Here is a 61,601-nt window from a genome sequence, read left to right on the forward strand (position 1 = left end):
CCAATCCTGGAGTCTCAGATTTTCAGATCTTTCTATATACACCCAAGAACAATATCTAGCTTCCTTCCTAATTACATATCCTTATCATTCCCTCATTTGCTAGGGAGGATAAATCAATAGATTCAAACATTTCAGTATTTTGAGAGGCAGCGTAATCATTCTGCATGTGAAATGGCCAGAACTGCAGTGCTATTTTTCACCACACTTCAAGCTTGGCAGAGACAGCCAAGTGCTACAGCTACTGGTATCCTCTGTCCTGACTGGAAGAAATTCAAACATAAGAATATCCAATGCATCCAGACCAAAAGCCCATCTAACCAAGTAATACCCTTCTGACAGTGACCAGGAATGGTGCTGACAGAAAGGACAAAACAAGAGAGTAGACATATAGTGACATTTCCTTCAACTTTCAGCCTTACAGTCTTCCTCTACCAGAGGCTGTAAAGAAAGAACCAGTTTGTCAGCCCTTTTCCCAGGATTCAGAAAAGTGTAAGGAATTGTTTTTTGCTTTCCCTCATTACCTCCTCAGTAAGTGAAACAAGCTGTAAGAGGAAAAAAAGAAAGCTGCATTAGAGCATGGATGGTACACAGAGGGGAAATAACGAAAAACATTGAGAGCTGTGCAAGTATGTGGGCATATTTCCCCCATGTGTTCACTCTCCTCACATCATCCACTATTTTCTCAGGTTTTTTCTTTTTATATACTAGCAGATGCTTTCATTTCACAAAGCATAATTATTATTGTACTTATGCATAAATATGTAAGTACCATAACTATTGGAAACATTTCTCTGTAGCAAAGTAGTTCAAAAACAATCAGTAGCTGTTCTTCACATTGTTTTGGAGTGACCAACCCCCTTTTAACAATTAAATGAGTATGAGGAATTTAAAAAAAAAAAAAAAAAAAAAAAAAAAAAAGAGAGAGCGCAATATTCAGGAAAGCGTTGCCATTTTCAGAGAATAGAACAAGCCATAATATATTAGATCAGTTTATAGTAACTAAAATCTGCATTATAAAAAGAAGTACTGAGTCCTATATTTCAGACTTCAATTGTCAGTTGTAGGATTGTTCCTCTGAATTAAGGCTGAGTCACAATGGCATGTCTCTTTCACTAGCTTCCTGTTTTCAGCACCAAGTTCTACACTATGTATCATAATTTACAAGGAAATACAAAACTGCAAGCTGACGTGTTCAGCTTCCAGTTCCATGAGCTTTTCACGTCATGCCCTCCCTTCTCAATCCTCAGTAAAAACAAAAAAAAAGAAAAACAAAGAAAACTTAATATCAACAGAACTCTGGTGAGTTACCAGACCCTACCTAATAACTCAGAATACTGAAAGGTAGTTATTATCTTCTTTTATACAAAGTGCCTGGAGTTCTCTTCTCTCAAGTCCATTACCAAAATGAGAAGATTAGGGAAAGACTCTATATCATCTGACTACTTTCCACCTTATCATTTGTTTTAATTGATTCCTTATATTGAAGTCACCCATATACAGTACACAATCACGTTACATTTATATTCTTGTCATCCTCCATTATTTCACCAGATAGGTATCTAAGATCATCAAAAGTGAATGGGAGCACAGAATATTTTTCCCCTCATGCACAAGACATAACACAGGATCTATAGGATAGTATATCATGCAATCAGTTATTTCAGTGAGAGTCCATGGCTCATTTGACCTTTCCATAGAGCAACAGGCAAAAAATAAATTTTGTAACAGAAATTTGTTCACAGTCTGAAACACTACAAGTTTGTCTATAACCACCTACCACATATAGACTCTATCAGCCCACAAGATATATATATATACACACACACATATATAAATATATAGGTCTACTAGAGTCTTGTATGGGTTATTAGATTTCCCATAGATATAGAAACCTAAAAATTTACAGTGCACTGACCTCCACAATCCCTGCCACACAATGGAGTGATGTGGCCCCCATTACATTCAGCTACTTTTGATTTCCCAGCATTTAAGAATTCAAACAGTCAAAGCAGTAGCATTTATTATTCATCAATGACAAGCAAACTTTGACAAGTTTGGAAGTAAATTTCAGTCTGAAGTCAAATCAAAATACTTTCTCAACCCCACCACTACTCCGTACAATGTGCGTACAGAGCCTCTCTACCTACTTTGCTTTATTTTTCAGCAAGCATGAACAAGTATATTCTATTTACAGGTGGGAACAATAGCTGCTCATTAAGTCAGCACATGTAGTCATTATATTTGCCCTAATATTTTAAAAAAAATCCACAGATAACAACATGGTTGTTACAGAAAAAAAAAAAGAGTATGCCAAACAGGATTAGGGAGGAGACTGCAAAATTAACTGTTAAATATATATTTGTAAATATTGACATTATATCAACACATCTTTAAGAAAGCATAGATCAAAAAAAAAAAAAAAAATCAGTATTTCCACTGAAAGACTTCAGATAACAGACATGTTCACACAAGTTAAATAATGCTCATGCTCTAAGAAAAAAAACAAAACAAAAAAACCAAAAAAAAACCCCAAACAAGACACAACTCTTCAGATAAGAAAGCTGTTACATGGAATCTCCCACCATATCTAAGTACCTTGGGATTAACGTGGACCCAACTCCTGTTGCACTGGAGGCTGAAGCTTATCAATCAGCATGTGAACTTCCAAATTATTTTCCAGCCTGGTCTTCCTTCTCTCTTTCACGAGCCTCTGAATATGGAGAGCACATAAATGACAAATAATCAAGACTTTTAGAAAATAATAAAATTAGAAGCCTGCTGAGGACAGTAAAACAATTTTCTTCATTTTCAGATCTATATGAAATATTTGAAAAGGTAACAACAAATAAAGGATTTCACCTTAAAATAGATTACTTTTCCATATAAATCAAATTTCCATGGCTACTGCAATGATCACTCAGAAAAACAAAATGTCACAAGGAAAATGCGAACACCTTCCAGTTGTTAGTTTGTACACACTGTCAAACATAAGTTGATCATATAATGATGTTGATATTTCAATATTTTCAACATTATAATAAAATAGTACAATTACCTCAGAGAGTTCTTAAAGTTTTCATAGCGCAGGGAACTAAATTAGTACATAAGTATACATGTGTGTAAATAAATGAACTCTAAATATGACTTATGGAAAATAAATACAACTCTATTTATTTCCACTTCACTTACTGAAAAAGAATCCCTGTGGAACACTGCAACAAAATCAAAGTAAACAGAACCTTCCATTTCAAAGTTAAAATAAGAACGGTGGGATTATGACAGGGGAACAGATACAGTGCTCAAATAACTTCTATTAAGCAGAGAAAAATTACTTTCTCTCTATAAAAGAAACATCACTTTCTTTTTTGCTCACTCACATAGTTTAAGAGTAAAGACTGCTTGCTAACTAAACTAAAAAAAAAAAACAACCCCAAAAAAACCCCAATGTTTTGCACCAAAGCTAGGAAGCATTTTCTTCTGAAGAAAAAACACACATACCTGCAAGATACAGAATCAGGAAACATATTTTGATCTCAGTTCATTTTTATCCACAGCTCGGGTAGCAGAGGAGACGTTTCCAAAAGTTATCATAGGTATTCCAAAAAGTTATAAGTCAACAGTGTATTTTAAGAAATCTGAAAATAAAATGCTCACATTACCCCCTCCCCCCCAAAAAAGCTGTAAAATGTACACCTTTCTGATTACTACATTATAAATACCAGAATTTGTTTCTAAGTTAAACAGCTGAATTATATACAAAGCTTTTTCATTTTTGGCAAAACGACCAATCTTATAAACAATAAAATGCTTTGTGCTTCCTTTATGGGTATGAGCCTAGAAACTTTTTGGGCGGGGGGGGAGGGGAGTCATTCAAGATGCAGTTCAAGATATCTTGACTTAAAAACATGTTTTTGTAATCACTTACTGGATTTCCCTCCTAAACTAAAACATGGCGTAAGCAGATGATCTCTCAAAAGGAATGATAGCTCAACCTGAACCAGTATCAAACATGAAAAGGTTTCCAACATGGAAGAAATCTTGTTGTGTTTAGATTCAGCCAATACAAAAAAAAGGGTCCAAATCAAGTTTTGGAATCCCTTGTATATTTGAATTTCAGTGTCTTAAAGTCCATAAAGTCAATGAGCCTCCACAGGGGCCCGTTCACGTGGTTCTGTGTAGAATCAAAAAAAAAAACAAAACAAAAAACAACCAACATTGCAATGATCTTGTTCTTTCATACAAAATTGCTTTCTTCATGATAAGGGGCTTCAAGTCTACTATCTTCATAAACTGCAACATTTTAGAGAGCAAATTAAGCCTAATCTAGTAGGACAGAAACTGCTCAACCATGATGGCATCACATGAAAAAAAAAAACCACAAAAAAAAAAACCACCACCCAAACACCAAACCCCACACATTCTGCGCACACTGTCCAAGCGGACGGAGAAAGCATGGACCATTTGGGTTGGCAAAGGGAATTCTAGAACATACACGAGTGTCTCCTAAGGATCATCTTTGGAACAGCGTTTACTTGGATATGGGCAGCAAAACGTACAGTTTTCTCCATCTCCCACTCTCAAACCACCACCTTGAAAACTTACCCACTCCCAGCACAGCAAAAGACAGAGACAAACTTGTGGGCTGCTATATAACCTGCTGTTTAGTATAAGATGCACATTTCTTTTTTATTCTGTTCTCTCTAGATTAAAGCTATCTGTACCAACTTCCCTTCCAAAATAAATACACAGCTAAGTAAAAGAAGGAAGGAAAAAGTCTTGTGTTCAAATTCACTTTTTTCCTGTATCTGTAATCTATGCCTCACAACAGGAACCTCACACATGCACATTTCTCTTACATACTCTGACAACATATGTAAATTAATAACTTGCCTATTTACCAAGCCCCAAACTATTTAGGGCTATCTTCCTTGAACAAAACTGCATTTGTTCGTTTGTTTTCTAGTTAGCCAGTCTGAGACACTTTAAACATCATCCCAAGATGGAAAAACAAAACATGTTTTAAAATGCATTAGCTGAAAACACTCCCATTTCTTACCCAAGATCTTCCTGCTCCTCTCCACGACATTTCTTCTCGTTTGCTCAAACATGGCTTCGAGATCGAAAGTCCGAGCTTTCTTCCCTGAAAACGAAGAAAAAGGAGACTCGAACTCACCCTGGCCACAGGTACTCCGGCAGCTCCAGGCGAGGGGGGGCGACGGGCACGACCACTTCTTTTCCACCTCCAACCGCCAGCCTCCCCCGGGCCCCCCCACCAAGGGCCGCCGGCCCCAAGCGACCGCCCCCGCGCCCCTCAGCCGGGCGCCGAGTGCCCCTCGGCCCGCATCGCAACACGCCGAAGCCTGAAAAGCCCATAGTGGCCGCCAGCTCCGGGTCGAGTCCCACCAGCATCTCAGCGCCTGCAAGGAGGAAAGACAACCACAGAAGTCAGCCGGCGAGGCGAGGCGAGGCGAGGCGAGGCGAGGCGAGGCGAGGCTCGGACCACCCTGCCGCTCACCACCCTCCGCCACCGGCTCCATACTACAGCTGCCCCGGAACTACAACAGGCGCCGACAGGAAGCAGCCGGGCATGGCGAGAGGCGCCCAAGGACGCCCATCCGCCAGCGCCACCCCCCCCCGGCCGAGCCCAGGGCCCGCGGGGTGCTTCATCTCCCGGCTTCGCGTCAGTCGCCAGAAGCCGGCAGTGGCCTTGTGTTGTTCTCCCGTCGCTTCTCGGAAGGCCTCGACGAAGTCTTGAGAAGATACAGGGAGAATTTACTGCTTTGCCATGTAAATCCTGCATGATTTGGGGCTTAACTTCAGGTTCTCCACTTGGAATGTGGAGATTTCCTTTCTCATGCCAGGTGCCTCTCTCATATATGAAGCTTTCTAGAATGGGCACTGGTCTGATCCAGGAGCAGAGAATCACTGCAGTCAGGGCAGTAAACATGATTTACAAACCAGACCCATTCCCTGAAATCCAGGTTTCACCCAGCCCTGAGACTTCCTATGAAGGTTTGGGAATGCCTATGCTGTCCAGAGCAGATAAAACACTTAGCAGAGGCCCAAGCCTGCTAAGTTAACAGTGTGCGCTACAGTCACATTGATGCGTCAGCCCAAATTTTGGAAAAGCAACAGCCACACCGCATCAGTGCAGTGCAAAGGCGACTTACTCTGCTTCCGCACCTTAGCTCCAGAGGCTCTGTGCATGCCTTTGAAGGGGAGTTCTCACTATTTTTGGTTTACATCACTACAAACAAAATCTGTGTATGTTTTAATAACTCTGATGCATATGGTCTTGCCACAATATCATATCAGGCTCGCAGTATAAAATATCTTTGACATAGCTGTCTCAAGGACACACACACCCCTCCCCCCTAAGAGCTACAGTGACCACCTAGCAAAGAAACAGGCAGGGAATCGCCCAGGGTCACACAACACTGACAGGAAACGCTTCCCGCTGCTCTCCTCGAGCCTGTCCTGTGCCTTTGCAGACCCGCGACAATAGACTGCGCCTGGCTCTCAGGTGGCCTACAGGGCCACGCGACCATCAGCCTGCCCGGCTTCAGCAGCTCCTCTCCAGCCACGCTCAATCTCCAGCCCCAAGAGGTGCTGTCTGTCGCCTCCCACTGGAACCCCTCTTCCACACAGGCCGACCAAGTACCGCCTGGAGGCGATCCCTGCGCGGCGCTCCAAGCTGCCGTGACACCTACAACCCCACTACGCTCTCCACCACCTTGCCCTTCCCTCCTTCCCGCCAGCGGAAGCGGCAATCGGCGCAGCGGGACTGCGTCACGCGCGCAAGGCCTGACGGGATTTGGCGGAGTGCGGAGCAGCGAGTAGCGAGCTTGCGCCCTCTGGTTGTGCGCGGAGCCTTCCCTGATTCCACCCCGTACCATGCTCGCTGCCATGAGCCCCGCGGCGCCCACCGCGCACGAGGTGCTGGAGATCGCGGGCCGCATTATCGACCGGCAGATCCAGGATGATCGCTGCTACCCGGACCTGTCCGAGCTGCTGGCGGTGCCGATGCCTGGTAAGGAACACTCGGTGGCCCTCTGCCTCGGGCTCTCGTCGCTTCAGCCGCTCCGGTGCGCTCGCCGCACCGCGCCCCTCTGCAGGGCGCCCTTGGTTGGCACTTTGAGTGATTTTTATTTGTCTATAGCCGTATGTCACATGCAATTATGATATATGGTATAGCTCTTCTCAAACATTTGTTTTTCCTCCTTGAAACATCAAGACAGCATTTCCTACTTCATTGGTGCTGTCTGGCGAAGTGGGCTGTGAAGAGGCACTCTGGAGCTGTAGGTGACCTAATCAATGTATATCCAGCAGGTGTCAGGATACAAGTAAAGAGTATCTGTTTTCTGTTACGATATGATGTAATGTGCATGGCCAAAGTGTAGCTGTCCTAGCAGCATCATGGATACACATCACATAAAATAATGGGGGTACATGGGTATTTTAACTTGATACTGGGAGTACAGATCAGCTTTTCTAGGTGAAGGAATATGCTCCTGGCTTGTTCATGTGGCATATTTAATGTCTGGCCATACGATGAAAAAAGGGCTGGGGAATATCATGGAAAAAATAGTGTAAAGAGTAGGCTGGGGGCCAGATGAGTTGTAAGAGTTTGTTTGCAAATCTGTTTGCTCATATCTGATTTAAGATTTAGATTTATTGTTTATGGTCCTGCTCCTACAGAAGCCTTTGTTCACACATATCTTGTGAGTCGTGGTATTTATATGCTTAAAGTCTTTGCAGTATCAAGACATGTTTTTATGCATAGTCTGAAGGCCTGTGTTATTAATCTAAATTAAAATGAGAAATGCGCATTAGTCTAATTTAGATTTCACAGATTAGGAAACAATCAGGTAAAGATAGAGAAAGAGAATATAAACATTTTTTGTAAATTTCTAATCCTTTATAGGAAGTCTAATCTTTTTTGTTGTTCTTAATTGCAGGTAGCCCTACTGTTTCTGGTATGTCAGATATGGATTATCCTTTGCAAGGACCAGGTTTGCTGTCAATACCTAATCTTCCAGAGATCAGCTCAGTCCGCAGAGTCCCACTTCCCCCAGAGCTAGTGGAGCAGTTTGGACGTATCCTGATGAAAAATAATGTGTTAGGTTGTGTAAGTAATAATATTAGAAATGAACTTTTTTCTTTCATAATCTTTTTCCCTGATCTTTCTGTCAGACTCCCAGAAATGAATGTTGATATTGTTCACGTTCCCTTCATAAGGCTCCAAGTGGTAAACAAGGTCTATTTGTGTAGAGTTGCTGGTGGAATTAGTTTCTGTATGAAGAACTTTGAATGTTTATGGTACATAGTTTGTGTACTACTATATATAAAGTAATATTATTTTTTAAAGTGCTCCAAAGGGGATTTTGCCTTTGCTAGCCGAAATGCGTTTAGTCCTTACATCAGCAGTGCTTCAGATATGCAGTGCAATTGTATGATGGGAGTATTTTCAGAAATCAGCAGAGCTTGGCTAACCATCGACAGTGACATTTTTATGTGGAGCTATGAAGACGGGTATGTAGAGAACACATTCCCAATGATATTTTATTGGTATTATATCGAAATTAGGCGATTGCAACAGTGGGAGATTGTTTTCTGGTAGCACAGAGATGTGCTATTCGGTTTAACTTATCTTGATTCCTTTCAGGTTTTACTGAAACTTTTGAATAAGTGTTTAAGGATTTTTAAGTTAGTAATACTGCTGCCAAATCATCTAGAGATGGAAGAAAGGAAAATGCGTTTGCTTAGTTAGACATATCTAATATCCTAAAGTTATTGCTGTATTTATGCTAGGGCTTTAATTATGCTAAAAAAGTAGAAAAAATTATACTAATTGCCTAACTTTTCTAAGTAAATTTAGTAAGTACACTGATGTATATACAGTGGTCAGTCATTCCCACAATGGTAAGTAATATGGCCTTAGTACTTTGAAGTATTGTGATTGAAGCTCTCCTGCCTAACTTATTTTAAGGATGCATAAACCTGAAAATAATTTTGTCATCTTTTCAAATGGCAGTGATATGTTTATAATTTGCAGGTTTGTTTCCTTATTTGTCTATATAGTAATAATTCTTTTAGTAGGAATTGCTTTATACATATTCTTGCATTTCTTAAGAAGATTAAAGTTAAGATTGTGCCTCACATAGCTCCACTCCATACATTTACATTGTGTTACAGTGCATTAAATACATTCACCAAATAATAGAACACTTCATGGTGTTAATCATAAGGTACTGGGGAGGAGGTTGGGTTTTTTTTATTTAGATATATTGTATTTTTTTCCCATGAAAAATAAGTTCCTCCTTGATGTTCATCAGCATTGCAGATGCTGCATCGTGTAATTCAGAGTAGACTGTATGAATTAACAGAATCCAAAAATATAAAATACTGCAGTTGGGTTTCAGGTTTGAAACTCCGCTATAGGGACTCCAAGCAGCTCAAATGATTGTATAGTTTTGCTGTGAAACTTCTCTGTCATTCCATTCTGCTGGACCTGCTTTCACCCAAAGCAAAATGTGTAGATGGCTTCCAAATGTTACAATAAGTATTAATAATTTTTAAATATACAGAATCTGATTTTGTTTACTTTGTTGTTATGTGATACTATGTGACAAGTTTTATGCAGGGTTTTTTTCTTGTTTGTTGACAGGGGAGATCTGGCTTATTTTGATGGCCTTAGTGAAACTATTCTTGCAGTGGGTCTTGTAAAGCCAAAGGGAGGTAAGGAATATATGACTAGTGACTAGAATTAGGCAGTTACTGAACCTTCTATATATGTTTTTTTATATATGCATATGTAAAAATCTGTGGTTTATGTGCACATATATATATGCAAGATATATGGGGTTTTTTTGTTTTTAGAAACATTATGAAATTAATTACAAGTCAAAAATAATGTATAGTTTAACAATCATTTACACTGATGAGCTTGCGGTTTTTGCCACATCATACTCTAAAGTTTGAACTGTTTATAAATTTACACGTTCAAGTGATAACTTCCATGAGATCCTGATTTCTAGCCCTCCCAGTTCTTTTGATAGCTACTGCTTACATAACACTGAAATCAAAGTTGAGTTGGCAGTAGGGTTGAATTTAAAAGAAGCACATTTATAAGACAAATGTCATTTTAAAGATCATGTATTTCATGAACTGGAAGCTGAACTGCTGACTGATACTGCTTTCTAATTCTAGAGTTTCACAGATCATTAGGTCTTAAATATGACTATTCCCTCTAACCAGCTGATATGTCTATCCAAAGAATACAGTGGATATCTCATTGTCAGTTTGAGAGGTTGGCTGCAAACTAAAATCTAATTTTCTCCCCCTCTTTAGGTATATTCCAGCCTCATGTACGACACTTACTTGTTCTGGCTACCCCCGTTGATATTGTGATTTTAGGGCTCAGTTGTGCTAATATACAAGCAGGTAATTCTCTCTCCTCCCCCTGCCTCTTTTTAAGTATATTAAAGAAGCTATTAGGGTAGCATTCACAGTTGTGCATTAACAAGTATGTAAGTATACAATGGCTATTTTATTAGTAGCCATTTGAAAAAAGAAAAACAAGACCATGTGGTAAGCCCCTTGCTAATTTTTAAATCATGTTACAGACAGGGTCAAATAATTTTTATGGGGTGTGCACCTGCTGGATCCTGGACTCCCATAGGAGCATTGAGTTGTATTCACATGTTTAACATAAAAAAAAAAAACCTTTTAAAAAAGATACTCCTGTTAATTAAACAGCATGTTAGAGAGGGAGAGGAGAGATGGGCATGAATCTTGGAACTGCTGAATGCAGTTTGTTAACCTCGTTGGCATTTGTATTCCAATCACAGAAATTGAGAACCTGATACCATTTTTTTAATGCCATATATATTAATAGAGAAAATACACAATTGTTTTGAGAAAGTGAGAGGATTACAATCTTTTGCTCTCTTTTGATACTCTCTTGATGTGAAATAGAAATGTAGAAATCTGTGATTTAGACTTGTCAGGATTTAGAGGAGATGACAATGTATGGAAATGAAAAAACATTAAATTTCCTTACTTGGAAACTTATACAGAGAAATTTTCTTTAATTTTTTTTTAAAACAGAAGATTTGTTACTCTGCAGTTCACTTTGGAGAATAGCTATTCCAGAATGTGTTTAGTAATTATGAAATTTGCTGTAATTTTTCCTGTTTTCTGAAATGCTTTTAATCACAGACCTGTAATATTTATTAAAACAACCTAAAAACTGAAGAGGATTGATTGATTGATTGATTGATTTAAGGTACTGGATCACTCAATGACAATATGTCTGGCGGAATGCAGCTGCTACCAGACCCTCTCTATTCACTCCCTACTGACAATACTTGCATTCTGGCAATAACATCCACTGATAACGGGCGTATCTTTTTGGCTGGAAAGGATGGCTGCTTATATGAAGTAGCTTACCAGGTGATTATAGGTTTTACACACAGGCATTTTTCATTGTTGTCATGGTTGTGGGGTCTAGGCACCAAGAGCTCTAAAACATGTCAGATTTGCCATCTTCTTTCTTCCATAATTATGTTGCATGGCTTATTTGCACAACTGCTCTGATGTCTTAGCATAGATGCATTTTCTTTGAAGAAGTAGTAATTATATGAGGAATAGCAATGCAGCTTTGGTCAACTTCAAAAATAAAATTAAAATCATGGTATCTTGCACCCTTTTTTTCATGTAAAATTTTCCTTTTAATGATCACCTACTGCTTTCAATTGAATAATATATACTTCACTGAAATCAATGGTGTGTAGTTAGATTTTTACTTTTTTTTATACTTGTCCTGTTAATGACTTTTTAAATATAACTGCTAGTTTGTTTTTTGTTTTGGTTTGTTTTTTCTTTCAACGCTGTATCTGTTTTAAATTCTAGGCTGAGGCAGGCTGGTTTAGCCAGCGCTGTAGAAAAATTAATCATTCAAAGAGCATGCTGTCTTTCCTTATTCCTTCATTGCTACAGTTCATGTTCTCAGAGGATGGTAAGTACTGATGTTAAAGACTTACTCAATAATTTGATGTAACCTTTTAAATAATAATACCAAGAAGTTAGACTGAATAGTTTCCTCGTTCCGTGCATATAGTTATTGTCAATGAAACTTGCAGTGGTTGGTGCTTATGAAAATCAGGTCACTTGTTTGTGCGTCTAGGTCAGGATATAGATACCAAAGCCTGAAAAGTTTGACATTTATGACTAAAGTTAGTGTTCTGTAGTACAAAATTAATATGTGCTTAGTGGGATCATTGGAAACAGTAGAATCTTTAAGTAAATAATTTTACCCTGTTTCACTGTTTAGTGAAAAATTAATTTGAAATTATTATGCAATTTCTTGCCTTTTTTTTTTGTTTACTAATAATTGTGTGAAATTGTTTGCTGTTTTAAATCCCTTCTGGTAGGAGTCCTGTGTGGGACTCCTGCAGTTTTTGTTAACTTGCAATTAATTATTTTATAGATATTCTGTCTTAAACTTGTTTTCACCAAGTCCAATGTTGATTTGTTGCTTCTTCCTTTTGTTCCCCTCCTCAGATCCTGTAGTTCAAATCGCCATTGACAACTCTCGAAATATCTTATACACCTGCTCAGAAAAAGGAGTGCTGCAAGTATGTGACTTATTCTAATGACTGTTGGCTATGTTACTAGTGCGTATATAATTTTTTTTAAGTTTTCCTCAATACCTGGAAATTCTCTGTGGGTGTGTCAGGATATTATTCTGGTTTATCTTTCCCTAACACAGTATGTGTTGAAGACCTAAAATACTTTCTTCTGAGGAAAGAGTAGCCTTTTGATCTTCTCCTCAATTATATGGAAACATGAGGATGGAATAAAAATAGAGTTTGAGTTGCTGCTTGATAGGTGAGGCTGTATAAATTAATTAAACTGTAAATCACTAAGCTGTATTATTATATTGCAGGTTTACGATTTGGGACAAGATGGTCAAGGAATGACCATGGTTACTTCTCTTTCACAAAATGCTATAGTTTCTGCTGCTGGGAGCATTGCCAGGTATATTTATAAGTATAATGTAAGAGGATTCCTGTAAGGCCAATAGTTTCACAGTATATTTTTGAAGAATGTTGTTTGCTTATTTCTTTGGATTGAGAGTGTATGTGTGTGTTTGTTTGTTTTAGAACAATAGATCGTTCTGTATTTAAGCCTATTGTTCAAATAGCAGTGATTGAAAATTCTGAATCCATATACTGTCAACTACTAGCAATCACACATGCAGGTAAGAAAGCAATGCTAATTGCCCCCCTTTTAAACTGATAAACAGCATCTGCACAATTTAACAAAATTATGACCTTTCTTCCCTTTTGTTCAGGTGTCCGACTATATTTTAGTACTTCACAATTTAAGCATCCAACAGCTCGTCCCTCTATGTTAACCTTGGTTCATGTCCGTTTGCCGCCTGGATTTTCAGCTTCTTCTAATGTGGAGAAGCCCTCAAAGGTTCACAGAGCTATTTATAGCAAAGGTAAGCAGTGGAACACAGCTCAGATGAGATTTTTTTTTTTTTTTTGTGACAGTCACTATCGCACTGTTTTTACATTGGCGAGTTTGAAGCAATGGAAGTAACTGAGAACTAAACATGGCTTCTGTGTGTTAATGGGAGAGTTCTTGGAAGTGGAAGGTTGTCATATTTTTCAGAATTTAGTTCTTCTGCAAGGTACAGTGTTTGAGCAGAGAACTCCGTTCATGTGTTGATCAACCTTTTTTTCTTGCAATTGCTAATCTCCCCATAAAATAGATTTAATGTGGTGCAAATTTGCCTATATGTCTCTAGCCACGTGCAATTACTTCTGGAAAGCAGGGGATAGAATAAGCTTCTTACCTATTCAGTGCCTCTCATCTTTGCCGAGTTTACCAAGTGTGCTGACTGTTGTTTATTTTTAAACTCATTTAGCTACTGATACCACATAAGCTACCAAACAGCTGCCAGATGGTTCCAGCTTTATGTCACTTCTGATTGTAGGCTGAATTTTTAAGTGCTGTAGAAATGCGGGGAGAAACATCTCTATGTTGCTGACCCTTTTAGTCGTACATACTGATTTTTATCCTTGAAGTCATTTCCGGATGGTTTTTTTTCATCCAGGACCTGTTTAAACATCTCATTTTTGAGGCATGTTCTACCTATTTTAGGCTCGTTTTTGTTTGTACCTTTCAGAGTAGATGGCAAGATGGTGTTAAAAGTGACCTGAAGAACCCCATGACATACAAACTCAGGAGATATTATTTGCTGTTCAAATTGTATGATGAGGCCTTGAAGACTGATTTTTACTAAATAAGGAATTAATGAATTTGCATCTAATGCATGGTTATTGTTTCTAATACAAACTTAATATCGCTGTTCTTGCTAGGGGTCCTGCTGATGGCAGCTTCAGAAAATGAGGATAATGACATCCTGTGGTGTATCAATCATGACTCTTTCCCTTTTCAAAAGCCAATGATGGAAACACAGGTACTAAAGTAAACTTTTATACAATTTTGATGGATTATAGATTTATTTTTTTTTTTCTTTCTGATAACGGATACTTGAATAATGCTGTCTGAAAGAAATGGGTAGTTCACAGAAAACTTCCATGAGGACTTTGGAAACACAAAGCTACTAATCAATATACTTCAAAGAAAAAAAAAAATTTTTTTTTTAATAGGCATTTTTGTCAATGAATGGGAACTGATCTCTTAGTAGGAATTCCCAGTTCAGCCATATTTTCTAGCTTGATGCAAGCTATGTATCAAAAGCAATTGCCTTGACTTCTAAGATTTGACTTCTAATTAACATATTTGAAAATATTGTTGTCTATAGCATGCTGCATATTGTGCACAAGCACATGAAGACATGGTCCCCAGTCCATAGTGTGTTGACTGTTGTTTATTTTTAAACTCACCTGGTTGTGTAGGGATGGGGTCAGGAAGGCCAAGGCGCAGCTGGAGCTGAACTTGGCAAGGGATGCAAAGAATAATAAGAAGGGCTTCTATAGGTATGTCAGTCAGAAAAGGAAGGTCAAAGAAAGCGTACCCCCGCTGATGAACACGACTGGCAAACTGGTAACAATGGACGAGGAGAAGGCTGAGGTACTCAACAACTTTTTTGCCTCAGTCTTCACTGGCAACCTCTCTTCCCACACCTCTCGAGTGGATGGACCGCAAGGCAGGGACTGGGGGAGCAAAGTCCCTCCCACTGTAAGAGAAGATCAGGTTCGAGACCACCTGAGGAACCTGAACATACATAAGTCTATGGGACCTGACGAGATGCATCCCAGAGTCCTGAGGGAATTGGCTGATGTAATTGCCAAGACACTCTCCATGATATTCGAAAAGTCATGGCAGTCAGGTGAAGTCCCTGGTGATTGGAAGAAGGGAAACATTGCACCCATTTTTAAAAAGGGTAGAAAGGAGGACCCTGGGAACTACCGACCTGTCAGCCTCACCTCCGTGCCTGGGAAGATCATGGAACAGATCCTCCTAGAAGCTATGCTAAGGCACATGGAGGACAGGGAGGTGATTCGAGACAGCCAGCATGGCTTCACCAAGGGCAAGTCTTGCCTGACCAATCTAGTGGCCTTCTACAATGGAGTGACTACATCAGTGGACAAGGGAAGAGCTACAGATGTCATCTATCTGGACTTCTGTAAGGCCTTTGACACGGTCCCCCACAACATTCTTCTCTCTAAATTGGAGAGATATGGATTTGATGGGTGGACTGTTCGGTGGATAAGGAATTGGCTGGATGGTCGCATCCAGAGAGTAGTGGTCAACGACTCAATGACTGGATGGAGATTGGTGACGAGTGGTGTCCCTCAGGGGTCCATATTGGGACCAGTACTGTTTAATATCTTCATCAACAACATAGACAGTGGGATCGAGTGTACCCTCAGCAAATTTGCAGATGACACCAAGCTGAGTGGTGTGGTTGACACACCTGAGGGACAGGGATGCCATCCAGAGGGACCTGGACAAGCTCAAGAAGTGGGCCCATGTGAACCTCATGAAGTCCAACAAGGCCAAGTGCAAGGCCCTGCCCCTGGGTCAGGGCAACCCCCAATATCAGTACAGGCTGGGGGATGAAGGGATTGAGAGCAGCCCTGCAGAGAAGGACTTGGGGATACTGGTGGGTGAAAAGCTGGACATGAGCCAGCAATGTGCGCTTGCAGCCCAGAAAGCCAACCGTATCCTGAGCTGCATAACAAGAAGCGTGGCCAGCAGGTCGAGGGAGGTGATTCTGCCCCTCTACTCTGCTCTGGTGAGACCCCACCTGGAGTACTGCATCCAGCTCTGGTGTCCCAGAAGACAAGACAGACATGGACCTGTTGGAGCGGGTCCAGAGGAGGGCCACAAAAATAATCAGAGGGCTGGAACACCTCTCCTATGAAGAAAGGCTGAGAGAGTTGGGGTGGTTTAGCCTGGAGAAGAGAAGGCTCCGGGGAGACCTTATTGTGGCCTTTCAATACTTAAAGGGGGCTTCTAAGAAAGATGGGGACAGACTTTTTAGCAGGGCCTGTACCGATAGGACAAGGGGTAATGGTTTTAAACTAAAAGAGGGCAGATTCAGACTAGATATAAGGAAGAAATTTTTTGCGATGAGGGTGGTGAAACACTGGAAGAGGTTGCCCAGAGAGGTTGTAGATGCCCCATCCCTGGAAGCATTCAAGGTGAGGTTGGACGGGGCTCTTAGCAACCTGATCTAGTTGAAGATGTCCCTGATCATTGCAGGGGAGTTGGACTAGATGACCTTTAAAGGTCCATTCCAACCCAAACCATTCTATGATAGTGGTGTTCGTTGATGAGGATAAAATTTGGCAAAGAAGATTGTTTAAAATATAGGTGCTAGAGACTTTGGGTTTCTTTTTTTAAACAGATATGCTACGTCTTCAGTAAATTTCAGACATGATTAATCTCTTCATTGTTTCACTTTTTTTTCTTCTTTTTTTTTTTCCTCCTGATTTTCTTTTTCCCAGTTGTTACAGAAGTGGGTTTATAGAAGGGGTTTGGAGGGGGTTAGTTGCCTTATGTGTCAGTTCAGGGAGAACATTCCATGCGTTCCAACACTGAAGGAAGTCTGGAGTCTTCTGCTGAAGTAGAGGAATGACATGTCAAAAATAGTATGATTGGAGGAGCAATGGTAGAGTTGGAGTGAATGGAGAGACTGGATAAGTTAAAAGTTTCAAAGTCAGGTTTTGATTTATCTGCTGTCTTAATAACTTACAAAGGAGATTTATTATTCCATCTCCCTTCCCTGCAAAAACTTACACATAAATATCCCAAGTGCTGACCTCTCTTTTTTCCAAGGTATTTGACAGTAACAGACAGCTAGATTTCCCAAACAAAACTGCAACCTGTTCTTGAGCAGCAGTTTTTCTTTGTTAGCATACATAGTTTTCTGGAATGTCTTTGCTACCATACATCTTTTCTTGAGTTATATTTAAAGTACTGCTGCCAACCGTGAAAGTCTTATAAACCCTTATGATTCACTTGCAGCATTTTTTGTTTCTTTAATAATAAATAAATAAAATTGATGATACCTTTGGTACTTCTCATATGGTTAACAGATTGTTGCTGTTTATATTGAAGCAGCACTAAAAGATCCCACTTTGCAAGCTGTTTTACATTTAAATACAAAACACTGTCCCTGTCCCCCAAAAGAAGCAATATATTCCCTGTCTCCCAAAAGAAGCAGTATATATAGCTGTAAATTTGGTGGTAATCTTCTGTTAGACAATACAAGAACTTGCTTATTTTCTTTGGGTTTTCTTGTGTCAAGAGTAGTTTCTATTCTGTGTAATTTTAAATTGTAAATAGTAAAATATCACCATGGATGTACAAAATCCATGTCTGTTGCCAAACTTTGGATAATATCTATCTGTTCAGATGACCACCTGTGTTGATGGACGTTCCTGGGCTCTTTCTGCTATCAATGAATTTAAAGTTCAGAAGATTGTAACACCGCTAAATAAAGACATTATTCCAATAACTGATTCCCCTGTTGTTGTGCAGCAACACATGTTGCCACCTAAGAAGTTTGTTATGCTTTCAGCCCAGGTGAGTATTACTTTTCTTAATACAGGAAATCAGAAGAATAAGTATAAAGTTGGAAGACTGATCTAAACCTGTAAATGTTTATTCATTTTTAATATGTTTTTAGGATTATATTCTGAACATAAAAAGGAATAAGGGAGAAGATTGCTGAAACCATCTGTGCCTATTTTAAATTTACTCAAAGCTATTGGGCCAGCTTCTCTTGTACAGTGTATTAATCGTTTTTGTTGGCATCAGGAGACCCTCGTAGATATGGATCATCTGAGAAGTTCTTTTAACCTTGGTTATACTCATGATTATGTGAAGTTGAAACAGACACGGGCTGCCCAGAAAATATAGTTTGAGTAAATATTGTTGGCAATTGAGATTTGAACAAATAATTTCTTCTTTGTCATAGAAGTCCCAAAAGGGTTTTTTGAAAGGGTTTTAAAAAACAAAACAAAACCTGCAAAAAGAAAAAATAAATTAACTTTCCTACTTCTCTTTTCTGATTACATTTGACAATATTTTAGGGTACTTAGTACCTTAACCAATAGACAATTTTAAAAAATGTTTAATCATTAATGTCTTACAACCTCTAGATTCAACCTGCATTTGTTTAATGGCAGCTGTTTTGTTAAAGGCACTAATCAGACCCTCTCCAGTAGTTAGTGTGGATGCAGGCAAGATGATTGAATGGAGTCTTACCATGCCCTTGCTCCTAAATTCTTCAAGCATTTTTTTCCAGGCAGTTTTGAGGATTTGCAAGATACATATAGCAAGTATATAAAGAAAAAGAAAGGCTTTATGTTTGTATTGTATGCTTCATGTTAGGCTAATTAACTCAATTTCTGGAGAGTTTATAGCCATTGTGGTATTTTTCCTGTCTTTCCTAGTCTCACTAGAGAATTTTCTGCATGTGAACGGGAACTAGGCTTTAGGCACCATTCACGTTACACTTTGATCCAATAGTGCAACGAAGGAAAATTCAGAATGCTAAAGATAAGCATTGTGGGGAGGGAGTGTTGGTATGGCCAGTGTAAAGACAGCTTTATTCTAACTTTGTATTATTTTGGGTTACTTTTAGGGGAGCTTTATGTTTCATAAACTCAGACCTGTCGATCAGCTGCGGCATCTTCTTGTTAGCAATATAGGTGGAGATGGAGAAGAGATTGAAAGATTTTTCAGGTTGCATCAGGTAAGAACTTTTGACCTTTATGAAAAATGCAAGATTTATAATATTTATGTAAATCTAATAGCTTTCTTTAGCATGTGTCCCTTTTTTTGTTGTTGTTGTTGCTACAAACTTCTAGTTAACATTTCATTTATCGATTTAAGTATTAGCTTTTCCTCCTGTGTTGTCTACGTAAAACAAGATTGTATAATGAGAAATAATTTCTCATTTTATGATATCTAAAAATGGAAGTGTAACTCACTTTCCCTGAAATTCTTATATTTCTCGTTCGCCAAAGTATAATGCAGTTCTTAGTTTAGGAAAGGAGTTAATCTAAGACCAGGGGAGGAAGAGTTTCTAAAAAAGTTAAATTCCTACCACTACAAGAGGTTTTTACATTTTGAAGGCCAGTACAAATGTGTAAACTGGTCTATTTTTTTTGTTTAAGGTAAATAACAGACAAGCAAGAAGGAAGCTATTTTGGATTACAGTTTTAATTTGACTAGTACTGATTAGTATCCGTAGTGAATGTTCACTGTAATCTATTCTCTTGTGCTTTGATAGGACATGCTAAGTGATATTTTAACATGCCATTAGAATATGCAAACCATTATTACTTGTATAGATTTTTTTTTTCTTCAAACACATTCTTAATTTACATTTCTGTAGAAATTTCATGAATCTTAGTCATAATTAGGTGATTGTCATGGTTTAACTCCAGCCGGCAACTAAGCCCCATACAGCTGCTTGTTCACTCCCCCCACCCAGTGGGATGGGGGGAGAATCAGAAGGGTAAAAGTGAGAAAACTCATGGGTTGAGATAAAGACAGTTTAATAGGTAAAGCAAAAGCCGCGTGCGCAAGCAAAGCAAAACAAGGAATTCATTCACCACTTCCCATTGGCAGGCAGGTGTTCAGCCATCTCCAGGAAAGCAGGGCTCCATCACGTGTAACGGTTACTTGGGAAGACAAATGCCATCACTCCGAACGTCCCCCCCTTCCTCCTCCTTCTTCCCCCAGCTTTATATGCTGAGCATGACGTCATATGGTATGGAATATCCCTTTGGTCAGTTGGGGTCAGCTGTCCTGGCTGTGTCCCCTCCCAACTTCTTGTGCACCCCCAGCCTCCTCGCTGGTGGGGTGGGGTGAGAAGCAGAAAAGGCCTTGACTCTGTGTAAGCACTGCTCGGCAATAATGAAAACATCCCTGTATTATCAACACTGTTTTCAGCACGAATCCAAAACATAGCCCCATACTAGCTACTATGAAGAAAATTAACTCTATCCCAGCCAAAACCAGCACAGTGATAGACATGGAGATTGTTTCCTACTAGTAACCATACTGAGTTTGCAAAAACTGCTTATAACAAAAGCTTACCTGCTACAGTGGGATGCCTCACTATGATTCACTTCCTGTCTATAATTGGGAAGAGCTGATTTCCTTGCCTTTTAAATAAAATTATGCAAAAAGTATTTACTGTTTAGTTATTGACCGATATAACTTCTGTATATTTCTTACCAACTTGATATAAGCTGCCACACTAATAGTATAATATGCTCTAGGAGGATCAGGCCTGTGCCACTTGCCTTATCTTGGCCTGTTCTAATGCTGCATGTGACAGAGAAGTGTCTGCCTGGGCTACTTGAGCATTCTTCAGGTAAGTTTCAATTCTGTAGGTTGTTCTGAATATTATGCTCAGGATCACTACAGCCACTAAATAATCGTATAGGCTCTTTAGTCATAGAATCATTTAGGTTGGAAAAGATCCTTAAGATCATTGAGTCCAACCATAAACCTAACGCTGCCAAGTCCACCACTAAACCATGTCCCGAAGCGCCATGTCTACACGTCTTTTAAATACCTCCAGGGATGGTGACTCAACCACCTCCCTGGGCAGCCTGTTCCAGTGCTTGATAACCCTTTCAGTGAAGGGTTAAAGATACTAAAGCATAAGCCTGATTTTGAGAATTGGTAAATTTCTCTTTAAAGCCTGATCATATCATATCATATCACCACAGAACTTAAAACATCCACAAAAAAATTACTTAGTTGTTCATCTAACTTATCTTTGCAATTGCATATATTAATGCTTTTCATATAACATGTATTATGTTATTTTTATTTTCTTGTGCCAAAAGTATCATACATTCACAAATATTTCTGAAAAGTTATGCTGGTTTGTTTGGGGTTTTTTGGGTTTTTTTTTTTTTATTATTCCCCATTTTAAAAGAACCCCAAAATTGCTGTTAATTCTCAAAGACATGAAAATTAAACGGACTGTGTATGAAGTGTGAGGAATTTTTGTCTTTGCATGTAAACTTTAGGTATGGTGGAGAAGCACAAATGAGATTTCCATCAGCTCTGCCTCCTCCAAGCAACATTGGACCTATTTTCGGTTCTCCTGTTCCTGCCAGTGAGTAGCAAGCATTTCATGGTTTTGGACAGCTGAATATTCACAGCTGAATCTGAGGCCATTGACAGTTCTGCTTTAGACTCATTTGGGCAAAAAAGCAGACTTGGGATGTCTCAAACTGAATGTCCCAAGTTAACAGTGTTGCTATAGTGTTTGTCCAACTGCCCTATGTAAAAAAATAAGAGTAATAATACTAGTTTCTTTCAGTTGAGTGCTTTGAAGGTAAAATTGGTATTCTTTGAAAAGATCTAAATGACTGAAAGTGAGTGCTTCGAGAGTAGGTGCCCATATCAGGTATGGGAGCAGTCAGAAGATGAAGAACAAGAAAAAGTATGTGGACAGTATTATATTCAATGCAGGGAACAGATGGTGTGCAATAAATAACACATGAATGCTGAAAAAAAGCTTAATAACTGCCATTGAAAGAATCATATCCATCTGGGTCACTTATGGAATGTTGGGTCCATCAGAAATGAGTGCAATTTGGTCTTTAACTATAACTAAAAGCTGTTGGAATGGATTTGTGGAAGGGTCCTGTATAGCCACTAAATTCTACGTTTTCTAACTTTAAAGTATGTGATTTGACAACTTTGCTGCTTTTGCACAGGGTTTTTAGAGTTTGTTTTCTGGGGGTTTTTTTATTTAATTTTTTTTTTAACAAACTTACTTTTATTTCTTTTCCTTTTTAGGTTCCCCCTTGACTGTTGATAGTCCATATCCTAATCCTAGCTTTTTGACAACACCTGGGCAAGGTAAGGACTTCTTTTCCTTTGCTGGAGAAATGGAGAATTTTTTTTCAACTAGTTTTTTTTATTTGCATCAAAAATAATTGGAGTAATATTTGCCTACCTTTACTTTAGGTTTACAACCTCCTAGTATGTCAACCCCCATGTTTCCTTCTGGGAATTCCATGTCTCACCCTGGTACGTCCATTACCAGTATGATGGGTCCTGATATAGTATTTTCTGGAAGACACAATGGCATCTGCATATACTTTGCTCGGATTATAGGGTGAGATGTTTGTGTAAAAAAAGATTCTGTCACTCAATTTGTTTCATAGTTTTCTGTCCCCTAATGCTTGTAGGTGGTGAATTCTATCTTAATAGCATTTAAATTTGAAATTAGTAAAGTACACTTCTTTTATGTTGTGCTTATGAAGTACTTGTTGAATATAATAGGTTCTCTTTATAGCTCTATTAATAATACATTCAGTGAATGGCTAGGACAGGAAAGTTGCTTAAACATTAATCCTGCAATCAAGTGTTTATGCACAACTCTAAAAACTGCTGGTTTATTTTTCAATCCTATGAGCTGTATGTTTCCAACTCCTATTAAAGGATGAAACAGAAATGCAGAAGGACTTACAGGATCAAAATCCTGGCTTGAAGTCTTTTCTATTAAGAAGCTTTAAACAGCATGCTCAAATTGAAGCAACGAAGCAAGACTAAAGAGGATTCTGTTACTTGGATGTTGTGTCCTGTGTTACTAAACATCCCAAGCAAGAACAGAGCTCTTCATACGCTGGTCATCTCTCTATGCTGGTTGGGAAAGAAATATTTGTTATGACACTTGTTTGCCTACATTATGTTTCCAGAGAATAATATTGGCCCATATATAAAATATTTGAGAGCATCAAACTCCACTTGATTAAAATTTTAAAATTTGAAATTTTGTTAATGATCTATATCTATACCATTCAGAAATGTTTAATGCTAACTTTTTTTTGAATGTTTAATTTTCATCCAAATTAAATTCTTATGTTAGACCATTAAGTCAAAAACATTACTGTCCTGGTTTCGGCTGGGATAGAGTTAATTTTCTTCTTAGTAGCTGGTACAGTGCTGGGTTTTGGATTTAGTGTGAGAATACTGTTGATAACACTCTGATGTTTTAGTTGTTGCTAAGTAGCGCTTATCTTAAGCCAAGGACTTTTCAGTTTCCCATGCTCTGCCAGCAAGCAGGTGTGCAAGAAGCTGGGAGGGAGCAGAGCCGGGGCAGCTGACCTGAACTAGCCAAAGGGATATTCCATACCATGGAACATCATGCCCAGTATATAAACTGGGGGGAGTTGGCCGGGAGGGGCGGATCCCTGCTGGGGCATCTGTCAGCGGGTGGTGAGCAATTGCGTTGTGCATCACTGGGGTTTTTTTGGGTGGTTTTTTTTCCCTCTCTTCCTTTTTTTTTTTTTTGTGTTATATTCCTTTTCATTACAATTATTATTATATTTGATTATTACTATTGTTAGTATTATATTTTACTTTAGTTATTAAACTGCTCTTATCTCAACCCACAAGTTTTACCTTCTTTCCCGGTTCTCCTCCCCATCCCACTGGGAGTGGGGGGGGAGTGAGGGAGTGGCTGCATGGTGCTTAGTTGCTGGCTGGGGTTAAACCATGACAATTACCAATTTTTTTCTTAAATTATAAATAAAAGACTTCCAAAAATACTTGCTTAAATTCTTTGGCTTTTAACACAGTACTGTTTTGTGTTGCAGAAATATTTGGGATGGCAGTATAGTTGTGGAGAGAGTTTTCAAAAGTGGCAATCGAGAAGTTGTTGCAGTATGTAAAAGATTACTTTGTATTTTTAAAAGTTCCTTATAGTATATCTCTTAAGCCCTGTTATAACTTCTGTTCCCAATTATAAACTGATAAGGAAAAAAAACCATAATTGTCATTTGAATGTTTTCTTGATTGTATTTAAGTGCTGTGCTCTTAACTGAGGAGTAATTGTAGATGTTAAAATCTTTTTAAGAAACCTAACTGTAATTTGATATCTGTTGTTAATTGGCAATGGCCAGTTTTTTCCATGTTCAGTGATTGCACTTCCTTCATTTCTGCATACCCCCTTCAGACAAAGCCTAAAAATAAAATGCTTTAGTGGGTTAGGATAAACATTGCAGTTACGTAAGGACATCATATAGTTTTCCAGCATCTTCCTGACTAACATCTTTGTGTTTCACTTTTTGTCCATGATCAAAATAACAAAATCTTTTCTGACTTTGGATGTTAATAGAATCCTGAACTGAGTAATTTCAGCAATGCAAATTAACTGCTACATAAGCTTTCCTCCTCCAGTTATAAGGTAACTGGGAGACTCTGGAAGACCTTGGCAGTTATACTCTGTGTCTTAGCAATGCTCAATCATTGTTTTAGTTCGGAGTTGGAAATAGTAAAACACAGCTGATTTGGTTATCAGAGGGGCAAACAAAGCTTCTTTAATACTGTATATCTTCAGAGGATTACTGCCTCTTCACATATGTGCCCCCTCAATGAGTGTGGTATAATCGATGTTGCGTTCTAGTGATAGCACTACTATTATGCTATTTATTTGTTGTACCCTCTTTGCATTTGTCTTTTTAGTGGCTTTAGCTTAAAATTGTAAACTTTTGGTAAAATGTTTGGAAACTCTAAGCTTTCTGTAAAGAAGTTGTTTTCTGTTGCAGGTCGAAAGCAGTGTTCCATCCCATGTGCTGGAATGTGTACTACAAGAACTAAAAGGTTTACAAGAATTTCTGGATAGAAATTCACAGTTTGCTACAGTAGGAGTCCTTGGAAACCCAAGGTATTATTTATTGTGTTAAATTTACTAGTGATGTTTAATGTCCAGCTCTTGAAAAACTATCATCTGGTGCATATCTGTGTTCATTGAGTTGAAGCGTATGTATGGTCTCCAGCTTCAACTATTCAGATGCCAAAAATGAGTTGTTAAATTTAATCTTTAAAAGATTCAGTATTTGTAATCCTATTAGCATCTCTCTTTATTTTGGAATTGCAGTTTCAGCACACCAGCTAATCTGCAACAGAGACTCCTGGGTTTCATGCGACCTGATGGTGGAAGTTCTCAACAAGTCCAACAAGAACTCCAAAGGAAATATGGTATGCAATTACTTTTGAACAGGAAGTATCAGGGAATGGTGCATCTGGATGTTGAATTTCTCACTTTTCCTGTTAAAAACCCTGAATAAAAATGCCTTTTTTTTCCATACAAATTTGACATTTATCAATATGCCATACCCAGTAATAAGTTCTTCAGAAAGAGCACTGTAGTCTGGAAACTAACTTTGCTAGCACCTTGCTTTTGCTTTCATACCATATCATAACATTCCATCAGGAGTAGTGCTTCTGCAGTGACGTTGATGTGAAGAATTCATTTACATATGACTGTACTAGAGATGAAGTATATACCCAGAATGAAAAATCAAATCTAAATAGAGGAACATTCCAGTCTTTAGGTTGACTGTGGCAAGAGACTTTGTTTGTTACACACTGCAGATGTTACCTTTCAGTTTGATACTGTAAGCTTTAATATTGCAACTAATTAAAGCAGTCCACAAAGGAGAATACATCTCTGTGAAGAGAATCTGGATTTCAGCACAATAACATTTAGTGGTCTTGAGCCACTGCAAAACACAAGTTATATCTCTCAATTTATTAAGCTAAAATATAAGTGCTTGAACTTTAAAACACTTTTAAACTTCTCTCTCATACAAAGAATTAAGTTACAATTCTGTGTAGATACGTGTCCTCTTTATCCTATTTTCCACATCCAAATAATTTTGAAATACAAAACTAGAGTTCTTTTTTTGTTCCTAATGTTCTTCATATTTCAGAAGATTGTTTCATCTCTTCGTTACAATACTTAGTAGCTGCATACCCATTTATATTTTCAGGATAGCAATTGTTAAGCAATTCATTTGTGAGACAAGTTAGTATGTTGTCCAAATACTGTAATGCAAGTTGCCAAAGTTCCAATCACTGAAATGTCTACAAAACTTTGTTTAGAAATCAGAGTCCTGTCACACAGCTCATGTTCTCCTTTAGTGTAGCTTTTGCCCAGCACTTGCAGGCAAGTTGGGAAGTGTTGCTGATGTGTATACAGAATTAAAGATGATTTTGGTCTGTGTGGGTATAATCCTGTTTTTTCATTTCTTCTTTTTCTGTACTGCTCACTTCCAATAGTGTGAATGTAAATTTAAGAAAGAAAGGAAAAAAAAAAGTCATTATGTAGAATTTGGTAGACATTTAATCATTTTATTTTTCATTTTCATGCATTCCAAAGCCAATAAATCCTTTTGGATTGCTAAATGACACAATATAGTTATTGCTGCCTTATTTCTGAAATGTAAGCACTCAAAAGTAAAGACATAAATTGTTGCGATTATGTTCCACCCAGGTAATAAGCATGTCCATTATATTCTTTCGGTGAATATAATACATCTTACCAGATTTAAATGTTGCTAGTTTTCAGTGTAGTTGTTGTTCCTTTGAAGCCTGAGCTTTAAAGACATTGTAGACAGTGTTGACCAAAGATGTAATTATAATTGTTCTTTCTAAAAGCAAATACAGATAATCAAACAAGAAGGGAATATGTATGTGTTTATTTTTGTTTATTTAATATAAATGATAAATATATTTATAATAACTATTTCTGGGGGAAAAAATCAAGTTAAAATTTAAGACTGATTATGTAAATTCTGTGCACTCACATGAAGCCATACTCCTTTTTCAGAAAGGACTCCTCCTGTGTTGCATAGTTTGAAATAAATGTGAACAGACGGTATTTGTTTGGGGGAAATGTTAACATGGCACTTTCCTCCAAAGAGAGCTAGACAGCATTAATGAAGAATGGAGAAGAAAAAAAATTAGAAATTTAAGGAACTTGTTATTGTAAAACCTTAAAAATTGACATACTAATTTGAACCATGTAGAACATATTTACTTGACAGTCTCTTTGCTTTTTCAGCTGAGGCACAGCTAACTGAGAAGACCTCACTTCAAGGCATCCAGCAGCTTGTTCGCAAAACCTGCCAGGCATTGGCTTTATGGAAATTGCTGTGTGAGCACCAATTCAATGTTGTTGTAGGTGAGCTTCAGAAGGTACGATCTGAATCATATAATTCTAATTTGTTCATATTTAACGTCTGAATTTCTTTTGCTACTTAGATATTCCCAAAGGGGTTTTTAATTCATTGAGAAGCATATTATGAATTTTAAACCACATATAGATTTTTTTTTTTTTTTTAAATTCAGGTTGCAAGTGTTTAAGAGACTAACATGTAGTATTGATCTCATCTCCCAATTTTAGCAAATTGGAAGTGTCACTAACAATAGTACAATTTTACTTTTACTGACAGTTAATAATGAGTCTGGTTTTATAAACAACTATGTTTTCACCTTAACCACATTCTGCAAAATGTGTTCTAAAAAGAATGGACCAATGTTGTCCAGCCTAGAGGAATTCACTCTTTGCCTTACTGCTGGTAAAGGTTTAACAGTGGAGAGCAATAGGGTTGTAGAGACTTCAAACCCTTGCACTTTTGCATAAGCAAGGGTCTAGAATGTATTGCAGAATCACAGAACAGCTGAAGTTGGAAGAGACCTCTGGAGATTATCCGTCCTCCCTGCTCAAAGCAGGGTCAGCTAGAGCAGGTTGCCCAGGACCATGTCCAGTAAGGTTTTTAATATCTCCAGGGATGGAGAATCCACAACTTCTCTGGGCAACCTGTTCCAGTGTTCAACCACCTTTATAGTAAAAAGGATTTTTCTTACATTCAAATGTAATTTCCCGTGTTTCAGCTTTTGGCCATTGCGTCGTGTCCTGGCACTGGGCACCACTGAGAAAAGTCTGGCTCTGTCTTCTTTATACCCCCCCATGAATATTAGTAAGATCCCACACACAACGGCCCCCGAGCCTTCTCTTCTCCAGGCTAAACAATCCCAGTTCTTTCAACCTCTCCTTGTTTGTAAGGAACAAAACTTACTATGGGTGCTACTGCTGTGTACCCTTTGCTAATTTTGAATTTGCATCCAGCCCTTGGAGAAGCTATTAATTTGAATATTAGGCATTTTGTCCTAGCACTTGATAGGAGAATAGATTATTTGAGAAGTTGTATTCTTTGTCATTAAAAAGAACAATTTTTAAACTTTACAAATGCACAAAAGTTGGAGCTCTTCACACCATTGCTTTGGGGAGTTAGCACGATTTCTAACACAGGCAGCTTTTCTCTTGTGTTGGACAAGGCGTTAACTAATCGTTTAACAAATAGAACCTTTTCCTCTGTCTTCGGTAGTTTTAGAGTTTTTTGTAACAGTATTTTCATGCTGTTAGTGGTCATCCATAAACACTACATAGACACTATTGGCAACTCTATGTGAGCAAATGTTCCTAATAATTAAAAAAATTAATAACCTTCAGTGTAACTTAATATTAAAAAAGCAGAAAGAGTACAGACCTCAAACTTTTTAAATTTCCCCCTTTTTCTGCATCTGTCATTGTTTTCATCTATGACGGTACTCAGATGTTTCCCATTATTAAAAACTGTGACATACTCATTTTATAGTGTGTGCATTCTGACAGTGCCCTGTGAAGTAGGGGGGAACTGCTAATTCCATTCTTACTCACAGAGAACTGAAACAAAAGCGACACATAGTGAAGATAGCAGGAGAAGTCGTATACAGTTCTCACTGTCCTTTGGCATCCAAGGGTCTAGTGTCTTCATTGACGGGGCTTTCTTCTCTAGTATTTTCCATTTTGCTATATAACGTGTATTTAAAATAATGTATTTCTATGCTATGCACTTCAGTCATTGGAGTTTTGTATTTTTATTTACTGGAAACAGTTAATTTTGCTGCTGTAACATTTTGATATTTCTAAGCAGAATAAAGTATAAACTTTGGTAAACTAATGAAATTCTGTCTATCTTCAGGAACTTCAAGAGCATCTAAAGATTACTGCTTTCAAAGACTTGGTAATTAGAGACAGAGAGTTGACTGGAGCACTCATTGCTTCTCTCATAAACTGTTATATCAGAGATAACGCTGCTGTGGATGGCATCAGTGCCCATTTGCAAGATATCTGTCCTCTTCTTTATAGCACTGATGATGCTGTGTGTTCCAAGGTAAGGACACTTCCAGATTTTTACAGCACCAAAACACAACTTTACAACATGTTCAAATGAGATAACTTGGGCAGCTTGTAAATCATTATGCTGAAGTAGTTTCAGGAGCACAAGAACTAATGAAGGCAGGTCATCTGCATATTTGTGTCTTGTAGTTGATTAATGCTGAAAATTATGCGAGCTCTGGTTTGAAGCATTTGCAGTTAATTGTAGTGTTCATAGGGGCTCTACCTCCAATGTGATGTCTAATAAAACAGTCTTTCTTCTTGATGTCGATAAAATGTGTTCTTACTCTAGTCTTTCCTCACCATAGTATCTTGTTTTCTGCCTGTTGCCATGGAATTTGTAGGAAGATAATTATGTTCAAAAAATTCTCTCTTTGAAGCTCTTCAAATAAATTTGGCAAAAGTAACTGCTATGGGGAGAATGGGGAACCAATTGGTTGTTCAAGTCTTCAGCCCTTCTCTTTACTGCAGTTGTACAGTCTTTCTCCTGGAAATTACTGTTATCAAGTGATGAGAGGGTGTTTTTGAGATGATGATGATGTTTCTACTGTTTCAGCTTTGAAGTTTGGCATAACAACTCATTAACTCACAACAGTATCTATGATCTGTTCATGATGTGTTCATGTGAATAATTTCCATTTTCCCATCATTTGTCTGTAGGCAAATGAACTGCTTCAGCGGTCTCGACAGGCTCAAAGCAAACTGGAAAAAGAGAAGATGCTAAGAGATTCACTAAAAGAGTACCAAAAGATCAGCAATCAAGTAGACCTTGCTAATGTTTGTGCGCAATATAGGCAAGGTAAGAGGCGATCACTGATCGTGTTCTGCTAAATACTTTCTTTCATGCCATCTTCTTTTTTTGTTTACTAACTTCCAACTCATTCTCTAGCGATCACAGAATGGTTTGGGTTGGAAGGGACCTTAAAGATCATCTGGTTCCAACCCCCCTGCCATGGGCAGGGACACCTTCCACTAGACCAGGTTGCTCAGAGCCCCATCCAACCTGGCCTTGAACACTTCCAGGGAGGGGGCATCCACCACCTCTCTGGGCAACCTGTTCCAGTGCCTCACCACCCTCACAGTGAAGAACTTCTTCCTTACATCTAATCTAAATCTACCCTCTTTCAGTTTAAAGCCATTACCCCTTGTCCTATCACTACATGCCCTTGTAAAAAGTCCCTCTCCGGCTTTCTTGTAGGCCCCTGTTGTGGATTAACCCCAGCCAGCAACTAAGCACCATGCAGCTGCTTCCCCCTCCCCGCTCCCAGTGGGGTGGGGAGGAGGAAAGAAAAAAAAGTAAAACTTGTGGGCTGAGATAAGAACAGTTTAATAACTAAAGTAAAAATAAAATACACTACTAACTAAGAATAATAGTTGTAATGAAAAGGAATACAACAAAAAAAGAAAAATAACACCCAAGGAAAGACAAGTGATGCACAATGCAATTGCTCACCACCCGCTGACCGATGCCCGAGCCACGATCTGCCCCTCCCGGCCCACTCCCCCCTGTTTATATACTGGGCATGACGTTCCAATATAGAGATAAAGTATTGGCCATTTTTCTCGTTCAGCAATGTCTAAAGCCAGCTGGATGGCTTTCACCTCTGCAAACTGACTCGATTCACCTTCTCCTTCTGCAGTTTCTGCAACTTGTCGTATAGGACTCCATACAGCCGCCTTCCACCTCCGATGCTTTCCTACAATGCGACAGGACCCATCAGTGAACAGGGCATATTGCCTCTCATTTTCTGGCAGTTTATTATACAGTGGGGCCTCTTCAGCACGAGTCACCTCCTCCTCTGGCGATATTCCAAAATCTTTGCCTTCTGGCCAGTCCGTGATCACTTCCAGAATTCCTGGGTGACTGGGGTTTCCTATTCGACTCCATTGTGTGATCAGTGCAACCCACTTACTCCATGTGGCATCAGTTGCATGATGTGTAGAAGGGACCCTCCCTTTGAACATCCAGCCCAGCACCGGCAGTCGGGGTGCTAAGAGGAGCTGTGTTTCAGTACCAACCACTTCTGAAGCAGCTTGAACTCCTTCATATGCTGCTAATATCTCCTTTTCAGTTGGAGTATAGCGGGCCTCAGATCCTCTGTATCCCCGACTTCAAAACCCTAGAGGTCAACCTCGGGTCTCCCCAGGTGCTTTCTGCCAGAGACTCCAGGTAGGGCCATTCTCCCCGGCTGCGGTGTAGAGCACATTTTTCACATCTGGTCCTGCCCGGACTGGCCCAAGGGCTACTGCATGAACTATCTCCCCTTTAATCTGTTCAAAGGCTTGTTGTTGCTCAGGGCCCCATTTAAAATCATTCCTCTTCCAGGTCACTTGATAGAGAGGGCTTACAATCAGACTATAATTTGGAATATGCATTCTCCAAAAACCCACAACCCCTAAGATAGCTAGCTTGTGTTTCCTGTTTACTAGTTGGTGGAGACATAGCTGCTATTTTGTTGATCACATCCATTGGGATGTGACGACGTCCGTCTTGCCATTTTATTCCTAAAAACTGAATCTCCTGTGTGGGTCCCTTCACCTTACTCTGTTTTATGGCAAAACCGGCTTTCAGAAGGATTTGGATTATTTTCTCCCCTTTCTCAAAAACTTCTTCTGCTGTGTTGCCCCATACGATGATGTCATCCATGTATTGCAGGTGTTCTGGAGCTCCACCTTTTTCCAGTGCAGTCTGGATCAGTCCATGGCAAATGGTGGGGCTGTGTTTCCACCCCTGGAACAGTCGATTCCAGGTGTACTGGACGCCCCTCCAAGTGAAAGCAAACTGTGGCCGGCACTCGGCTGCCAAAGGGATTGAGAAAAATGCATTAGCGATATCACTTGTGGCGTACCACTTGGCTGCTTTTGACTCCAGTTCATATTGAAGTTCTAGCATGTCTGGCACAGCAGCACTCAGCGGTGGCGTGACTTCATTCAGGTCATGATAGCCTACTGTTAGTCTCCATTCTCCATTAGACTTTCGCACTGGCCATATGGGGCTGTTAAAGGGTGAGCGAGTCCTGCTGATCACTCCTTGGCTCTCCAGTCGATGAATCAGCTTATGGATGGGAATCAGGGAGTCTCGGTTGGTGCGATATTGCCGCCAGTGCACCCTTGTGGTAGCGATTGGCACCTGTTGTTCTTCGACCCTCAGCAACCCCACAACCGAAGGGTCCTCAGAGAGACCGGGCAAGGTGGACAACTGTTCAATTCCCTCTGTCTCCAAGGCAGCTATACCAAAGGCCCACCAGTACCCCTTTGGGTCCTTGAAATACCCCCTCCTGAGATAGTCTATGCCAAGGATGCATGGGGCCTCTGGGCCAGTCACAATGGGGTGTTTCTGCCACTCATTCCCAGTTAGGCTCACTTCAGCCTCCAATACAGTTAGCTGTTGGGATCCCCCTGTCACCCCAGGAATACAGATGGGTTCTACCCCTTTATAGCTTGATGGCATTAGAGTACACTGTGCACCGGTGTCTACTAGGGCTTTATACTCCTGTGCATCTGATGTGCCAGGCCATCGAATCCACACAGTCCAATAAACCAGGTTGTCCCTCTCCTCCGCCTGGCTGGAGGCAGGGCCCCTCTAGTACTGGTCATAGGATTCTCCACTCACTTTCTGTAAAAATGGATTAGAATTCCTTCTCATAGAATCAGGAGTAAGATCAGCCCTTCCACTCTGTCTGCCACACCGCTCGCAGTGCTCACTGGAGGCTGAAGCAGCAATTTTCCTGGAAGAACCCTCATTTGTGGTTGTTTCTCCTTGCAATTCACATACCCATGCATCTAGGACCGAGGTAGGTTTTCCATCCCACTTCCTCATATCCTCTCCGTGGTCAAGCAGGTAAGACCACAGGAATACCCCGTGGTATATACCTTCTCTCTCTTCTCTCTTGCCCAGAAGAATACCTTCTCCTAATAGCTGAGATATTGGTCCGTACAGGTGGGCGGCCAAACTTATCCTCAAATCGCTGGAACTCTTGGGACCATTTCTCGGCTAGCGTGTCTGGCAGTTTCTCCACAGCCGCGATGAGGGAGGAAGTGAGACTTTCTTCGTATTGCCAAAGTCGGCGAGCCAATTCATCTACTGTTGGTCCCTCCTCGTCTTTCCAGTCCATTACTGCCAATGCATTGGCATACGACGACGGTGCGCTTCGTACAAACTTCCACCACATGGGTCGTGCACATTGGACTTCATCTGGATCTGTGGGTAACTGCCCATCGTCTGGGTCATAATAAACCATCTCCCGCATGGCTAATTCCCTCAGGTACTGGATACCTTTCTCCATGGTGGTCCACTTGCCTGGGTGACATATAACATCTTCCTTGAAGGGGTACCTTTCCCTCACACCTGACAGAAGTCGCCTCCAGAGGCTGAGGGCTTGTCTCTTTTTTCCAATTGCCTTCTCAATGCCCCCTTCCCTAGAAAGGGATCCCAGCTGCTTGGCTTCCTTACCCTCTAATTCCAAGCTACTTGCCCCATTATCCCAGCATCGGAGCAGCCAGGTGATAATGTGCTCGCCTGGATGACGGCTGAAGTCTTTTTGCATATCTCGCAGCTCACTCGGGGATAGGGATCGGGTGATTATCTCTGGTTCTGCCTCTTCCTCCTGTTCTCGTGATGACCCTGCTTCACCTTCATCCTTCGCTAAGCGAACTGATTTTTTTGTATATTTCTTCTTCTGTATAGGGGCGATTGATATTGGCACCGGTTGGTTCTCTGGTTCAGCTGCATCATCCGTCACCAAGGTTTGAGTAGCCACGGTGCCTGTCGCCGGAGTCTGAGTAGCTACAGTGCTTATTGCTGGGGTTTGAGTAGCCACAGTTGTGGGGACTGGAGTAGCCGCAGCACCTGTTGTCGTGGTTTGAGTAGCCGCAGTGCTTGTTGCGGGAATTAGAGTAGCTGCAGCGCCTGTTGCCAGGGTTTGAGTAGCCGCGCTGCTTGTCGCTGGGGTTTGAGTAGCCACAGTGCCTGTCGACGGAGTCTGAGTAGCTACAGTGCCTGTCACCAGGGTTGGAGTAGCTGCAGTCGTGGGAGTTGGTCTCTGGGTGGTATTTTTAAATAGTTGTTTAACCCTAGACAAGATCTGAATCACATTCAGGAACAGGCTGGTTCCTAGCAATAGGACCATGCTGAGTTCAACATCCCAAGGATATTCAAAATTTACAAACTCCTTCAATGCTATTGCAATTAACCTGGCAGAGAAAGGGAAGATGTGGGAAGATGTCTCCCCAATAGGTTGGCTCCCCGAGGAGAAAAGGTAGAAAGTGCAATTATTAATATTCTCTAGGAGATAGCACCCGAAGTACGGAGATGTCTCCTCCATAGATTGGCTCCCAGAGGAGAAAAGGTAAAAGGTACAATTATTAATAGTCTCCCATAGGCAGCTCCCGAAGTACAGAGGTGACAACAATGCCGAGTACAAACACCCGATTAGTTTCACGGCCTGCACTTCTATCATATCATAAGCCAGTGTTACAAACAACAACAACAACATGATAACTCTAGCCTGGTTCCCACAGATGATAAACAGCACAACAGGGAGCATATACTGCAAGTAGGGCATTACATAATGCAACTTCAAGAACCACAACACCAACCTTGAGAGCAAACGAACCCACATTGTAACCAGTAACTATCAAACCAATACAATGAATACTTATAACAAGTTTGTTTTAACACACTCTGATCAGATCCGTCATTATCTCAACCCTTCGTGCCCCACGTTGGGCACCAAAAAGGGCTGTCATGGTTTAACCCCAGTCAGCAACTCAGCACCACGCAGCCGTTTCCCCCTCCCCCTCCCAGTGGGGTGAGGAGGAGGAAAGCAAAGGAAAAAAAAAAGTAAAACTCATGGGTTGAGATAAGAACAGTTTAATAACTAAAGTAAAATATAATACTAACAATAGTAATAATGAAATATAATAATAATAGTAATGAAAAGGAATACAACAAAAAAAGAAAGGGGGGGGAAGAAAAAAACCAGTGATGCACAATGCAATTGCTCACCACCTGCTGACTGATGCCCAGTTAGTTCCCAAGCTGTGATCCGCACCTCCCAGCCAACTCCCCCCCGTTTATATACTGGGAATGATGTTCCATGGTATGGAATACCCCTTTGGCTAGTTCAGGTCAGCTGCCCCGGCTCTGCTCCCTCCCAGCTTCTTGCACACCTGCTTGCTGGCAGAGCATGGGAAGCTGAAAAGTCCTTGGCTTAAGATAAGCGCTACTTAGCAACAACTAAAACATCGGAGTGTTATCAACATCATTCTCACACTAAATCCAAAACCCAGCACTGTACCAGCTACTAAGAAGAGAGTTAACTCTGTCCCAGCCGAAACCAGGACAGCCCCCTTTAGTTACTGGAAGGCTGCTATAAGGTCTCCCTGGAGCCTTCTCTTCTCCAGGCTAAACAACCCCAACTCTCTTCAGCCTGTCCTCATAGGAGAGATGCTCCAGCCCTCTAATCATCTTCGTGGCCCTCCTCTGGACTCGCTCCAACAGGTCCATGTCCTTCTTATGTTGGGGGCCCCAGAGCTGAACACAGTACTCCAGGTGGGGTCTCACAAGAGTGGAATAGAGGGGAACAATCACCTCCCTTGACCTGCTGGTCATGCTTCTTTTGATGCAGCCCAGGGTACAATTGGCTTTCTGGGCTGCAAACGCACATTGCCGGGTCATGTTGAGCTTCTCATCCACCAATACCCCCAAGTCCTTCTCCACAGGGCTGCTCTCAATGCACTCATCGCCCAGATTGTATCCATGTTTGGGATTGCCCTGACCCGTGTGCAGGACCTTGTACTTGGCCTTGTTGAATTCATGAGGTTCACGCAGGCCCACTCCTCAAGCCTGTCAAGGTCCCTCTGGACGCCATCCCTTCTCTCCAGTGTGTCGACTGCATCACTCAGCTTGGTGTCGTCGGCAAACTTGCTGAGTGTGCACTCAATCCCACTGTCCGTGTCGCCGACAAAGATGCTAAACAGCACCGGTCCCAATATCGACCCCTGAGGAATGCCACTCGTCACTGGTCTCCACCCAGACATCGAGCCATTGACCACAACACTTTGAGTGCGACCATCCAGCCAATTCCTTATCCACTGAGTGGTCCACCTGTCAAATCCATGTCTCTCCATTTTAGAGACAAGGATGTTGTGCGGGACAGTATCAAATGCTTTGCGCAAGTCCAGGTAGATGATGTCAGTTGCTCTTCCCTTATCCACCAATGCTGTAACCCCGTCATAGAAGGCCACCAAATTTGTCAGGCACAATTTGCCCTTAGTGAAGCCATGTTGGCTGTCACCAATCACCTCTCTGTTTTCCATGTGCCTTAGTATAGTTTCCAGGAGGATTCACTCCATGATCTTGCTGGGCACAGAGGTCTTGTCATAAACAGTTTCTTAATAACTCTTAGAAGTAATATACATCAACCTGTTCTTGTTTAAAGCCTTTCTAGATTTCACCAACAAATGAAAAAAACCACCACTTCTGTTTAAAAATATTCCCATCCACTTATTTCACATTGCATTGTCCATTTGTTTCATATATGTGGTAAAAGTGTTTTTAGCAAAACTTTTGGGCTGTATGTAAGCAGAGGGTAAATGACTGTACTTCTGCAGGTGAGGTTTTATACCAAACGTTGTTTGAAAGATGGTTCTGAATCCTGTTTTGTGCAGTGGAAGCTAGTACATAATTTAAATGTAGATATAACTGTTGTAACAGTCAAGACTTCAGCCTCTGTTCTACAAATATGTAACTTCAAACTTACATATAATCCCACAGGTGAAGTACAGACATAAACCTTTATAAGGTCCAGACCAGAGTGAATAAGGGTTTTTTTTTTCTTGCTTGCTAAAATGAGAAGTGTTTGATGTCACTTACCATTTTGTCGTAGATTTAATATAATAATGAACGGTGCTCTTTTTTTCCTAGTGCGTTTCTATGAGGGAGTAGTAGAACTCTCTCTTACAACTGCTGAGAAGAAAGATCCCCAAGGTCTTGGCCTTCATTTCTATAAAAATGGAGAACCAGAAGAGGATGTTGTTGGACTCCAAGCTTTTCAAGAGAGGCAAGTTTTCAGGATACCTTGTTACCATTATATGGGGTGCTTTATTTCAAGTGACTGGAAAAGTAGCTCTTTTGGGGAAGGTATGGAGGGTAATGACAAACAAGCATTTTAGAATAAGGGACAGAATATAGATGTTTTTGCCCAACATGATTTCCTTGATTATCATTAATACAGCACCAACTTAATTTGGAACAGAGGGTAAACTGATATATGCAGAAAACTGTGATCTGAACATTACAGAAATATTTGTTAGATGATTGAGAACAAACTAGATTGTGGCAACTAGCTGACAATAATCTATGACTTTTTTTTCATTTTAGTAATTATGTTTACAAAGGCATACAATAACAACATTTGAGAAGAGCATTTCATAGATAGTTGCAATGAAAATTGTGAGGCTTTTATTTTCTTTTGCTCTATTTACAGACTGAACAGCTACAAGTGTATCACTGACACCCTTCAAGAGTTAGTGAATCAAAGTAAAGCTGCTCCTCAGTCTCCCAGTGTACCCAAAAAGCCAGGTCCTCCGGTGCTGTCATCTGACCCCAACATGCTAAGCAACGAAGAAGCAGGACACCATGTAAGAAACTTGCAAAAAAAAAAACATGACTGCACTCCAGAAATAGTGTGATTTGAAGGGGTGTAGAATTTATTATTTAAAAAAAAAAAAAGGAACAGTTTAGTGAAGTAGATAAACATCAAGATTTGTCATGAATTGGCTTCTTTATGTACAGAGTGTTCATAAAAAATGATGATATGCAAATAACATATGAACCTAAATATTGTTGCATGCATACATAGTGCTTGATGTAATGTAACCACTTCTGGAATAGCAGCTTTGGCCTTTTCTTCCCTTAGTTTGAACAAATGCTAAAGCTGGCTCAGCATTCAACAGATGAACTCTTTAGTATTGCACTTTATAACTGGTTGATACAAGTTGACTTGGCTGACAAACTGTTACAGGTGAGCTCATCTCTATTCAAGGAAATAATTTGTTGGATGGTTCCACTGGGCTGGAAGTATCAGTATTATCAGTAATAATGCTGATGCTTTAAAAAAGAGGAGAGAGCAAGAACGTAAATGTTATCTTTATGACCTTTGCAGGTGACTGCCCCCTTTTTGGAACCCTACCTTGTGCGGATGACCAAGATTGACCAAAACAAAGTCCGTTATATGGATTTACTTTGGAGATTCTTTGAAAAGAACAGAAATTTTAGTAATGCAGCCAGAGTCTTGGCTAAGTTGGCTGACCTGCATAGGTATGGATTATGTGTGATCTATTGCATATATTGAGGTAATTGAAAAATAAAATCAAAACCTAACAGGTTTTCTTAAAATACCTAACAGGTATTTTAAAATACCTAATTTAGGTATTTTAAGAAAAGGCAAAGGACAAGAAAAGGCCAATGCCCAAGGACATTTGCTAAAAAAATTTTAAATTAATGGAATATGTTAGCTTTTAATCCAGGGCATTATTGGGAAAAAATGAAATATTTATTTTATGTATTATTCATTAGCTTGCAATGTATTTCCTGTTGTAAGTACCATATATTAAGTGGTCATTTCTTACACAGAACTTTATAATGTGATAGTGTAACCGTGGAGCCAGTGGATTAAGAAGTACACTAAAACTGAGCCTGCACAAAGAAGGGGTTTACATGGTTGGGTAATCTCCTGCATGATTTAGTAAAATCAGGAGAAGTCACATGCTAATTCCCAGGGTCTAGTTAGAATATAACTAACCCTCAAATAATTATACTAAGTACCCATTTTACACTTTGAATATTTGTTTTGCAGCACAGAAATTTCTCTTCAGCAGCGTCTTGAATACATTGCACGTGCCATTTTGAGTGCCAAAAGTTCCACTGCCGTATCCTCTATAGCTGCAGATGGTGAATTCCTACATGAACTAGAAGAGAAAATAACAATATTAATCTAAGCTACACTGTAAATGTATTATTTCACTTTGTCTCATTGGCACATGATATTTTTATTACCGATTCTGTAGAAAGTTTTCTGTGCTTTCTTCACAACATGGCAAAGTTATGCAGTTGATAGGAGACTCTGAGGTGTAAGACAGTAACATTTCTACATTTAAATAAGTTAAAGTTAATTCTGGGTGTATTCTTAAGCTTTGATTAAATTAATCCAATCTTGATTATTTTTTTCTTTTTTTTTTAACAAGGTTGCAAGGATCCAGCTTCAAATACAAGAAACATTACAGTGGCAGTATTCCCATCAGTCTTCAGTGCAAGACACAATCTCCCAGCTTGATGCTGAGCTGATGGATATAACCAAGGTGGTTAGAAATTTGTCCGTATTAAATGTCAATTTATCACGTTGGGGGGGTGGGGGGTGCTTTGCAAAGAATGATCTTATGTTGACTAGGAAAAGTAATAGATAGACAGTTTGGCATTCCTGGTCTCAGAATGTCTGTGTTACCCTAGACTGTCTTTTTCTGTACTTTGATATTCCTTCAATTTTTAGTACTTTAATTTCTTTCATGTGTTTATCTTCTTTGTTAAGCCTCTTAGATTTCTTGATTTATTGGGAGCGTCATGTTAGAAAATTAACGGTATTAATTATAACTTCATATAAAATTGGGGATTGTATTTAAGAGGTAAAACTAAATGTAGTAAATAAAAATAATTTTCATTTCGTCTTTGACACAGTTACTTAAGTTGTATCTTTACTAGTCTAATGTCTACCATACAAAATAAATAAAAGCTGATTTTAAAAATTTCCTTTTTATCCTACTTGAAATGTAAAACCTGATTATTTTTCTTTCAGCTGTATGGAGAATTTGCTGACCCTTTTAAGCTTTCAGAGTGTAAGCTTGCAATTATACATTGTGCGGGTCATTCTGATCCTATCTTGGTGCAAACTCTTTGGCAAGAAATCATTGAGAAAGGTAGGTCTTAATGGACTAGGAACAGTACAAGCTAGAACTATAGGAAAATGGTACAATTAAAGCTTTTAAGACTGATTATGTGCTGCTACTGATATGCTGTCCAGGTGAGATGCATATTTTCTGGAATATTCTGTAATATATTTGGTAAGTGTAGTTTACTAGTAATTCATTAATGTTATTACCTTTGGTTTGTGTGCCTAAAGGACAGAAAAGTAATATTTTTTACATATATGTTGGAGCATATTGCATGTATGGCTTGAATAATCATGTTCCAGATAACATTTAAGAAGTCATTTTCATTCCTTCTCGTTCTTAGACGCCATTATATATGGACTTCAGAATGCTTGTGAAATTTTGTCTTAAGGTTTCAGTATTAGGAAATTCTAATAAAAATGTTAAATCTATTGTGACAAAGATTAAAGAATCTTCAGGGAGTTCAGCATTTTTATAATGTTGATAGGAGTGGAAGCTTAAGGTTTTTGTCCATTTATAGAGAAGCAGAGTAGTGGGCACAGCTCTGCAAGCCTAGCCACTCAGCTGTGATAATCTGCCTCAACCTTTACCATAAGTGGGTAATTCACTCTCTCTTCCTGTTTGGTTTTTTTTTTCCCCTTGGATTTTGTGCTCGAGGTTGCCATTGTGCAAACAACATTGACAGTGATTTGAGGGGAAAAGCTATGTGGTAGTGTTTTTTGTGTTGGTTTTGGTGGTTGCTTTTTTTAAGTAGATTTGCATGGAACTTCAAGGAAACAAAAATCTGTGAATTATATGTGCATACACACCAGAAAGCTGTATTTTCACTTCCATGTGCTGACTTTGCACTGACAATAGCATAAGATTTTAATGTGTTAGTAGTAAATTTAAGTACCTCAGTGTAGTTGTGAATAAATGTGGAACTTTTTTCCCTGAAGTTCTCTCTAAATTATTTCTTTTCTCTTTCAGAGTTGACCAATAGTGTGTCTCTGAGCCCCGCTGACAGAATGCAAGCACTTAGTCTGAAGATGGTATTGCTTGGAAAGATATGTGCTGGCACGCCTCGTTACTTTCCTTTAGGCAAGTGGTTTAGCCTGCATAGTGAATAAACATACGCATTACATGAATGAGTCTCAGCTTTCTTTTTAGCCTCTTAAAAAAGATTTTAACCTAGGAAATGTCTCTCTCTAAACTCTAAAAGGAAAGAATATTGATAATTTTATTTTCTCCAATGCTTGTGATACATAATTACTGTAGTTATTTGTGAAATTTTTTGCTGTAGCTGAAGCAACAAATTATTTCAACCATCAGTAGTGATGGAGTTGATCTTGAGGGTAGCTGGGTGGTGCTTTTCAGTTTTGTCCACAAAATTAAGAAAAAAAGCGTTGTGATATTTGCTCGTTATTACAGTGACTTTGACAAGGGACCAAGGGGAGGGAGGTTAGACAAAAAGTAGAAATAGAATTCCTATTGCCTCTAATCTTGTAAATGCAGTATAATTGTATGTTTACAAAACCATTACAGTTTTTACAGGTGCAGTTTTTCCTAGAATTTATCTAGGGATTTAACCAGAATTTACAGGTTTTCACCCTGAATGAAGCTTAGAAGGCAGCAACAGTTACTTTTGGATGGCTGTGCAGATCGCATTTTAGAAAGTAGTAAAGTTTGTTTGTATCAAAGTACAAAGTAAAAATGTGTATTTATACATATAATAAGATTTTAGGCAACCACATTTATTTGTTGTCTTTTGAAGTATCTACTGCTATCTGCAGGGGCAGATTCTAAAAACAGTTCAGGAGATTTCTGGATCCTTTTGGAGCTGCTTTCTACTTTTGAGATGCTCAAATGTTCTGATGACTTGGTATTATATAAAAAGCTGGAAAATATCTTGTTACAGCACTAAATGTTCTTTTACAATACTAAAATATTGTTACTGACACTTAAACATGATAAAGATGCAGTAGTGTTTCAGATAGAGCTGGCTATTCTGGCAAATGAAATGATAGTATGTTCTTTTGTGATGAAACGAAAGTTAATGAACTTTTCTTAACTGCATAGTTCCATGGCAGAACTGTAATAAAGTGCTTAGTGTAAGTAATCCCTGTCATGCATTGCTGATAGCTTAATACCATCTTTGGAGGTAGTTACATTTTGCATATCCTTTCCTCTGTGCAGATTGGGGGAAACTTACATCTGCTTCACAGGTGAAAGGTACCAACTGTGTGGAAGACAGAAAATCAAACTTGGAGCTAGTAAATCACTTTCAAATGCCTTTCTTTGCTAGACTACCATTAACAAGTTGGAATCTAAACACCCCATTATATTTTTCCTCCAGATTTCTTAGTGCAGTTTCTAGAGCAACAGGTCTGCACTTTGAACTGGGATGTAGGTTTTGTAACATATACCATGCAAGAAATTGGAGTGCCATTGCCAAGGCTGCTTGAAGTATATGACCAGTTGTTTAAAGCACGGGTAAGGAAAATAGCCACAAAATAATTTTATTTTCAACTACTATCAAGGTCTTACTTTGGCAGGAAACATAAAATAATGTAAGGTGTGATATATCAAAATATCGACTTCATAGCTTTTGTTCCTTTTTACTCAAAGGTTCTTAATGTTGCTTTTTTTTTTTCCCCTGTTGATTTTATTAACTTCAGTCCTAAAGTATGAGGAAAATTGTTTTGATTTTGTTAATTGTTTTACATCACCTAAAGTTGATTTAGGATTAAGTAGGATTAGAATTGTTATGCTGCAGAAGGAACAGCATATCTTGAATATATTAATTCTATTTGTTTCCTATTCATGATTAAAATTTGCTATATTACTGCATCTTCTCTAATAATAGATTAGATGCAATAGGCAAAAAGAATAAGAATTCATATTTTTAACTTTTGGTTTGTAGAACAGGATTTCTGAATTAAAACAAAGAGAATTGACTTGATTCTTTTTACCCAGATCCCTTACAGTGTAAGGAATTCAGAACTTCCTAAAATCTATTACTTTACAGACTGTTAGGCAATGGAAAACTGAGTTAAATTCATGTATGTTTTAGTACTCAAAAGTCAAAATAGTACTCAAAACATAGACTTAATATAGATTAAGATAGAATTCCCATTTCTCTTACATTTTTGTTACAATTAATAAATAATTACCACAGCTGGCAATTTGTATACTCATACAAATGGTATGGAATATTGATACCATTTTTATACATATATGTATTTCTTGTCTCCTTAATATTTTGGAATCTTTTTTTAGGACCCATATTGGAATAGAATGAAAAAGCCTTTACACCTTCTAGAGTGTGTTCATGTATTATTATCAGGATATGTATGTGATCCAAGCAGAGTACTTCTGAGGTAAGAGAGGCAACTATATCCTAATAAACAGTAAAATATATGAAATATCCTAAAGCAGTGCACTTCCGCAATCCCCAAAGCTTTTCTTCTTTTCTTTTGGGTGAATTTATTATTTCTTTCCAAGTAGTGGTTACTGAGATTCCTCATTCTAAACCAGTTGGTAGAAACTTGTAGGGTCCTCCCTATAAACTACTTCAATAAAGATAATTTTCTCCACTTCACTGAAGATTCATGAGGAACTGAGAGGATTATTTTGTAAATTTTGGCAATGTACTTTAAGGAGTAGTACAGACAAATTTGAGGGAATCTGGGAAAAGTGGGGAAAAATGAAAATCAGGTGTTCTGTGAATGAAACAGTGAAATGTTTCATGAAGAAAGGCTAGAAGCACTGAGTTCTTGTATTCTGGAAAAGAGAAGTCTAAACGGGCATAGATCTTCCCAAATTGTTTTTAAGAGGTTGGTGATGAATCACTCTCCAAGACTAAAATTCAGCTTAATCTGCAACAGGAAAGAATTTAGGTTTAATATTAGAAAAAGTTTCTAGCTAAAAGAATAGCTATGTACTTAAAGAAGTTGCTTGCATATTATGGAATCTCTAGTGTTGGCAACTTTTGTGAATAGACTATACAAACTTCAGTCAGAACTATCTTGTCTCAGAAACAACAAGCAGAACTAGGCAATGTCTTGATAACTTTTCTAACCATACGTTTTTCTGATTCTGTTGAAAATATACATGCAAATATCCCCCATTCAAATATAGAGTTTACATCTATTTTTTTCTCACTTTTTTGGTCTTTTATGGTTAGCTGATTTAAATACTCTTAACTTGTATAGAATTTAAGTGAATGTTGTCTAATTTTAATATCTACTTAGATACTAATATCTAAATTGTTGTAATTTGATGTTCACGTTAGATATTTAAATTGCTATCTAAATTAATAACTTATTGTATTCATATCTAATATCTAAATATTAACTAAATATTTCACCTTGCTATTAACTGTATCATGTTTTATTTTTTATATTTAATATCAGATAAATAGTAATGATTAATTTATTTTCCCATTATGTCTCAGTCACAAGCATTAGCTTTCAAAAATCAATTTTTCTAATAAACAGTTAAATACTTAAAAGTAGCTGACAGATGTCTTGCTGATATGTTATTCCATTAAAACTCAAAGAATGCTCACTTTCTATTTCAGATGAATTCTAATATACAGAAACAAAAAGGAGCTTATTATTCTGTTTTCTTTACAGACGACGATTCACAAATGTTTGCTTGGATGCTGTTAGTTGCTACTTGGTTGAACTTCAGTCTATGAGCCCGACGCTAATGGTGCAGACTACTGTTGGGAATTTTAAATCACTACAGGCTAAATTAGAACAGCTTCACTGATTGACTAATATAATAAAAGAATCGTTAGCTCAGATAAAATGAACTATGAAATAAAAGTTCAGATGTCTGCACTGAATCTCTGGAAGAACAAATGCTCAGAAAGAAATTCTGAGAAAGTTGTATCTCCTGCTCCAGTTATTGATTGTGTGGCCTGTATTCCTGCTATTCTAAAGGTATCTACAAATTGTAGAATGTAAATGTGACAAATTGAGTTTCTTTTGCTACTACCAAATTTTTTAACAATAGAAAGCTTTTTTTAATACTGTTGAAATAAAATACATTGTATGATCTTTCCCTTGAGGATTAAAAATATTTGGAAAATATTTTTCTTTACTTAACATAAAGTAAAGTAATGGAGAAAAGTAGGATGTAAAATCTACTTGATAACTGTTTTACAATTATCAAAACAAGAAATGACAACCGCAGAAGGCAAGAAGATGATAAAAGCGCATGTAGATGAGTCAGGTTGTAAATGTGGTCATATCAAGGAGTAGTGATGCAATCATGACTGTGCATGAGTTTACTGGCAGGTCTTTCAATAACAAAGATAATCATTATTTCATAACTATCACTTTAAACACAACCTGCCTCTGTAAATAGAATGTTTAGGATGAAATTGCAGAAACTAGCAACCTAATTTGTATTACAAGTGAAAGAACAATATTTAAAGCCCATCAAATTATTTTCTCTATACCATTTTAATAAATATGTTGTATCTGTTAAGAAGTCAAGTAACTTCTATTTTCATTACATTCACACAAGCACCAAATTGTGTATATTCCTTAAAATGAGCAAAGCCTACACATCATCCTGTATACATGCTTCCTAAGATTTTAAAATCTCATCCTACAAAGAAATTTGTTTTGTCTCTATTTTACTGCTATGCATTGTATACATATTCAACAACATAAACTCTATATACCATGCACAAGAAATTACCAGTTCACGTTGGTCTTTAGTCTTCCTCAAATAACTTTTTCATGTAAGTAAAAGATCAAAGAGTTTGGATAGATTTTTAATGGGGGGAAAGAAGCAAATATCTTTATATAGGTATACAGAGTAGGTTAATGTATTTTTTTTCCAGGAGAATGAGTAGTTGATACACATATCACAGGTGTTCAAAAAACAGAAAAAAGTATTATGGATTAAGACATTTATTTACATGCAAGTTATCTACTTATAGCCTTTACTACCTGTGGTGGGTTGACCCTGGCTGGATGCCAGGTGCCCACCAAAGCCGCTCTATCACTCCCCCTCCTCAAATGGACAGGGGAGAGAAAAATATAATGAAAGGCTCGTGGGTCAAGATAAGGACAGGGAGATCACTCACCAATTACCATCATGGGCAAAACAGACTCGACTTTGGGAAAAAAAAAATTAATTTGTTACCAGTCAAATCAGAGTAGGATAATGAGAAATAAAACCAAATCTTAAAAAGACCTTCCCCCCACCCCTCCCTTCTTCCTGGGCTTAAAATCACTCCTGATTTTCTACCTCCTTCCCCTGAGCAGCACAGGGGGATGGGGAATGGGGGTTTGGGTCAGTTCATCACACATTATCTCTGCCGCTCCTTCCTCCTCAGGGGGAGGACTCCTCACACTCTTCCCCTGCTCCAGCATGGGGTCCCTCCCACAGGAGACTGTCCTCCATGAACTTCTCCAATGTGAGTCCTTCCTACAGGCTACAGTTCTTCACGAACTGCTCCAGTGTGCGTCCCTTCCACAGCGTGCAGTCCTTCAGGAACAGCCTGCTCCAGTGTGGGTCACCCACAGGGTCACAAGTCCTGCCAGCAAACCTGCTCCAGCATGGGCTCCTCTCTCCACAGGTCCTGCCAGGAGCCTGCTCTAGCATGGGCTTCCCATAGGGTCACAGCCTCCTTCAGGGCACATCCACCTGCTCCAGTGTGGAGTCTTCCACAGGCTGCAGGTGGATATCTGCTCCATCATTAACCTCCATGGGCTGCAGGGGGACAGCCTGCCTCACCATGGTCTTCACCAGGGGCTGCAGGGGAATCTCTGCTCTGGTGCCTGGAGCAGCACCTCCTCCCCCTCCTTCTTCCCTGACCTTGGTGTCTGCAGAGTTGTTCCTCTCACATATTCTCACTCCTCTCTTCTCACTGCTGCTGCTGTTGCACAGTTTTTCCCCCCCTTAAATATGTTATCCCAGAGGCGCTACCACCGTTGCTGATTGGCTCGGCCTTGGCCAGCGGCGGGTCTGTCTTGGAGCCGGCTGGCATTGGCTCTATTGGACATAGGGGAAGCTTCTGGCATCTTCTTACAGAAGCCACCCCTGTAGCCCCTCCGATACCAAAACCTTGCCACGCAAACACAATACACTACCAGATCTATCTACTATGCTCTAAAGTTTTTTTTAAAGTGCAGCCATTAAATTTCTTTCCCTGTGAACTGCCAGGTACATTCTGATGGTTTTCAGCCAGAGAATGCACCCAGTGAAGTAATATGTAAATTAAAATAAATTGGTTTTTATCTCTTGTTAGATCAAAATAGAGTTGAAATCTTAATATTGGCTTTTCTCTTGTCAGCGTTGAAATTTCCTCACATATTATTTAAATTACTTTATGTCCTGGGAAAAAGATTTGTGTCTTTCCATATTAAGTAGACTATCTTTAGCTATTACAAGTTATTTTCTGCTGGTAGCTATGTTTCACACCAAGGATGTCATGTACATTTACCCTAGTCTTGTTATTTCAGTTGTGTTCATACCCCATACAAGTGATGTCCCAAGTCTTGCCTGATGGATTTAACTTTTTTCTAAATTTTAATATTTGCACAAAAGTATATTGTATTGAGCCACATTCTGTAATCTAGATAAATAGATTTCTATTTTCAGATCCAGAGAAATGACCAAAGAGTTGGGAACAGGCACAAGTCACAGATTTGAGGTTCAGCTCTTTTTTTTTTTTCTCAGTTTATAGAGTAAAAATGCCTCTAGCACTATTACAAGTTTTTCAAAGTAACTCTTTATACACTTTGAAATACTCTGATATTTTACTACACTTAAAGTTAGTATGAGATATAAAGATTATCGCGTAAGCTTACTATACATATCTTAAATGTTACATGCATGCAAAAAATGTCACTTACCAACCCATTGATGTCTGGTGTCATGTAAGGGATATCTCAGCCTTGAGGGGTAACCTTGGGAGGCATCCCTACTCAAGGGGAGATCACCGCCGTGCAGCCAGCTGCTATGGAGGGAGAGCTCAACAGACCCTGATGGCTGTAGATATTTATAGCGTAAAGTGGTTGATTTGTATTCAGATTTTCTGCTGTGTTCATGCAGTTTCAGCCACTTATCAGCCCAGTCTCTAGTCAAACCGATTTTTTGGGTTTGGTGGTAAGTTCTCACTGATAGCTTCACACAATAGGATTAACTTTGGTTAGGCCTACTTGCTGAGCATCTGCCTGGACCAAAGTTCAGTTAGTTCAAACAGGAGGAGTGCATCCGTCACATATAGACATTGCCTTTTGTTTTCATAGCACTTGCTCTGCTCTCATGGAGAAAGGGTAGGTTCTGTTTCCCAATTTAAATTTGGAGGAATGTGGAAACCTGAGATCAGAGGAAAGGAGCGGGGTGGATTAATGCAGTAGGTGAAACAAACGGTGACAAGTACAAGGAAGTAACTGACCAATGTGAACCATTTCTCAAGTGAGTAGATTATTAACAAAATTATCAACAATTGGATGATTACTTTTGTTGGTAATTTTTTTTTCTTCTGTCATAGTGTCTTGGTTTCAGCTAGGACAGAGTTAATTTTCTTCCTAGTAGCTGGTATAGTGCTGTGTTTTGGATTTAGGAGGAAAATAATGTTGATAACACACTGATGTTTTTAGTTGTTACTAAGTAGTGTTTATACTAAGTCAAGGATTTTTCAGCTTCTCATGCCCAGCCAGCAAGAAGGCTGGAGGGGCACAAGAAGCTGGGAGGGGACACCGCCAGAACAGCTGACCCAAACTGGCCAAAGGGATATTCCATACCATATGACATCATGCCCAGTATATAAACTGGGGGAGCTGGCTGGGAGGGGCGGATCGCGGCTCAGGAACTAACTGGGCATCGGTCAACGAGTGGTGAGCAATTGCATTGTGCACCACTTGCTTTGTATAGTCTAATTCTTTTAGTATTACTATTGTCATATTATTATTATCATTATCATTGTTTTTCATTCCTTTCTGTCCTATTAAACTGTCTTTATCTCAACTCAGGAGGTTTTTTTCTGATTCTCTCCCCCATCCCAGGGGTGGGGGGCAGTGAGCGAGCGGCTGCATGGTGCTTAGTTGCCGGCTGGGGTTAAACCACGACACATAGAATCATAAAATGGTTTGGGTTGGAAGGGACCTTAAAGATCATCTAGTTCCAACCCCCCTGCCATGGGCAGGGATACCTTCCACTAGACCAGGTTGCTCAAAGCCCCATCCAACCTGGCCTTGAACACTTCCAGGGAGGGGGCATCCACCACCTCTCTGGGCAACCTGTTCCAGTGCCTCACCACCCTCACAGTGAAGAACTTCTTCCTTACATCTAATCTAAATCTACCCTCTTTCAGTTTAAAGCCATTACCCCTTGTCCTATCACTACATGCCCTTGTCAAAAGACCCTCTCCAGCTTTCTTGTAGGCCTCCTTTAGGTACTGGAAGGCCGCAATAAGGTCTCCCCGCAGCCTTCTCTTCTCCAGGCTGAACAACCCCAACTCTCTCAGCCTGTCTTCAGAGGAGAGGTGCTCCAGCCCTCTGATCATCTTTGTGGCCCTCCTCTGGACTCGCTCCAACAGGTCCATGTCCTTCTTATAATGGGGGCCTCAGAGCTGAACGCAGTACTCCAGGTGGGGTCTCACGAGAGCAGAGTAGAGGGGGAGAATCACCTCCCTCAACCTGCATGTCCCAATGTTACTCTTCTCAATCAAGATTATGGTTAAGGGAAGGTAGAAAGGGACTTGGTCTAAAGTGGTTTGAGGGAATTGCTACTTTAAGGGAATCAATTGCATTTCAAGGTGATGAAATACAAAGTGACTGTCTGCTAACCCTACTTCTTGTATTTCACCTAAATTCTTATACGTGATAGGGAGTGTTGGTCTTTTATAGCTGTATCTCCTACTGTCACTCATCCCCCGAACCCCAAATACTGATGATGATACAAATTCTCCCTTATGGCAACCTCAGCAGGGTGCCTATTGTCCGCCGTATGTGGTACATAATGTCTGACTTTCCCCCTTGGGGAGAGGTGCTAATCAGGTCTCTGTGGTCTCCTGCCAAAGCTGGCAGGTTCAGAAGCAAAGGGGCAGAGGGAAACCGTACTCTGAGCCCGGCCAGGGGACTCGGGGAGACAAACGGAGATCCACTCTTGCGATGACGAGAGCTCTAGTCAGGGAGACGACCCGAAGACAGCTGCCGGAGTAAGGGCTGAGCTTGCGGCCGGGGCGGTGGCAATCCGTCGGGCGGGGCTCGCGCCTGCGCACTGCGCTATCCGGCCGTTGACTCGGCAGCAGGTGGCAGCGGCTCGTGTAGTGACGAAGTGAGTGCTGTCCGGGCGGTACTGAGGTCCGGCTGGGATTGGGGCTGGGGTTCCCGGGTGTTGTGGCGGCCTATCAGTGCCCCGACTCTGCCGGTTGTGGTGAGCAGCGATTCGGGCACGCACGATCTCTCTTTGTCTATGTCCTGAGGGCTGGCGTAAGCCTGAGGGACCGTCTCTGCCCTGACTCGGGCAAAAGTGGTGGTGGGATTCTCGTGGATAGTGCCCGGAGGAGTGGGGGAAGTCTGTCCCGTCCGTGTTCCCCCCTCCCCCCCGCGCAGGGGGAAGCGGCTTGCCCGCGCTCTGCCTTGCTTCAGGTGCTGTGCCGTCCTCCGAATAAATCCCCCGAAACGTGAGGCAGTAGCCTAGCGGCCGTTACTGGTGCCCTTTGGTGGTGGGGTGTACCGTGTTCTGTCACCCCGCGGCCTGAGGTGGCTCCGAGACTGGGATGCCCTCCTCCTGTCCTTTCCCTCTACGTCGACTCGGGTCTGAAACGTAGCCAGCCCTCTGTGCCCAAGGAGTCCAGCTGGTATTTTGCTTGAGTTTCTGATCTCTTGCGCTTAGGAGACTATAGTATGTTTTCCTCGCTTTCTACGTTCTTATTAGAGCTTCTAGCAAGGTACTTTGTCTTGTGGCTCCTTTCTCTCAACTCCTTCTGGAACAAACATGTAATCTGTACGGCTGAACTGCAAATAGCCTGTGAGCTATGTGAATGAAAATAGCTGTTTTAGTTTGGAAATATAGGTAAGCATTGGTTCTGTTTGTGTTTAGCAGGAAGCTGCTGTAGTTAAGGGTTTGTGTCCTGATTCCCATCCTCTACCCCCCACCCCCCCCAAATAATAAAAACTTTTTTTTTCTCTTTAAATTCTCTATAGGTATGTGAAAAAGCTGCTATTTGGTTTTCATTATAATGGTTACCTAGAGGTTTAATAAGAACGGAGATTAAGCTAGATGTTCTCATTTCTACATGTATCAAGCAAAAGAAAACCATGGCCTTGTATCTCTTGGATTGGATAGATAAGTGTAATGAACTTTTATTTAAATAAAATTCTACAAAGAATTGGGTTTTTTCTAGTTATATAACACTTTGCACTTGTATTTACAGGGGAGGGGGTGTAAAAAAAAAAAAAAAAAAACCAACAAAGTCAGGAGGTGATTTGAAAATACCACACTTAAGAGTTATTGAAATAAATGGTGCTTTTTTTTGTCTTCTTGACTTGAGACCAGAGATTCAAAATTGCTCAGATAAACAATGGGGAGGGGGTTTTTTTGTTGTTGTTGTTTGTTGGTTGGTTGGCTTTGGTGTGTTTTTGGGGTTTTGTTGGTTGGTTGTTTTTTGTTTTGTTTTAGTTTGGTGGCTTTTGGGGTTTTTTGGTTGGGGTTTTTTTGGGTTTTTTTGGTGGTTTTTTTTTTTTCCGAAACACATGTCCCTTACATGATATTCTTATTTTGATGGTTCTAGTTTTTCATAACCTTTTTTTTTTTTATACTACATTACTGGAAATCGTGAACAAAAATATTTTTTTCCCATTCCCTGCTGCATCTGTTGAAAGACATGCTTTCTTAAGCTTTTTTGATAAAATGAGACTAATTTTATTTTTTTCTTCTCTTCTAATATATGATTTGAGTTTAAGTAGGTAACTATTTAAGGCCCGTTCCTCCTCCTGTTGAAATCGCTGGCAAAAATCTCATTGAATTAAACGCTACAAGATGAGATAAATAGTGTCTAATCTTGCATTTGTTGGCAAGTAGTTCAGTTGAAGTACTTTAACGAACTTTTTAATAATGATTGTAAATTTAGTTTAATAGCTTGAAATCTGTGAACCCAATTTGTCATCAGTGTAGGTTGATGCTAGATATGATGTTGTACTGTAAAGCAAATATGCCAAAGAATGAAGTTAATGTGGTAATTGCAGCTGTAACATTTTTTTTTTAATTATTTTTCCCTAACATTTTTTATTTCTGTCTGCATTATTTTGTAGGCTTACATAGAAAATAACATTTTAAAAAATGAAATGCTCTTTTTTTCTTTCAATAGGAAAAAGAGGCTATTTTTCTTCTAGATGATAAACATATAAATGAAATTAACCTGGCATCAGGGAAGACAAAGAAGAAAAACCTTTGACTGCAATCATTGTTGAAAAATGTAGTTGTTTTAACAACATCAGAAATGGTTAAGTGCCTCACCTTAGAATACTGCGTGCAGTTCTGGGCCCCACAACTTAAGAAGGCTGTTAAGGTCCTTGAATGCATACAGAGGAGGGCAACAAAGCTGGTGAAAGGGCTGGAAGGCATGTCCAGGTATGAGGAGCGACTGAGGACTCTGGGGTTGTCTAGTTTGGAGAAAAGGAGGCTGAGGGGCGACCTCATTGCTCTCTACAGCTTCCTGAGGAGGGGAAGTGGAGAGGGAGGTGCTGAGCTCTCCTCCCTGGTACCCAATGGCAGGACACATGGGAATGGCTCAAAGCTGTGTCAGGGGAGGTTCAGACTTGACATTAGGAAGCATTTCTTTACCAAGAGGGTGGTCAAACACTGGAACAGGCTTCCTAGAGAGGTGGTCGATGCCCCATGCCTGTCAGTGTTCAAGAGGCATTTGGACAATGCCCTTAACGATTTAACTTTTGGTCAGCCCTGAAGTGGTCAGGCAGTTGGACTAGATGATCATTGTAGGTCCCTTCTAACTGAAATAGTCTAGTCTATATATTACAAACTCATGTTATTTTATTTGTAGTTGTAACAGTTTAGAAAGATAGAATACCTAAAGGATCTGCCAGTTAACTGTCAGCTTTAGAACTGTGGCTGAGATGGAAGGGAAGTCATTTTAAGTACTTCTCAATAATATCCTTCAAAACGTCTCTCCCTTGATGAACACAGGTGCTTGGTTGGCAGAAATACTTACAACAGAAGAGCTATTTCTTTGGAACAAAGGTCAGGACTGCTTGAAAATTGCGCCAGCAATCGAAGAGTCTAGGAAAGTAGTTGCAGCAGCACAAGGCAGGTTTTTTTTCAATTAGTCTTTTGAAAAATGGAATAAAGTGAAAGCATTTTTCCTTTTGTTAAATGTTATTGCTCAAGTAAAAGCTATATTCTCACATTGGTTTGCATTTGTATAATTTGTGTGCTAGTTAAGCTTTGACAAATGTCTTTTGTCACTTGAATGGTATTTTTTTTTTTGCATTTAGTAATCTCCTGTATAATTTTTAAATACTTTAATTTTTTTAATCTTTTTGTGGGAGAGCACAGAACATGAAAATACATCCTCTTATAAAAATTCTTCTGGGCATTGGACGCAAATTCTGCCTGATGAATCAGTCATGTTGCCTTCTACTGAAGAAAAAGTTATTGGAGTGCATGCTGTTGTCATACAAAATGAGGTAAAAAATAAGCCCTAAAGCAATCATCTAATCTCTTAAGTAAATTAGAGCTGCAGAAGCTACAGTGAATTTTGAGATCGATGTCTGCCTCTTTGGTGTTGTGTGTAGACTTAATCATTCAGTTCGTATTAGATTCAATGACAACATAAGAACAGCCATACTGGATCAGATCAAAGTTCATCTGGCCCAGTAATATTCTTGCCAGCCTTTATATTTCTGAAAGACAACATTATGTTATTTAATCTGAATTGTAATAGCTATTAATCTAAAAATATAAATAATTAAAAAGGAAATTGTGTGTAACCAGGTTTTTGGGTGTTTTTGTTTTGGGTTTTTTTGTTTTGTTTTGTTTTTTTCCCCCACAGATACTGGGTGATTTCTGTTTGTGCTCTTTTGTGTTTTACTCTGGAGAATGTTTGGTGCTCACATTTTTCATTCTTCGATGGCGTGAAAATAGCTTTAAATATGTTAGGTAAGTTCAAAGATATTTGAAGTTACATTAGCTTAAGAGGAAGATTTTTATTATAAAGTGCTTTAGAGTGGGGATTCAGAGCTGCAATTGAACATGCTTACATTAACATCCAATTAGCTTATGGTTACAAGCCCCTGCTTATGTTTGCATGTGTATGTTCATAGCGTGCCACACTATATATGCATATATGGACAAGATAGTCATTTTCAAGTGTTTAATGTGGTTAATGTAATGGCATTTATGTATGTATTCCATACTTCATTATTAACTTACACCTAACTAAAATTGAGTGTATTTAGCACTGTATGTGGGTGGCTATGTATACATACATGTGCCTGCACACACGTTTGTGTTAGTGTCAGGAAGTTTTTTGCATAGTGCTAATAGTTTTCTTTTCTTGTTTTTCTTATATTACTAGTGCATACTGTGCAGCTATGAATGCCCTAAATATCTTTCTCTTCTTTATTATGCATATTTGTATATTTTATTTGTTTTCTGTTCCCCTTTTCATCTCTTTTTGCCTAGACTATGTAAGAGTGTGTGTGTGTGCGTGTGTATACACACACACATTTCTTTATCTGGGCTGGGACCACGTACTGAAATAGTTATACTAATGCAACCACTTAAAAGTGCAATTGAATAATGATCCTGAGTACATGTGTAGTCCATTCCTCTTCCTCTGTGAGATACATGTATGTGTGAGTTTAAATGCATATGTCCTCTGCAGATATAACTTGTGTAACTTGCTAAAATTATGCCCTACATTTGAAATGGTACAACTGCCTTTGTTAAATGATGCCCTTTTGATATTAACTTAGTAATGATGTCCTCCTTGCCCTACTAAGCAGCATCACTCTTCACTCAGTTTGTCAGTAGCATGGTAATGCCTTTCTGGTAATACAAAAAATGAAATGGAGCATAAGATTCCCAGTGTAGAAGTGTGTATTGGGTTTGTGTGGCAATATTAAGCCAATATTAAGATTTCAACTCTATTTCGATCTAACAAGAGATAAAAACCAATTTATTTTAATTTACATATTACTTCACTGGGTGCATTCTCTGGCTGAAAACCATCAGAATGTACCTGGCAGTTCACAGGGAAAGAGATTTAATGGCTGCACTTTAAAAAAAGCTTTAGAGCATAGTAGATAGATCTGGTAGTGTATTGTGTTTGCGTGGCAAGGTTTTGGTAGCAGGGGGGCTACAGGGGTGGCTTCTGTGAGAAGCTGCTAGAAGCTTCCCCTATGTCCAATAGAGCCAATGCCAGCCGGCTCCAAGACGGACCTGTCCCCGGCCAAGGCCGAGCCAATCAGCAACGGTGGTAGCGCCTCTGGGATAACATATTTAAGAAGGGGGAAAAGTTACTGTGCAGCAGCAACTGTAGTTGGGAGAGAGGAGTGAGAATATGTGAGAGGAACAACTCTGCAGACACCAAGGTCAGTGAAGAAGGAGGGGGAGGAGGTGCTCCAGGCACCGGAGCAGAGATTCCCCTGCAGCCTGTGGTGAAGACCATGGTGAGGCAGGCTGTCCCCCTGCAGCCCATGGAGGTTAATGATGGAGCAGATATCCACCTGCAGCCCGTGGAAGACTCCACACTGGAGCAGGTGGATGTGCCCAAAGGAGGCTGTGACCCTGTGGAGAGCCCGCGCTGGAGCAGGCTCCTGGCAGGACCTGTGGAGAGAGGAGCCCATGCTGGAGCAGGTTTGCTGGCAGGACTTGTGACCCCGCGGGGGTCCCACACTGGAGCAGGCTGTTCCTGAAGGACTGCACCCTGTGGAAAGGACCCATGCTGGAGCAGTCTGTTCCTGAAGGACAGTCTCCTGTGGGAGGGACCCCATGCTGGAGCAGGGGAAGAGTGTGAGGAGGAAGGAGTGGCAGAGATAATGTGTGATGAACTGACCCAAACCCCCATTCCCCATCCCCCTGTGCCGCTCGGGGGGAGGAGGTAGAGAAATCGGGAGTGAAGTTGAGTCTGGGAAGAAGGGGAGGGGTGGAGGGAAGGTGTTTTAAGAATTTGGTTTTATTTCTCATCCTACTCTGACTTTTGGTAATAAAGTAAATTAATTTACCTGAGTCGAGTCTGTTTTGCCCATGATGGTAACTGCTGAGTGATCTCCCTGTCCTTATCTCGACCCACGAGCCTTTCGTCATATTTTTCTCCCCCTGTCCAGTTGAGGAGGGGGAGTGATAGAGCGGATTGGTGGGCACCTGGTAGCCAGCCAGGGTCAACCCACCACAAAGTGCATATATATATACTGTAGTACTTGCAGCCTGAAATTGTAACCACATTTCTCAGCCATGTTACTCATAAATTTTTTATGCCAGCTATCGCTCAGTTTCATTACTTACTATTATTTACTTCATTTTATCATCTTAATGCTTTTTTTTTTTGTCTGTTAGGTGGCATGCTTCCAAACAGAATCTCTCTTATGTTTTCTGTCATGTTTTGAATCTTTTTAGAATCATAGAACCATAGAATGGTTTGGGTTGGAAGGGACCTTTAAAGATCATGTAGTCCAACCCCCCTGCCATGGGCAGGGACATCTTTCACAATCAGGTTGCTTGAAGCCCCATCCAACCCAACCTTGAACACTTCCAGTGATGGGGTATCCACAAATTCTTTGTTTAGAGCAGCATACTGTTGATTTTCATTTTTGAATTCTGAGTATTCCTGTGTTGGATGACATTACACTGTCTGAGGAAGCTGTTCCTAGCTAGAATGCAAGTGACTTAATTATATGGCATGTGTCTATATTTATTTGCATGTTCTATACATATAGCCCAAATTCCTATCCCATAAAAATAATTCTCATCATTCAGACATCATTTTTAAACTTGTGTAAATACAAAATATTTTTCATTTGTAAAGTTTTTGAAGAAAATTTGATTTTTTTTTTTAATGGTACATGCTTTGTGTGTCTTGCATGTTTTGGTTTTTTTTTTTTTTACTGTGTATGAATCATCCCATTCAGCATATCTGAGTAACCTCTTGGTTTTGTTGTCTTTTTTGGTATTCAGTTCTTTGCCATACCAGATTCACTGGGTGCAGCAGACTTGTTCTCTTGTTAATTTGATTCCTTAGTGTGTGTCTGTAAAGTCAAGAGGAGCTTTGCTATGTGCATTTGCAAGAGATGGACTTTTACTTGCAGTAGCTGTTAATCAAAATGATCCAAAGGTATGAATGATAGACAGTATGTCACTTAAGCTAATAGTTCAGTTTGAAGTGTGGTAACAAGGATTTAATAACACATTTTTAGGAGTGATTTTTCAGCGTTCATATTGATACATGTGATTATATTCACATTGATATCTATAGCTAAGAAATTCTGCCACAACTCGTAATTTTTTGAATGCTGCTGTTCAGTTAAGAAATCAATGTCAGCTCCTTTTTTACTTCTAATCTCCAAGAAATACAATAATAAAGAAATTAAATTCAGTTATCGCACTGTATCCGGATGATTCTCGATCAGGCCTCAGCCTAAGATGTAGAGGAGGTTATGTTCCCACTTCATAACGTTATTCCTCCAAACAACTTGGAGGCCAAATCTCAGGCCAAATCTTGATGTAGTTTTTAGTGCTAATGATGACAGGCAATATGGACCAGCTTATTTAGTGTACCAGGATGGGATGATGCAGTCCTTCAAAGCTCCAGTTGTTGTTCACCAACAAGACCGGAGAAGATTGATCTTACATTATTTTGAGGGTTTTATAAAAAGTTATGTTAAAAATAATATTGAATTATATATTGAGTATATAATAATCTTTAATTATTTTTCAAATGTAAAAATAGGTATAGAAATTAATAAATACTCTAAATAGTAATAAATATTGAAGTGCAATGTCACTTTCATATATAATAATGTTTCCAGTATGTCAAATGTAATGCATAACTTGCTAATAGAAATTGGTTTTACAATAATGACATTTTGATACAAACATTTGCGTTTTCTTTACATTTACTTTTTCTTTCTAGGCAACTCAGTGTGTTTAAAAACAAAATCTGAATTTTGTAACTGTTTTGAGTAGCCTTTAAAGGTTGTAGTAGCAAGAACAGCATGGTCCCATCCAAGTTTATCAAGTCAGTAATTGATGTTGTTTCTGCTGCTGTTGTGGATGTTTTGGTTTTGTGTTGTTGGTTTTTGGGGTATTTTGGGGGTGTTTTTTTGTTGTGTTTTTTTTTTTTTTAAATTATCCTAACCTGAATAATACTTATTAATGAAATAATAAGAAAATACTGAAAGCTGTTTTTATTTTTTTTTTAATTCAGAAAGTTGCAACTGCAGTAAAATACTGGCATCTTGCAAGCATAAACAGTGTTATTCAGAGTGCTCATCCTGCAAAAATTTAGACACTTCCTTAAAATTCTGAATGGACCTATTGGGACAGTAGTGTGAGTGGTGTTAAATGCTCATAAGTTATTTTTTCTCTGTTCCATTCATGATTATTGCATGATAGTTGCTTCTTATTTTTTATGTATCTTTATTTTAGACAGCAGCACTCTTTCTGTCAAGACGCTAGTCAGTCTCTTGGTTTTTCAGCTTCTGAAAGTGACCTTATGAGACAGAGATTCTTTGTTGCTTCACATTCAAGATTACCCTACCTCATTGTCTCTGATGGATACATGATAACAGTGCTTAGATTTCCTAACAACCTTTCACCATCAGGATTTATAAGATCCCTTTTGCTTGATTCAACCCAACGACTTGAAAAATATCCGTCAGAATTTGATGAACTCCAAGGTAGGGTTATGAATTTTTTTGTAGGCTTTAAGTAAAAAACTTCATGTGTGTAAAAATGCACAATTTTTAAACTGAGTACCTCAGTTTACTGTGAAATTTTATAAATTCCTTTGAATTATAAAGTCGTTTTGAGAATAGTGTTGATCTGGAAAACAATGAATACACAGTTTTCTCTGAAATTTTATTCCTTTGATGTCTAGGTGACATTTCAGTAAAATGTAGTAAAGGGGACAGTCTAAACTGTCACTATATATTCTTTCTGGAACTGTAAAAGAAACTGGGATTTCTATATCTATAGAGTTGGTTCAGAGCATTGACAGGTATGCTACTCTGACCAACTCATCCTTTCAGAATGATGCAGAAAGGATTCTATAAAGCCCCTCTATCTTAGGCCACTACTGTTTTAGAGCAGTCAGCAGCAGTCCCAATGGTGCCATGTGCATGTGTCCACTAGGTCCTCAATTGAGGTTGTCAATTAAGACTTGCTAAAAGCTTTTTCATTTATTTTTCTGTCACTTCTAAATTGAGCTAAGTCTGGGAGAAGGGAAACCTTTGAAGGAAGAGGTCCTGCAACTGTTGCCAACCACATTAAGTTCAGAATTTTTGTGTTTGCTGATGGAATACCCCTTCTCTTCCCATTCAGTTTGTATTTTGGATTTTTGGAGAAGTGAGATATGATGGTATTCATGCATAAGCTAGAAGAGTGGACAAGGATTTGAGGATTTAAAGAGATATGTTAGTAGAAGAATGCAAGGAAGTCCTACATACTGGCAAACTTGTAGGATCATTTGAGGGATCAAGCAAGCAGATTCTTTCAGCATGAAGCAAAATAAAGTTGTCTGGAGCTGAGAAAATTCTGCATTCCCAAAGCATGGTCAATTGATAGTTTGTTTCTGTGCAACAGATGCCTGAAGACCTGTTCTCCCTTTCTGTCTGGGACTTTTAAACTGAAGCTTTTTACAGAAGGGACCAGTTTCCTTGTTTTGTTTAGAAAGTGTCTGATTTGATCTTGCTACAGACAAATAATGTTTTGTGTTATTGTTATTTCTTTTAGTCTAAAGGGAGACATCTGTGTTTACGATCACTGTTGTCTTTAAAAGATAGTCTTTTAAAACACACTCAAAACCAAAGTTCCATCTTTTCCATCATTCTGAAATTCCTGGAAGAGGACATAACAGAAATGAGTGAGAAAACCATGGACTTACTGGTACTTAGTAGCGTTTTTCCACTTATAATTATGCAAGTGATTTAATTTTAAGGTATTCTATATGTAAAGAATATTTTTTCCCCAAATAATATTTTAGGTATATTTGCTCTTACTAGGTATATTTAAAGTAATTAAATATTGGTTAAGTTCTCATTTTCTTTATAGGTATGAGGAATATGGTTATTTTTCTTGATACTTGATTTTTGTTTTTGAACATCTTATTTCTTTCAGCAATGCATTAACTTTTTGAAAAATACGTACTAATCTACATATGCATCAGTTTATTGTAGTTTAAGACTTTAGCTTCACTGTACAATAAAATGTAACATTACTAAATATACGGGGGCTGTAAAGTATATTAATTACTGTCTTGTACTGGCATTCAAGAGCCAGTCTGACTGGGCAAGTGGCAAAGCTGACATTATAAACTTTAAAACTGATGCTTATACAGCAACAAGATTAGTTGTTCTCAAAAAACCTTTTGGCATGCTTCTGTCTTTTGAAGATGGTTTCTCATACTCTAAGTAGCATGTGCATACTACAGTATGAGAATTTTTTTTTTTGCATCTCATGATGGTAATAGTCTTGTGGAGCTTGACTCCCTCACTGTGCCTATTTTCCTAGTTCTTGATGAGAGTACTACTCAGCAATTCAGCTCACTGAAATCTCTGCTTAGAGAGCCTTCTCAAGCAGTAAACCATGATGAAAAAAAACCAAACAAACAAAGGTATGAATGATCTTTGCATGGGGGGAAAAAAATGTTGGAACAACTATTTTATTTTTCAGTTATACAGTAATTACAACATCCTTTTGTTTCTTTTCTGTGCCATACTCTATGGAAAAGTGTGATAAACTATTAAAGCATGCAGATTAGGGCTCAGACTTGTAGTTGAATATAGTTCAGTTATAGTTCAGAATATAGTTCAGTTATATGACTTAGCTAATTACTGCCAATCTTCAGAGATAATTGGTGAGTTAACAGCTCACACCAGGTCTGGTAGTGCAACATCAATCCAGGTATTACAGTTTAAGATGT

At 39.2% G+C, this 61,601-nt stretch overlaps 1 protein-coding gene across 1 annotated transcript; it reads left to right on the forward strand.

Annotated features, from left to right (window-relative positions):
• Positions 1 to 6,876: 6,876 nt before the first annotated feature.
• LOC127028948 (nuclear pore complex protein Nup155-like) lies at positions 6,877 to 45,244 on the forward strand. Its single transcript, XM_050914609.1, is given in 35 exon segments — positions 6,877 to 7,030; positions 7,959 to 8,096; positions 8,436 to 8,532; positions 9,668 to 9,738; positions 10,351 to 10,443; positions 11,288 to 11,454; positions 11,914 to 12,019; positions 12,565 to 12,638; positions 12,950 to 13,041; positions 13,167 to 13,264; positions 13,358 to 13,510; positions 14,394 to 14,494; positions 17,905 to 18,075; positions 19,139 to 19,249; positions 20,787 to 20,881; positions 21,549 to 21,637; positions 22,327 to 22,389; positions 22,498 to 22,648; positions 24,132 to 24,198; positions 25,083 to 25,201; positions 25,421 to 25,515; positions 27,383 to 27,516; positions 29,346 to 29,537; positions 30,203 to 30,341; positions 37,470 to 37,605; positions 38,032 to 38,185; positions 38,464 to 38,568; positions 38,710 to 38,864; positions 39,403 to 39,528; positions 39,787 to 39,904; positions 40,396 to 40,516; positions 41,459 to 41,569; positions 42,825 to 42,961; positions 43,748 to 43,857; positions 45,106 to 45,244. Coding segments are annotated over 35 exon segments (4,164 nt in total). The 5' UTR covers positions 6,877 to 6,894.
• Positions 45,245 to 61,601: the final 16,357 nt, after the last annotated feature.

This window comes from Gymnogyps californianus, unplaced genomic scaffold (assembly GCF_018139145.2).
Source record: "Gymnogyps californianus isolate 813 unplaced genomic scaffold, ASM1813914v2 HiC_scaffold_50, whole genome shotgun sequence".
In the NCBI taxonomy this organism is placed as follows: Eukaryota; Metazoa; Chordata; class Aves; order Accipitriformes; family Cathartidae; genus Gymnogyps; species Gymnogyps californianus.